General features: G+C 41.6%; 1 protein-coding gene across 2 annotated transcripts; it reads right to left on the bottom strand.

The window, feature by feature from the left end:
* On the bottom strand, window positions 23,870-48,496 carry SLC19A3 (solute carrier family 19 member 3). 2 transcript variants are annotated; one of them, XM_005676642.3, is made up of 6 exons: window positions 44,293-44,458; window positions 33,409-33,560; window positions 29,280-30,090; window positions 27,472-27,664; window positions 25,872-26,013; window positions 23,870-25,094 (listed from the first exon to the last, which is right to left on the bottom strand). In XM_005676642.3, exons 2-6 carry the CDS (start codon window positions 33,556-33,558, stop codon window positions 24,933-24,935), a joined length of 1,458 nt encoding a protein of 485 aa, XP_005676699.1. In that variant the 5' UTR covers window positions 33,559-33,560; window positions 44,293-44,458; the 3' UTR covers window positions 23,870-24,932. The 2 variants fall into 2 exon arrangements, with proteins under 2 accessions (XP_005676699.1, XP_005676700.1); XM_005676643.3 differs by lacking the exon at window positions 44,293-44,458 and adding an exon at window positions 48,362-48,496 and having other exon boundaries at window positions 23,876-25,094.

The raw sequence follows: 72,089 nt of genomic DNA, 5'->3' as shown, positions 1-72,089 counted from the left end.
CCTCTTGAGAAACCTATATGCAGGTCAGGAAGCAACAGTTAGAACTGTATGTGGAACAACAGACTGGTTCCAAATAGGAAAAGGAGTACGTCAAGGCTGTATATTGTCAACCTGCTTATTTAACTTATATGCAGAGTACATTATGAGAAACGCTGGACTGGAAGAAACACAAGCTGGAATCAAGATTGCCGGGAGAAATATCAATAACCTCTGATATGCAGATGACACCACCCTTACGGCAGAAAGTGAAGAGGAACTAAAAAGCCTCTTGATGAAAGTGAAAGAGGAGAGTGAAAAAGTTGGCTTAGAGCTCAACATTCAGAAAACGAAGATCATGGCATCTGGTCCCATCACTTCATGGGAAATAGATGGGGAAACAGTGGAAACAGTGTCAGACTTTATTTTGGGGGGCTCCCAAATCACTGCAGATGGTGACTGCAGCCGTGAAATTAAAAGACGCTTACTCCTTGGAAGAAAAGTGATGACCAACCTAGAAAGCATATTGAAAAGCAGAGACAGTACTTTGCCGACTAAGGTCCATCTAGTCAAGGCTATGGTTTTTCCAGTAGTCGTGTATGGATGTGAGAGCTGGTCTGTGAAGAAGGCTGAGTGCTGAAGAATTGATGCTTTTGAACTGTGATGTTGGAGAAAACTCTTGAGAGTCCCTTGGACTGCAAGGAGATCCAACCAGTCCATTCTGAAGGAGATCAGCCCTCGGATTTCTTTGGAAGGAATGATGCTAAAGCTGAAACTCCAGTACTTTGACCACCTCATGTGAAGAGTTGACTCATTGGAAAAGACTCTGATGCTGGGAGGGATTGGGGGCAGGAGGAGAAGGGGACGACAGAGGATGAGATGGCTGGATGGCATCACTGACCCAATGGATGTGAGTCTGAGTGAACTCCGGGAGTTGATGAAGGACAAGGAGGCCTGGGGTGCTGCGATTCATGGGGTCGCAAAAAGTTGGACACGACTGAGCGACGGAACAGAGCGACTAACAGTGGATCTAATCTCATCAGAAGCCAGGAATAGAGATGGGGTTATCCAGGGGCTTCCCTGGTGGCTCAGAGGTTAAAGTGTCTGCCTCCAATGCAGGAGACCTGGGTTTGATCCCTGGGTTGGGAAGATCCGCTGGAGAAGGAAATGGCAACCCACTCCAGTATTCTTGCCTGGAGAATCCCATGGACAGAGGAGCCTGGTAGGCCACAGTCCAGGGGGTTGCATAGAGTCGGACATGACCGAGCGACTTCACTTCACTGACTTCACTCTCCAGGAGAGCTCTAAGGAGGACACTCTTGTCTGATGACTTAGGACTCTGGAAGTTACATGGGAGATTGACAAGGTTTTTGAGAATATACCAGCAAAAATACTACCGTCCTGGAATAAAAGGGACAGAGACAGCATGAAATGATGAAAGAATGACTCTTAGGACAGAACGAAAATACAGAGGCTTGTGATGATGAGATCTTCTTGAACCAAGGGGCTGAGGCTGTCATCCTATCATGCCCAGGGAACAGAGCATCAGGCCACAGAGGATTATTTCCAGGCTTTGAAATCTAATGAAACTTTCCCTGCTAGTTTTTAAGACTTGCCTGGGACCTATTATCTCTTTTTCCATTCCAATTTCTCCTGTTTGGAAAGAACATGTCTATTCTATGCCTGGATAATGTATTTAGTAAGCAGACAACTTATTCTCTGATTTCACAGTTTCTCAGATGGAGAATTTTATCCCAAGATGAATCACACTCGTACTGATTTAGATGATTTAGATAATGAAATTTGGGACTTTGAATTGATGATATTGAGGTGAATTCTGGACTTTGAGTTGATACTGGAATGTTTAAGACATTTGAGAATGTTGGGAATAAGGTGAATATATTTTGCATATGGGGAAGGACGTGAATTTGGGGACAGGGCAGAGGGTAGACTGTTAAGGGTTGAACTGTGTCCTCCCCTAAAATGTGCTGAGGTCTTATTCCCAGGACCTCAGGATGGGATTTATTTGGAAATAGGATTATTGCAGGAGGCCTAGGTTCAATCCCTGGGTTGGGAAGATCCCCGGGAGAAGGGAAAGGCTACCCACTCCACTATTCTGGCCTCAAGAATTCCATGGACTGTATAGTCCATGAGGTCGCAAAGAGTCGGACACGACTGAATGACTTTCACTTTCAGGATTATTGCAGATGTAATTAGTTAAGATGAGGTCATGCTGGTAGAGGGTGGTTCCTTCCTTTACTATGACTGAAATGTTTTTAAGAGGAAGAGACACAAAGGCACACAGGGGGAAGATGGCCATGTGACAACAGAGGCCAAGATTGGAGTGATGTGTTTACAAGCCACAGACCACCAGGGACTGACAGCAAGCACCAGAAACTACCAGTCACGAGGCAGGGTCTTCCACGATAGGCTTCAGGGACCGAGAATGGTCCCACTGACGTACTGCTGGGTTTATAATCCTCAGAACTGTGAGACAATAAATTTTTGTTGCTTTAAACCACGTTTTGTGATACTTTATTACAGCTGCTCTAGGAAACTGAGGTAGACTCTGATATATTTACCCTGAGTTTTAGATAATTTGGATAAAATGTAAGATGCATTTCACATTTTAAGATTTTCATTAGATATAGTCTATCTGGATTTCCATGTATCCATACTTTTATTATCGTTAAACATAAGTAGGACAGATGAGTCTTTATTTGCACATGGAGTAAAATTTTCCAGCTTGTTTTCACAGCTACTCATAAGTATTGTTAGCTAGGTAATAAACACTGGTTACACCCCATATGGTGGCTGTTTGAGAACTTAAGCATTCTTGTAAGAGTGAAGTGTTAGTTTTTCAAATGTAATGTTATATATTGGAGAAGTGATAAAGAGTTGCCTCACCCTTTTAGGTGACCTGTCTTTTTAAGCAAATTGTAATTTTCAAGTAAAAAATTTGTAAATTTAGTCATAGCTTAGCCATTACTTGCAAATTTATTTTGTACTGATTTTCCACTTGAGATGGTTATTTATAACTATTGCTCTCTTTTTGGCTGACATCTTCTTTATCAAGTTGTCAAGTTTTGTAAACAAGCGTGCCATGGTGACAATGGAGGTGTGTCTTGTATAGGAGGCTGGTGCTCCCAGGACATTTCATGAATTCATATCTTCAGCCAACAGAGCCCTCATCCATCCTAAGAGTTCAGGCAGCCTCTGGGGAAGGAAGAAGAAAGAAAGCCATTTATTTTTCTTGCAGTGAAATTGATTTAATTCATTCATGCACATTTATCTGGCTCCCCGATCATGCACACTGTATAAATTCATGATGGCTGGCCAGAAAAAAACAAAACTTATGCTAGAAATATCATCCTCTGTTCATCTTATCATAGGTCAGCTTTATACAGTTTTCACCACTACTTCAAAGTGCAAAGCCTGTGGGTATTTTTTTTTTTTTTTTTTTAGAATGGGTGTTTATAATGGGTCGATTAGGTCCATTCTAGAATGTTCTTTTGTTATTCATGGCAATGCTACACCAATTTGGCTCCAGTGGTTTGTTGGAATGGATGTAACATCCTGTTGGGATGGATGAAAACTGCTTACCAAATGCGAAGTACAGAATCTCTTCTCTTTATGAACTTTTGGGTTTTTGACAGACTGTTCCCAAGTTCATTTTTTTCTTAATTGAAAGCAATATGGTTTAAAAAATTTCTGCTCCACCTGGGGGTGGGGTGATAAATTTTTAAAAAAAATTTAACCCAGGCTGGATTGTGATTTTACTTCTCATCAGGAGGGTGTGTTTAAGCACTGAGTTTTGGGTTCTTCCCCCATGAACTGATTCAGTGGGTCTTAGGGAGGGAGATACAGGTTCATACTGAAAATTTTAATTTCTAACAAGTCCCCAGGTGATGCTGATGCTGCTTATTGGAGACCTCACTTGGAGAGTCACTGCTTAGCAAATAGCCGACTCGGTCAACTCTTAGGCTGAAAGCTGCAAAAAAGTCTTCTGTAGTAAGCTTTACTTTCTTTGAAGATTAGACACTAGAGGGCGGTATCACCACAGCACACACACTGAATTGAGCCTACTGATTTCCATCTAGTCGGAACTATGCTGCAGCCCAGGCATCTTTGATTTTATCTGTTTTGTTTTCTTATGTTTCACATTGGAATGTATGTATAAGAAAGATTCTGATGCTAAAAATAAGTGTAAAACCTGCACTCCTGTTTAAAGTCATAGAACCGGGGCTCTGGGCATATGTGTGCAAGATTTTATGTTCCATTCTGTTCAGTTCAGTTCATTCACTCAGTCGTGTCCGATTCTTTGCGACCCCATGGACTGCAGCGTGCCAGGCTTTACTGTCCATCACCAACTGCCCGAACGTGCTCAAACTCATGTCCCATGGAGTCGGTGATGCCATCCAACCACCTCATCCTCTGTCGTCCCCTTTTCCTGCCTTCAATTTTTCCCAGCCTCAGTGCCTTTTCAAATGAGTCAGTTCTTCGCATCAGGTGGCCAAAGTATTGGAGTTTCAGCTTCAGCATCAGTCCTTCCAATAAATATTCAGGACTGATTTCCTTTAGGATGGACTGGTTGGATCTCCTTGCTGTCCAAGGGACTCTCAAGAGTCTTCTCCAACACCACAGCTCAAAAGCATCAGTCGGCAAAGTAACGTCTGTGCTTTTTAATATGTCCCATTTTTCAGACAAATTTATTTAAGCTTTTTAAAAAAATTTAAATTGATTTGCAGTGTTGTGTTTGTACAGCAAAGTGAAACAGTTATACATATATCCACTCTTTTCAAGATTTTTTTCCCAACTCTACTCGTTACAGAGTATTGAGTCGAGTTCCTTGTGCTATACAGTATGTTCTTGTTAGTTATCTAGTTCATACATAGCAGCATGTATATGTCAGACCCAATCTCCTGACTCATCCCTCCCAATTCCTTTTCCCCCTGGTAACTGTAAGTTTGTTCTCTATGTCTGTGACTCTTTTCTGTTTTGTAAATAAGTTCATTTGTACAATTTTTTCAAGATTCCGCATATAAACGATATCATATGATATTTCATTCAGGCAACTTTAGAATTGAAAGATGAATTAGCTCTTTGAGGCTCATGTTTCTACGGGTGTTTTCAATGAACCAAAGCTCAATTAATAATGGAGCTAAGGTTTCAAGACCAAGTAAGTTGGAAGACATTGGATTAAGATATACAGGATCCTTTACTGGAACCTTCCTCAGGGCCTTTATTTGTCCACTGAGAACCACTGGGAGGAGGATGCAGAGTGAAGGATGACTATGGGTATTTTGGACAGGAGACAAGGATCTGGTCCTAATCCTTCATCTTTCCTGTAAAGAATCAGAGACCAGAAAGTAAAATGATGGCTGGACAGTGAGAGGATCTCTTCCTTGACTACAGCCCAGGGCACGTTCCATGTGATAGCTTACGGTGATAGCTTATGGTGTCGGATTCATGATCTCTGGAAAAGAAGATTTAACTTCAGGACCAGGGACCAGGCTAGATCACTCAAGGGCTTTTGTGTCAGTTCAGTTCAGTTGCTCAGTTGTGTCCGACTCTTTGCGACCCCATGAACCGCAGCACGCCAGCCCTCCCTGTCCGTCACCAACTGCCGTTTACTCAAACTCCTGTCTGTTGAGTCAGTGACGCCATCCAACCATCTCATCCTCTGTCATCCCCTTCTTCTCCCGCCTTCGATCTTTCCCAGCATCAGGGTCTTTTCAAATGAGTCAGCTCTTCGTATAAGGTGGCCAAAGTATTGGAGTTTCAGCTTCAACATCAGTCCTTCCAATGAGCTTTTGTGAAGCAGAGTTTTATTAAAGTATTAAAAGGGACAGAGAAAGCCTCTGACATAGACATCAGGAGAGGGAGGACAGAGAGTGCCCCCCTTGCTAGTGTTAGCAGGGAAGTTATGTACTTTTAAAATTAGTTATTACAATAAATCAAAAGAATGCCTCAAGGGTGTCAAAATTTTACCAGATCCACTCCCACAATTTACATTTTAGGGTAACAAGATTAGAATTTAACAATAGAAAAATCCTACCAGACCCTATCAGGATTAATCAGAAGGTTTTCAGGAAGGAGAAACTGTCCTCAAGCAGGATACATTGTTGTTATATAATCCAGAGTTTAAACTGAGTTGTTTGTTGTGTAATCATCAGTTCTGGGTTTAAAGAAAAAAACCACTTTATGTGACAAAGACTAAGGAATGTGGTGGTGGTGGTTTAGTCGCTAAGTCGTATCTGAACGTAGAGGAAAAAAAGATGTTTGTCCTTTCCTCCTCCTTGAGAATTTCAGACCCCCTATCTCCTCCTTGAGAGCCCCAGGCCCCTTTCTCCTCTTCGGGGACCCTGGACTAACTTGCCTAGGAATTGACTCTTTCACAGGGATCAAACACCAGGCCCCTTTCTCCTCGTCGGGGACCCTGGACTAACTTGCCTAGGAATCGACTCTTTCACAGGGATCAAACACTACAGGACTGCATGCAGTGATGCACCCAGACGGGGCACACACAGCCCTATGCGGGGCTGTGGGCCTTCAGTTCCACCTGTTGGAGCATTTTTCCTCCAGTTACCTGCAGGCCATGCCCCATCACTTGGTACAGATTGTGCTTAAACGCTCTTTATCAGAGAGGACTTCTCAGACCCACTCTGCTCAACACGGCCCTTCTGGTATCATCTTCTATTTCCCTGCCTTGCTTTGTTACCACCTGCTATACATTAATATGCTTAATCACTTATATTTGTTTCTTCTTTCTAAAATAGAAGGTTTCCCTGCTGGCTCAGATGGTAAAATGTCTGCCTACAATGCAGGAGATCCGGGTTCAATCCCTGGGTTGGGAAAATCCCCTGGAGAAGGAAATGGCAATCCATTCCAGTACTCTTGCCTGGAAAATCCCATGGATGGAGGAGCCTAATAGGCCATAGTCCATGTGGTCGAAAAGAGTCGGACACGACAGAGCGGCTTCACTTTCACTTTCTAAAATAGAAGAGCCATAATGGAAGGGATTGCTTATTTACTTTTTTATGTATTTACTTATTTTTTGATGTGGCCCATCTTCAAAGTTTTTATTGAATTGTTACAATATTGCTTCTTTTTTATGTTGGTTTTTCGGCCTCAAGGCATGTGGGATATTAGTCATTGACCAGGGATCAAACCCGTGACCCCTGCACTGGAAGGTCGAGTCTTAACCACTGGGCCACCAAGGAAGTCCCCAGGACAGACTTTTAAAATCTAAGTGCAGTTGGTTTAAAATATTGTTTATTAATAATTTCAGGTATACAGCAAAGTGATTCAGTTTATACATATATGCGTGCGTGCATGCTAAATTACATCAGTCGTGTCTGTCTCTTTGCGACCCCATGGACTGTAGCCTGCCAGGCTCCTCTGTCCATGGGGATTTTCCAGGCAAAAATACTGGAGTGGGTTGCTATGTGCCCTCCTCCAGGGAATCTTCCTGATCCAGGGATCAAACCTGCATCTCTTAGGTCTCCCGCACTGGCAGTCAGGTTCTTTCCCACTAGGGCCACATGGGAAGCCCTATATATATATATACACATCTATATAATATATATATATTTTTCAGATTCTTTTCCATTGTAGGTTATTATAAAATACTGAGTATTGTTCCCTGTGATAGTAAATCCTTGTTTACAGAAGGGATTTTATCCATCTTGGTGTCTGTTATATTGCTGGTACTAAGTAGACGTTCATTAATCTATTTCTGGATAAATTAATTAATGGTATGCAAGTATACAAGATTCATTATTGTATCAGTTACGGTTCTCCAGAGAAACAGAACAATAGGACAATATTGTTAGCATATAAGAATATTAAATGTTAAATATGTTTAGATGGTAAACACTGGAGTGCCTTATGAAATAGTTCTAATAGGACCTAGATAATATGAACACTCTTGGAATTTATACGAACAATTCCACTCGTATTTCGGGCATTAAAAATACACTATCTGACACTGTGCAGTAATTATTTAAGTTTAATGTGATTTTTATTTTTATTTACTCTGCTTATGTTAGAGAATATTTTTACAGACTTCAGGAAGTTTGAATTTAAATACTGTTAAGGTAATGGGTATTTATGTTTACGGAAAGGCCTCTTTGAGAAGGCAGTCTGCATTGGGTTTTATGCAATTAAGACATAACATTATAAACCAGTGTTACCTCACCAAAATTAAAATAAAATTAATAAAAACAACAAGATACAATCAGGGAAGTTGACAAAAGGAAATAATTAAAAGCAGAGATTAACAAGTAGAAAATAAAATTATAAAAGATAAGAACCCCATTGTGACTTAATGGGTTTCCTTATTAGATAATGTGTTCAAGAAAATCTGCACCAAAAGTTTTAACGAATGTATAGTGGTTTAATCACTAAGTTGTGTCCATCTCTTGCAACTCCATGGGCTGTAGCCTGCCAGGCCCCTCTGTTCATGGGATTCTCCAGGCAAGAATACTGGAGTGGGTTGCCATTTCCTTCTCCAGGGGAACTTCCTACTCAGGAATTGAACCCAGGTCTCCTACCTTGCAGGCAGATTCTTTGAATGTATCGGTTCAGTTCAGTCACTCAGTCATGTCCGACTCTTTGTGACCTCATGGACTGCAGCACATCAGACCTCCCTGTCCATCGCTAATTCCCGGAGTTTACTCAAACTCATGCCCATTGAGTTGGTGATGCCATCCAACCATCCCATCCTCTGTTGTCCGCTTCTCCTCCTGCCTTCAATCTTTTCCAGCATCAGGGTCTTCTCCAGTGAGTCAGCTCTTCTCTTCAGGTGGCTGAAGGATTGGAGTTTCAGCTTCAGCAGCAGTCTTTTCAATGAATATTCAGGACTGATCTCCTTCAGGATGGACTGGTTGGATCTCCTTGCAGTCCAAGGGACTCTCAAGAGTCTTCTCCAACACCACAGTTCAAAAGCATTAATTCTTCAGTGCTCAGCTTTCTTTATAGACCAACTCTCCCATCATACATGACTACTGGAAAAACCCTAGCTTTGACTAGGCGGACCTTTGTTGGCAAAGTAGTGAGTGAGTGTAAGTGTAAAGCTGCTCAGTCGTGTCTGACCTTTTGTGACCCCACGGACTATAGCCCACCAGGCTCCCCTGTCCATAGAATTTTTCAGGCAAGAGTACTGGAGTGGGTTGCCATTTCCTTCCCCAGGGGATCTTCCCAACCCAGGGATCAAACCTCGGTCTCCCACATTGCAGGCAGATGCTTTACCATTTGAGCCACCATGGAAGCCCCCTTTTGGCAAAGCGATGTCTCTGCTTTTTAATATGTTGTCTAGGTTGGTCATAACTTTTCTTCCAAGGAGCAAGCATCTTTCTTTTTCATGGCTGGTTGGCCAAAAAGTTCATCTAGGTTTTTGTAAGATGTTTCGGGAAAACCTGAACAAACTTTTTTTGCCAACCCAATAGCTTTCTAAAAAAACAGAGAGAGAAGATAATTGCCTTGGAGAAAACTGGCCACTGTAAAAACTTCCCCTCTCCAAACGTCACAGGAATGCCTCTGATCGACACATTGATCTGCAATCATAATGGGAAATGAATCCAGGCAAACACCTTCGCAGACTTTTACCTTGCAGGAGGGAGGGGGCCCTGGAAGGTGGTGGTGGTGGTAAAGGGTGAGGTTGAGTTCCCGACAAAGAAGCCCAGGATCTTTCAAAGTTGTTTCTGAGGTTAATTGACTTACAGTGATAAGGTCCACCTTCCCCACCAGCCATGCCTAAGCCTCTGGGGATTTTCTCTTTTCTCCTTAAATCACAAGGCCCCTCCCTCTCTTCCCATGCTAAATAAAGTTATAGGGTATGGGCAGTGGGCGGGGGGCGGGGGGGCTTCAAATTAAAAGAAAGCCTGAAAATAGATTCGACGTGTCAAATAACTCACATGTTAAATACCTGGCCTCTATTATCAGCTAGAGTAATCCTGTGTACGTGAGAGATGAAAGTATGTGGATAAATACTTTCACACTAACTTGCTAGTGACACTCTAATCTCACTTTAAAGAGGGGGTAATAATACTTATCATGAAATAATGCTTATCATGAAACATGGTACTCCCCAGAAAAAGAACGTGAGTGGAGAGGACTAGAGTCGCCTCAAAGAGATGGTGGTGGTGAATCAGAAAAGGTGCTAGGATCAAGGAGAAATGAAGGCAGGTGATCTTTAGGAGGAAGGGAGACGGAAGTTATTTTGCCCAGTTAATAAGGAGACCAATAATGCTGCCAGGATTTTTCAGGTTCTTGAATTCAAATACTAGCTTCATCATTCTCTAGGTGTGATTTTGTGCTTTTAACATATGTTAACTGATATTATTCTTGATTCTTACTGTTGTGTCCAGACAACTATCCCTAACTCCTTGGGAGAACATTAACAGGTTCATTTTCTGGAAACTCGTTTGACTTGACCACCTCCTCCTAGTTGCTGGTATTTGTTGACTTCCTGACCTCTTTTCCTTGGTCATCAACCTCTTTGGCATCAACTCGTTATCCCAAGTCCTGCTATTATCTTGCAAGTTCTTCAACAGCCACATGAAAGGCATCTTGTCTTTCTGGTTCTCCAAACTTCTTTAGTTCTAAAGACCTTTTTTTTTTTTTTTTTTTGCATTCCACCTCAGTCACCCACTCTCAAGACCATACCCTAGTCCCCCTCTAATAAGGAATTCAGTCATCTGACTGACTACAGCCATCTCTTCTTGCTTATTACAGGATGAACTACTCCCACTGGTGTCGGAGAAGACTCTTGAGAGTGCCTTGGACAGCAAGATCAAACCAGTCAATCTTAAAGGAAATCAACCCTGACTATTCATTGGAAGGACTAATGCCGAAGCTGAAGCGCCAATACTTTGGCCACCTGATGTGAAGTGCCAACTCATTAGAAAAGATCCTGATGCTGGGAAAGATTGAGGGCAGTAGGAGAAGGGGACGACAGAGGATGAGATGGTTGGATGGCATCACCAACTAGATGGACATGAGTTTGAGTAAGCTCCGGTAGTTGGCGATGCACAGGGAAGCCTGGTGTGCTGCAGTCCATGGAATTGCAAAGAGTCGGACATGACTGAGCGACCGAACAACACAACTTCCACTGCACACTTCTTCATCAAGATACCTCTGTTCTCCCTCCAATCTCCCAGGCTTTTCCTTTCTTTCTTTCCCTTCTTATTTATGTAATAATCATACCAATGCCCTAAACTCCCTTGCCTGTAAATGTTTTGATCACACCTGTGTGGAAAAACTGGGATTTTTACAGGGCCAATTCTTTAGTCTGTGATTTTACATTCATTATTGTGTCTATTGTATAAGGAGCTGAGTTCTCCCTTAGTCTGTGAGCTCCATGCCATCATGAAGTAAGTGTGTTATTGTTGATTGCCAGTCTATCCCCAGTGTCTGGAAAAGGATCTGGTGGAGTATTGGCTTAATAAATATTTTTTTAATGAATGGAAAATCTACAGAGCCCCAATTGCCTCATTTTTTTGAATTAGGGAGCATAATACAGACTTTAGACAAAGGCTGTGAAAGTTAAATGATATCTGTGCATGTAAGGAACCCAACACAGAATCTGGCGTGAAGTTACTGCTCAATATTGTCTTGGTTCCAGCTTTTCCTTCTTCCCCTTTATAACTAGCAACTGTTTACTTGCCTGCATGAGTGTGCGGGTGTTCGTGGTCCAGATACTGGTCTTGGCAGATGAAAACAATGAGTAGTGGTCAAGGAAGAGGTGGAGGTTTGTTGTTGACTTCTGGGGAGGTTCTTTCTTCACGTCCACTGTGCTCAAAGCAGGTGCTTCTGCCAGGGGTAAGTGACAGGCAGATCATCTGCTCAGAACAAGTGGAGACCTTTGCTCTTGGGAGGACGGGTGGAGAGGCTGGAGTCCAGGACTGCAGAGAACTGAGGTTTTCAGCAATCATCAGAGGATGCCTTGGGAAGAAGCAATTTTATTGGCCTCGACCTTCAACCTCAACTACAGGATCTGTCGGTGAGGCTTTTGAATCTGGAATCCTGCCTCTCAAACGCTCAGCTGTGGGCACTCCTCCAGCTCCACCTTTGTTCCCATGTGTGGGTGGCTGTCCCAGCTGACGTATGTACATGCCGACCTTTTCCTTTGATTTGTTCACATGCACACGCAGGTGATTTACCAAGACTGTAATGAGTAACTTTTAGGGTTATATTCACAAGGGGAACTTGGGGAAAATATGAATGTCCTGGTCTCATCTCTCCAGCTTCTGACTGGATAGGTCAGGTTCGAAGCCCAAGAGTCTGCATGCTCACAAAGCACTGTTCTTACTGATGGAGAGTGGTCACAGTTCATAGCAGCAGCCCAAGGGCCCCTGCATTTCACCCTCTCCATTGGTCTAGGTCTCCCAAAGGCAACCTCCTGAGGTATATACCACAGTGACATTCACAAAGGTGGGAGGTGAATTTATTACACCTTACTTAGGGCTTTCCCCGTCTCTCACGAAGATCTTGGCGTGCCCTACCAAGAGGAGGTACTAGAATTTCCTATGTGCAATTTTCAGCTTCTATTCTGTGATTTTTCTGTTTCTGATGTGCTCCATCCCAAGCTGAGGCCCACTCTGGAGCCCCTGCCCAGACGGCTTTCCCAGAAAGGGACCACCTGAGAGTCAGCCCTCCATGCTGTCCTGGGTTAGTGCTGCGCGAAGTGAAGAGACGGCTTCACTGTCGAAAAGAGACAGGCATACGAACACCTGACATTCGTCAGCCCACAGAAGACTTCTACCTCCCTCACGCCTCCTGGAAGTCCCTGGCAGTGAAACTGAACCGGTCTTCTTCTAACACCTCTTTAATTTTAATTTTGTTGTTGTTCAGTTGCTCAGTTGCCTCTGACTCTTTGCAAGCCCATGGACTGTAGCCTGCCAGGCTCCTTTGTCCACAGGAGTTTTCAGCCAAGAATACTGGAGTGGGTTGCCATTTCCTACTCCAGGGCATCTTCCTGTTCCAGGGATTGAACCTGCATCTCTTGCAACACCTGCATTGGCAGGCAGAGTCTTGACCACTGAACCACCAGGGAAGTCCCTTTAATTTTTTAAAAATACTTTTGTTTATTTGCTGTGTTGGGTCTTTTAAAAAGTAATTTTAAAGTTTATTTATTTATTTCTGGCTGTGTTGGGTCTTCGTTGTTGCGTGGGCTTTTCTCTAGTTGTGGCAAGTGAGGGGTGCTCTTAGTTGCAGCGTGCAGATTAATCATGGGGGTGGCTTCTCTTGTTATGGTGCATAGGCTCCGGGGTGAGAGGGCTTTAGGAGTTGTGGTTCCCAGGATCCAGGGCACAGGTTCAGTATGTGGTGCACGGGCTCAGTTGCTCCATAGCACGTGGGGTCTTCCTGGATCAGGGATTGAACCCATGTCTCCTGCGTTGGCAGGTGGGCTTTTTAACTACTGAGTCATCAGGGAAGCTCCTGCCTCCTTAACTTTAATAACTGCCTATAAATATGGTTTCTAGCAACCTCGTTCAGTCTGGTTGTTCCTGTCTGTCCACATTTCCTGAGATTCTGAGTGTTTAGCTTGTCCTCCAAGTATGCAATCTTCAGCAAAACCAAATCATTTCTGGGACTTCCCTGGTAGTCCAGTGGGTAAGATTCCATCTGCCAGTGCAGGGCACATGGATCTAATCCCTGATCTGTGAAGATTCCACATGCCACAGGGCAAAGAAGCCTGTGCACCACAACCACCCAGTCCAAGATCTGGAGCCAGTGCTCTGCCACAAGAGAAGCCACCTCAGTGAGACCCACACACAGCAATGAAGATACAACAACCAAAAATAAATAAGTTAATTAAAAAAAGAAACAAATAAAATTCTGGGAGTTTCTTGGTGGTCCAGTGGTTAGGACTCGGTGCTTTCATTGCTGTGGGTCAGGGTTCAATCCCTGATCAGAGAGGTAAGAACCTGCAAGCCGCCTGGTGCAGACAAAAACACAAAAACAAACAAAAAAATGCTTACAACAAGCTCCTGAAAGTAACATTGCTGGTAGCTACCATTTTTTTTTACTTTCTTTCTATTTGGGCAGATATTAATAGCACTTCTTTTCCATGCTTTGTTTCTAATCCTTTGAAAAGGTTGCAAAGTAGGTATTATCTCCACCGCGTGGATGAGAAAGCAGAAATTCAGATAGATAATGAAGCTTGCCCAGGGTCATGGAGTTTAGAATCCAGTTCTGTAAGGATGCAAAGCCTAAGCTCTTCTTCTTCTTTTTTTCCCCCTACCTACTGGGTTAGGACGTGATTATCATCTCATTTCTTTTCTCATTCCTTTCAGGTTAACCCACAAACTTGTTTACTTCCTTTGTTCTTACAGGCTACTCCCAAAGATTGAACCTGTGTGGTATTTGACTTAAGATCATCTTCTCAAATAAGTAGCGTTAAATGGTCATGTACCATCCTAATTGATACGAAGTGGAGGATGAGTTCTTGAAATCAATTCAGAGCACATTTACAGAAGCTCTTCTTTGAATAGTTTAAGCACCCCATCCCCTAAAGCTGTTCCTTCTGTCAGAGCAATCCTTTATGACTTAATGCTGGTGACATCTACTAGTTGTCAGGCTTTCAGTGATAAGATGCTCAATTTCCCATCTGGAAAGGTTCCTAGATTGAAAGTTTGGGTGAAAGGTAAGGAGCAGGTACACCAAGACTTATGGTTGTGTCCATGAGATATCGGGACACAAAAAGGGGGAAGACCCTTTCTTTTTCTATCCCCCAGGACCTGTTCCAGTCTACTGCTGATGCCGCTAACAAGAGTTTTGGAGGTTGTCACAAAGATGTTTTGCCTTTATTATTGCACCTACTGGCTTATAATTTTGAGTACATATTGCACACCCTCTCCAACCTATGGAAAATCACAAGGTCAATGATGTTTAAATGACTCTTTAACTCATGAGGAGTAGAAATAAGAATTCATACAAATTGTTATTTTGCTATTCTGATATAAGTTTTTTTCTTCTCTCTGGAATGAATAATTTTATGTACTATATTTTATCCTATTAAGATCAAGCGAGAGAAGTTTCATTTGGTGAAACTGATGTCTGAAGCAAAAACAGGAAAGATGTCTTTCATCAGCAGCGCCTTCCAGCAGATAAACCAAGATCGTCTGGGTTTACCTTTGTGATCTTGAAAGGAAAAGAAGGCTTTACCCAAACAGGGAGTGTTAGCCAAAAGAAAACCCGGAATTAACAAGGCTCATGTGGAGTTCTGTACTGGCCAGCCACAGTCATAATCTCAGAGTTCCCATCTATAAGGCAGACGGGGTAACACCTGCCACAAGTCTTTACTGAGCAATAAAGCATGCCATGGCAAGCCGCCACCCTCAGCAAACAGGAAGGACCACGTCAGTGTTTCATATCACAGATTAACGAACTCTCCACCTTTGCATTGTCCTTGTATTAAAAATAAATCACTGTTATTATATCAGCAACTTCTTGAAGAGTTTAAGTTTTTGGATTTTCTCAGCACCTAGTTTGTATATATATATATAAATATATATATATATGAAAGTGAAAGTTGCTCAATCATGTCTGACTTTTTGCGACCCCATACAGTTCATGGAATTCTCCAGGCCAGAATACTGGAGTGGGTAGCCATTCCCTTCTCCGGGGGATTTTTCCAACCCAGCGATCAAATCCAGGTCTCCCACACTGCAAGCAGATTCTTCACCAGCTGAGCTACCAGAGAAGCCTGTATATACATACATATATATAAATATATATATAATAAATATATATGTATGTATATATTTAATTGGAGGAAAATTGCTTTCCAGTATTGTGTTGGTTTCTGCCATACAACATGAACCAGCCATAATTATATATATATATATATCCTCTCCCTCTTGAGCCTGCCTCCCCTCCCCCCACCCCACCCCTCCAGGTCTTCACAGAACACCAGGCTGGGCTCCCTGGGTTATATAGCAACTTCCCACTAGCTATCATTTTACACATGAGAGTGTATATATGTCAATGTTACTATCTCCATTCATTCCACTCTCCTTCCCCCACTGTGTCCACAAGTCAGTTCTTTACAAGTGAGTCTCCATTCCTTCCCTGCAAATAGGTTCATCAGTACTATTTTTCTAAGTTTCTTATACATGCATCAATATACGAAGAACCTAGAGCTTGTTATACAGAGTGAAGTAAGCACCTAGTTTTGTTAGTGACCAGAAGAACCATCACATTCTTACTATTTCACAGGCTTTGTATTTAAATCTTATGCCAGAAGGCTTCTTTAAAGTCACAGTTTTCTTTCTGGAACACTTATTTGGGTTGAATTTTAAAAAGTCAGCATGCTTGTCCTTTTTCCCCAAGACATTTTATTAATTCCCATCTTGAAGGTTGGTTACATTATTTCCCCTATTATTTTCTTTGATACAGTTTCCCCTTCCAGGCTCTCAAGAGTGTTTTGGTCTTTTAGGATTAAAATGTAGACATCTGTCTCCTTTCATTGCAATCAATAGTCAGTGTGCTCCTCCATTTTTCCTGCTATATCTCTTACAAGCTGTTCTTGAACCACCGCCTTTAAGATGTATGCGCTGGCTCCAGGCCAACACCCTTCTGTCTGTATGTGGGTGTAGCTCAGGGCTAGATGTTTGCTAGTCAGCACTGCGGATTTTATTTAATGACCCTGAAGCCCATAGACATTTGTAGGTCAGGTCAGTTGTCCTTATACAGCCATCTGGAGGGGATTGGTTTCAGGACTCCCTCGGATACCAAAAGCCACAGATGCTCAAGTCCTTATATAAAATGGCATAGTTTTTGTTTACGACCTACATACACCCTCTTGTGTGCTTTAAATCATCTTTAGAGTACCTATATATCTAAAATAATGTAAATGTTATGTAAATAGTTGCCAAGAAGTGGCGAACTCAAGTTTTGCTTTTTGGAAATTTTGGAATTTTTTCTTTGACTATTTTTGCTCTGAGGTTGATTGAATCCTCAGATGTGAAACTCTTAGAATCAGCTGTAATCATTTTGAAAGATCTGGAAAAGAAATGACATTCATGGAGAAAGCAAAGAGGAACAACAGTGTTACCCAAGATTCTAGTTTGTGCAAAGTAGAAGGAAACAAGGCTTCCCCGGTGGCGCGGTGGTAAAGAATCCACTTGCCAAGGCGGGAGATACAGGAGACGCAGGTTTGATCCCTGGGTCAGGAAGATCCCCTGGAGAAGGAAATGGCAACTTGCTCTAGTACTCTTGCCTGAAAAAAATCCCATGGACAGAGAAGCCTGGTGGGCTACAGTCCGTGAGTTTGTAAGGAGTAGGACGCGACTGAGAGAAAGAGCACAGAAGGGAACAGAACATGGGATGTATATCCTCATGGATACATTTAAGAATTTGCTTTGGGCGATTTTAGCCTTCCCTTGCCCTTCAAGATTCATCCCTTGTCTTTTCTAGATCATCCTGGGAGATAAACCCAAACACAGTACCTTACCTCAAAGCCTCCCTCCTGCCTTCCCTCCCAGCCCTTTAGGTCATAACACTAAATGCTGGGTTCCCTGTGTTATTTAGCAACTTGCCACCATCTCTTTTACATATGATAGCGTATATGGGTCCGTGCTGCTTTCTCCATACCTTCCCCACTGTGCCCACAGGTCTGTTCTCTACTAAGTTCATCAGTACCATTTCTCTAGATTCCACATATATGTATTAAGATGCATAAATTGATACACATTTTTCTAGATTCCACATATATGCATTAAGATACTTGTTTTTCTCTTTCTGACTTGTTGTTCAGTCGCTCAGTCCTGTCCGACTCTCTGCGATCCCATGGACTGCAGCATGCCAGGCCTCCCTGTTCTTCAAGTTAGGTGACGCCATCCAACCGGTCTTTCTGACGAACTTCACTCTGTATAAGAGGCTCTAAGTTCATCCACCTCACTACAACTGGCTCAAATTTGTTCCTGTTTGGGCTAAGTAATATTTCATTGTATAAATGTACCACAACTTCTTTATCCATTCATCTGTCGATGGACATCTAGGTTGCTTCCATGTCCTGGCTATTGTAAACAGTGCTGCGACGAACATTGCATAACCTACTATTTTTCTGTAGTTGTCCCCAGAAATAAACTCTGACTGTAAAGTTATAGATCAGGGGTTGAGGGTAGGGTCTACCAATATTGGATACCTGGAAATAGAAATTTAAGGATTTAGTTGAATTTCATATACAGTCAAATAAAATAAATTTCTTAAATTTACTCCTAGTGTTAAAGCAGGGAAAACTCATCCATTTAGATAAAACTATCATATGATGTTCTAATCTGGGCCAAGATCTAATTTGGTCCAGATGGAGCAGAAGCACATGCTAAAGGAAGAAAAAAGACTGTTTAATTTCTATTTCTCTGCTGAAAATGGAGGTTTTTTTTTTTTTTTTTTTTAAAGCCTTCTAATTAATGCAGGACTAAAACAATGCCTGGTTCATATCAAGCACTCCATTAATTGTTGCTGTTGTTTAGATGCTCAGTCATGTCCAACTCTTTGTGACCCCATAGACTGAAGCCTGCCAGGCTCCTCTGTCCATGGGATTTTCCAGGTGAGAATACTGGAGTGGGTTGCTATTTCCTTCTCCAGGGGATCTTCCCAACCCAGGGATCAAATCCTCATTTCCTGCATTGGGAGGCAGATTCTTCACCACTGAGCCACCAGGGAAGCCCGATCCATTAATTAATAGTACACAAAAGGTTTTACTTCTGAAGGGATCTCCTCCAGGAGAATTCAGTATTTTCAACCTCATACAGACTGTCTCTTTTTGAAAAGGTTTTTTCAAAAAGGTCTTGAGACCTTTACTTTTCCTACAGTTCAGTAACCGTAGTTTCCAAAACCCAAGCTACTGCTCTGCTAAGTAATTACTCAGTATCCTCAGATACTTGAAATTTCTACTTAGAAAAATGCTAACGATGTGATCTTTGAATCAAAACTCGGGCAACTCAAGGAAACATATATACCTGAACATCTCACGTTTAGAAAAATAATTATTAACAGTAATACTAGCCAAGACTTACCCTGCCCTGTGTCCTGAGGTCTCTGGGTAAGTGACATGTATGTCTTAACCCATTTAATCCTCACAACACTCTTACAACCTAACACCATTCTTCTTCCCATTTTGTAAGTGAGAAAATTGAGGTGCAGACAAGTTTCCCCCAGTCACGCAGTACATGGAGATGGGAAGCTGGGCAGTTTGACTGCTCAAATACAAACCTCCCTGAAACTGCATCAGAATACTATGTTAAATCACCCGATTACCCCCTCTGTTGTTGAGGAAAACAGGAGGTTGGAGCAGTTTCCCTTTCTCATTTCTGTCTCTTTTGATTACCTTCTGGATGAGTTCTGATTTCTACTCCTGCTCCCAGGACCTGTGGCCTCCCAGGTTCTGAGACAGCCCCAGAGTCACCATCTGTGACCTGCTAAAATGTCAGGGTCTGGACACTGAAGCATACACCCTGCTGAAGCCAGCTTCTTTTGTAAAGTCACACAAAACTCCATTCTTGGATCTAGTTCTTCCTGGAAATAGGGGGAAAAAAAATATCATAAACCAAGATTTCTCCTAAACTGATGTGATCAAAGAAACCAAATTCAGAATTTTTTTAGAATGTTGTGCTCAGTGACCTGAAGCCCTAGGAGCATAGATTTAGAAGATTCCCAGGATAACCTCCAGCCCAAAGTCATTGCTGGCAGAATACTCCCCTCCCCACTAGCCCGTCCCACCCTGGGTGATGTTTTACCAGCCTCTGCAGCAGTAAAGCAACATGGAATGGTGGGCTTAGAATATTGTTGCTTTTATCTTGCTGTTTTACTTTTCTGTTGAATATGAGGTATATTGATACATAGGGAAGCCTTTGTGCATCAGTGGAGAGCTAGACATTATCTAGATTCTAGAGACATGATCTAGATTCCAGTGACCTGATTCTAGCCTTTTACGGCCAGGTGGGCTATTTCACAGAGCTGTACATTGTAGATAACTGAGAGACAGAAAATAATTCTTATCTGTAAACTTGCAAATGAATGCTGTCCAGTACAGGGGATTTCCTTCTTCCCTGTGATAAAAAAATATGAAAGGAAGTTTCTTTGAGGTACAGTTCTCGGTTGACAGTTATCTTCTACTGTCTTCTGACTTTCATTGTGTTGAGACAATGAGTTAATAATTGTTTGATTTAGTAATTATTTCTGCCTTTGATTTAGTCATTGTCAAAGGACATGAATTTTCAATTGTTTGTCTAGAGGCCGTCATGATTTGCTCTGAGCAATACACATTTCCTCACCTAAGTCAACCTGCCAAACCTTGGTGAACACTTACGAGACAATACGGAGGTTTAGATATAGTCTGTGGTTGTGATAATGGAATAAAGCTAAATGGCACATACAGGAGTCAAAGCTGTTCCCTGGCTCCAGTCAGGACCCGGTGGTCCTTCCTTGACGACACAGCCCCAGCCTGACTCTCTCTGGCAGCGGTGAACGTGCAGGGCCTCTGGGGCCCAGGCCTCCCAGATACCTGCCACCTTGCTTTAGATATTTTCACTTCTGCTACCCGTGTGCCTCTTCCTCACAGGCCCTGTGACCCTGCTTATCTGCCAAAAGTGCCTCTTCTGTGACAAGTTTCTCAATTAGAGCAACATATTTCACCTTCATCAAGGCCTAAATACAGGCAGAGAGCAAACCAAACAAGCTAGAACCATAACCATAACCATTTTTTTTCCCCTTCTCAGAAAAGGCTATTCTTTTGCTATTTCTTCCTCCTTATTTCTGTTATTTGTCTATGAGTTCTGTTTCTGTTGTTTCTGAGTCATTCCGTGTACAAAGCAAAACATTTAAAAATTTTCTCCATAAGGTATACTTACCAGTCACAAAATCCTACATCTTACCAAGCAAACCTATGTTTCAATTCAAAAAAGTAATAACCTTTCTCTTTATTGAGATACCAAATAAAATTTTCTCTTGGAAAAATACTCGATTTTTTCTTGTGTGTTTGTTCCTTTGATTAATAAATGTATATTTTGTTAACCTTGCATATTGCCCAAAATGTAAAAACAATGGAATGGTTATATAGAAATAATTGAAGAATTCTAGCTCCTTATTCATCCATGCTAATTTATTTCCCAAGAAGTTAAATGCTTTTTGGAAAATTAATATTTTAATTTCAGGGTGCAAACATCAAAAACCATGACGAGATGACAACTCCTTTGGGTTTCCATTACCCCACAGCAGGGAAAGATTATTATCAGCTTTTTTTAATCTTTCCAGAAAAGTTGTATGTGTATATAAGCCAATGTAGTTATTTTTCTCCTTACTTTTACATGAATGATGAGCTATTGCAGTCATTACTATTTTGTCATTTGACTTTTCTTCACTTAAGAATAATTTATCATTACTTACTAAATAGTCATAATATATTTAGAGTCCTTTATCACAATGAAAAGATATTCCTCCTTTTTTAATCTAGTTAATATTATTACGAGTGAATATACTGGTGTCCCATAATACACTTTCCTTTTCCCCTTTTAATGAAGCTTAAATAGCTACCAATCCTTTGTGCCTAGAAACTTTGCTGTAATGAAATACATTTACACAAGTCAGTTCCCAGACATGCAAGTATATCAGTAATACATATTTCTATCAGACAAATCTATAGGTGGAAAGATATACACATTTGTAATTTTGTAAATCCTCAATTTTCCTTCCTAGCCATGAAGATAATGTACACTCTCACCAAGAATCTTCAAGACTGCCATTGACCCATTTCCAAAGAACAAATTCTATTATCACACATTTAGATTACTTTCTACTCTGAGAGGTGAAAAATGGAGTTTCATTGTACTTTTAATATGCATTTCTCTTATGAGTTAAGCATTTTTTCATATATCTGAGTCATTTATATTTTTCTTTCTCTGAATTCCCTGTTCACATTCTTTGCCCATTTTTTCCTCAGGTTTTTGACTTCTTATCAATTCGTATTGGTTCTACATAAATTAGGAAAAGTAGCTTTGATGAGTTGGAGTATTTCTTCTAGATTATCAGCTGTCTTTTGGCTTTGCTTATACTGCTTTACTTTTCATGCCTAAGGTTAGTTTTATGCTGTCAATTCACTTTCTTATGACTTCCAGATTTTCTGTTACTTTAGAAATGTTTAAAGTTATAAAGTAAGTTTTACATGTTTTCTTCTGGTAGTTTTGCAGTTTCATTTTTCATATTTGCCTATTGATACATATACATTACATATTGATAGTTATTCTAGTCCAAGTTAGTTTTACCTTTGAAAAGAATAATTTCAATATTATTAAATATTCACATTTCTTCTTGGATGAAATGCTATTTTTATAATAAATTCTCATATGAATTAGGCACTAATTCAACTGTCTCTTCATGCTGATTATGTTACTGTCATTAAGATTTTAAAGCTAGATTTTAGTCTCTGCAAATAATTTAATCTTGTTTTCCACTTAAAAACCCATTCTATTGGTTCTTCTTTGTTAATTTCCAAATAAATTTAGAATCACCTATTTTAGTTAAAAAGTATTTTCTTTCCTCTGGGATAGGATTTACCATAAAATTATTTAGGAAGCCTAATATTCAAAAGCAGAGACATCACTTTGCCGACTAAGGTCCGTCTAGTCAAGGCTATGGTTTTTCCAGTGGTCATGTATGGGTATGAGAGTTGGACTGTGAAGAAGGCTGAGCGCCAAAGAATTGATGCTTCTGAACTGTGGTGTTGGAGAAGACTCTTGAGAGTCCCTTGGACTGCAAGGAGATCCAACCAGTCCATTCTGAAGGAGATTAACCCTGGGATTTCTTTGGAAGGAATGATGCTGAAGCTGAAACTCCAGTACTTTGGCCACCTCATGTGAAGAGATGACTCATTGGAAAATACTTTGATGCTGGGAGGGATTGAGGGCAGGAGAAGAAGGGGACGACCGAGGATGAGATGGCTGGATGGCATCACGGACTCGATGGACAGGAGTCTGAGTGAACTCCGGGAGTTGGTGATGGACAGGGAGGCCTGGGGTGCTGCGATTCATGGGGTCGCAAAGAGTTGGACATGACTGAGCCACTGAACTGAACTGAACGCCTTTATATGTATTTTCTTACTAGTCAAGAACAAGGTAGCTGACTCCATATGTTTAGGTGTTGTTAAGTAATTTTCACAAGTGTTTTCAGGCATATTCTATATGTCTTACACACTTATTGAATTGTTAGATTAACATAATCTTAGATATTTTATTTTTATTCTACTATAAATGTGGCCTTTTACTCACATGTATCTTCTAAATGGTTGTGGTATCACAAAAACTCTTGATTTCTATACACTTACTTTCTCTACTACTATTTGTTTTTATTTAAGTCTCTTTGATGCATATCTATAGCCTCCGGAATTGTGACAGTCTTTCCTCCTTCTTTTCAATTTTTTTTGTTTGTTTTACGGCATGTTGCACAGCTTGTGGGATCTTAGTTCCCAGATCAGGGGTCAAACCTGGGCCCTCGGCAGTGAAAGTGCAGAGACCTAACCACCAGACCCCCAGGGAATTCCCCTTCTTTCCAATTTTTGACTTTTCGTTCTTTATCTCACTGTGTTGACTAATATCTTCACTACAATAACCAAGAAGGACAACAGTGGTCATTCTTTCCTTGTTTTTGATACAATTATGTATTAGCTTTCTCCACTAAGTAAGTATGTTGATTTTTGGACTGAATTTTAATTTTTCATCCAGTGACTGAATTTTGAGATTTGGAGAAAATTCTATTGGAAAGACAAATATTGAATCAGCATTCTTTTTTCCCACTGGTAGATTGTTCAATGGGACTGTTGTTGCAGTTTGAAAGGACATGCAAACTCAGACATTTTTCAGCACATTTCATCAAAAAATTAGAAAGGCTCTTTTTTTGCACACATCTATTTTATTTAGCACAATTTCTCCCATCTAAAAATTAGATTTTCTTATTTACAAATACTTCTAGAAATCCCTAAAACGTCTACTTAGGTTTTTCTGTTTTAGGCAGACATCACACTGACATGATATTAAAACACCTCTCTGGAGTCAAGATAGTGAGTGATAAGTGATAGTCACACAATTGTGTCTGAATCTTTGTGACCTCATGGACTGTAGCCTGCCGGGCTCCTCTGTCCATGGGATTCTCCAGGCAAGAATACTGGAGTGGGTTGCCATTTCCGTCTTCAGGAATCATGACAGGAGAAAGTTTATTGCCTCTCCTGGGACCACTGGAAATTGGCATGAATGTCATTCTGTGGCCACACAGGAGTGTCTGAAGCTATTTCTGAGGTAGAGTTTCAACAACAAAGCTCAGCAGAGCACAAAGTGAGAAGTCACCTTGAAAAAAATTAAGTGGTGATATTAACAAATAATAGCTTGTGAATAATACTGTGTTCTCAGGAGAGAAAAGGAGTCCTTACAAATGGGACCCAGTCTTATAATTTTCCCAGGGAACTGTATGTTTTGAAGAAATATATTTAATGGAAGAAGGACAATGGTTCATGTGACAAAAAATGTCCATTGCATTGCCTATTTTGGTAAAATAAAACAAATATCTAAGAAAGGAACAAGGTCACTTCAGTTAGTAATTTTGTTCACAGCTGGGGAACATCAACTTAAGGACGACTGGGGTTTTTTCATGGTTTGTTTGCATACCATGTGCGTATCCTTGTAAGCGAGCAACACCAGAATTTTTCAGTCATGGCTGTTCACTGGAGTTCCCCGGCGTGGGTTGTTGAATTGCGATGATAGCCCTGGTCAGCTGCACCCAGGTCAGGTGGGCACACAGACATCTAGTCCAAAGCTGAAGTTTCCTGGTTTTGAAAATGTTCGTTGGAATCTAGACCTGTGAAGGGTGTTAATATATGACACTCAGTATATATGTGAGTGTGACCAGCAGAGTCCTTGCTCAGAGGCTGCAGTGGTTGACAGAGGTTAGAGCTTTGCTCATTAGACGTTCTTTGGTTCCTCTGGGTGTGGCCTATATTGATTCCGACTTGTAGTAACAGAGTTCTGTACTCTCTTTTGGCATGTGGCTGAGTAGATAATGTATATGCTTCTCATTAGGAAAATGCCAGCAATGGCTGCAAAGTAACTTCCATAAACTAAAAACTAGAGAAAAACAAACAGAGTGAATTAGACACACATGAAATATGGTTGTCCTTAATAATACACAGCGATGCTATTGATTTACTTGGATTATGGGGTTACTGAGACCTAAGATCTTAATACAGATCTTTTAGATTTGCATAAAACTTCCTTCTCCCCTTTTAGAAGAACCGGGTGTGAAAGGATAAGCAATGCAGTAATTAAGAGTGTGGGCTCTAGAGTCAAGGTTGCTTGGGTTAAATTCTAGCAGATACCACTAATGGTAAAAAACAAAACCACTAAATCCCACTGATGAATGTGTCCATTTTTGGAGAATAGTGCATATGTAGTATCTCCAGGAATGGATTATAAACACAGGTTATTTTTCACCTGCCTTATCCCCTTTATTTCGGAACCATAAGTAAAACGTGATGCTGGTCTAATTTTAAGTCTCTCAGTGCTCAAGGGAAAAAGGAAGTAGACTCGGTAAGCATGTCCTCCTCCCCAGTGGCATCTTAGTAAACCTTGGTCCTAGACTATGGGAAGGAGAGGAGACATAAGGGGGGCATGGCAGTGAGCGTCACTTGATGGGGCTTTAGGAGCCAAAGCAAATGCTAACTTATAGTGATTACTGCTCAAAATCTGCTTGATTTTACAGTTGGTAATTAAAGGAATGGCTTAAAATTTCCTAGCCAAGGAATTCAAGACATTAAATACTGGCAGTGGTAAGGCTGAACAAAGCCCCTTCATTCTACGCTCCCCCAATTACATGAATAGGTAAGTGGAAGTATTGCAACCTACCTGAATGCTGATTGGAAGCCCCAGTCCTCCCTGATCTACTACAATTACAGTTATAATGGTCTGAATCACCAGGGCAATGAAGGTATTGATTCCAAACACCAGGGCATAGCGTTCCACACTCAGATTAACAGCGATCTGAAACCTGTCATTCAACACATAATAGCTTTTAAAACATGAACATACATGGGATTCTTATCTTTAAAAGACAGAGACGGAAGAGAAAGTGTCTTACTAACAGAACTTTTTGTCTAAATCTCCTCTAGTATAGACAAACAGGCAGAGGAGAGAAAAAAATATATATATACTTACAGGCTGAATTAAAATGTAGTTAAAGGAAATATGGAAAAATTGCTCCTATCCAATTTAATACTTTTGGAAATCAAACCTAAATGTTCTAGTTCTCATAACTTGAGAATATGAGAGGCTATCTGATCTTAGACACTGTTTCACAGTGAATTTTTTATGAAAATCAGCAACATCCAACCTAAGGAATTTTTTGGACAGTTATTCTTTTTATTGTTGACTTTATCGGCAGTTTTAAAGTTTTGTAGGGGAATTGTTCTTTGGAAAATCCAAACCATGACTGGTGGTATAACTGAGTGAATCTATAACTAACTTCTTTTTTAAAAAAATAATTATATAGATTTTGAAGTCTTATTACAAAACAATTTTGAAAGGCTGGCAAATATATATTTGCAGTTCTTCCTTGGAATGAAGGCAAAAGGCTTTGGGTTCTGAATATTCTTAAAATGAAAAGAAATAATGTTATTCTACCTTAACAAAATATATTAAAAAAAACCTCAAGACATGAGTTTGATACATTAACTTGATTCCATTCAGTGAAAAAAAAAAAAAAAAAAGAGCATGCCACAAATTTCACCTCTTTCCTATGTTTTTCCTATGTTTCATGATCTTTTCTCAGGGTCTTTATATTTCTGTGTTTTGTCAATTACTTATCAAGCATTTTTCACAGATTAAAACCTAAAACTTCATAAAGCTTTTGGCACTACTTCTTTTATGTGTTTGAAATTCAAATGTTTCTTATCTCTTTCAGTGAAACCAAATCATATTTCCTATACTCAACTTTCTCTGCACTTAAATGTGGAACCAAATTCTTTTAATCATTAAAAATCGCTGGGATTTATAGTTTCCTGTGATTTTTGCATTTACTTTTTTTCAGTATCCAACTTCTTATGACGGGCTGAGAATATTTTGTTTCATACAAAAGTATATGCCTGGAATTGCTCTAGCAACCAAGTGAAATTAGAGATGAAATCTCAACTTAATCACAAATCAAATTGCATCATACTATGCAAACCAGAAAATTGCTTGAAATAAAAATTATAACTGACACTGTAACATGCCTTTGGTTTATGACCTTACAAAACATTTTTCCTTGCTGACTAATATTATCAGTATTCAATGGGTAAACAATTGAGTGAAAAGATAGCTTAACTGTGCCTAATTTAATATGAAGTAGTCAACATTTAATATTGCATTGATTAAAATCCTTCCAAAGTTCTCAGTGGAATTACAGGAATACAGAAAAGAGAACATGGCATCGTCTTGGGAGTGGGAAGAAATGCTTAGTAATACTTACACTGCTATGGTGATAAGGAGCATATAGACAGTCTTGAATATCAAATAGCCAGTGTAGCACGCCCATATGTTGGTCGTGTAATGCATGAGAAATAGAGAACCTGCATTGACAACTGAGAAGATGGCCAGAGCCAGCTCTCCCAGAAGATCCCAGTTGACTTTCACGTAACCCACTGCGAAGGCAGCCAGGGCCCCTACAGAAGAAACATTAAGGAAGATCCAACGTACCCAATGAAATATTAACATGCTGTCTTAAGAATTCAGGTTTCAGGCAATTCTGAAAGAGGAATATATTACTTTCACAAATTGTGAAAATAATATGGCCCGCTAAAAGGGGATTTATCCACCTCTCAAGCGTGTTTTCCCTTGGCTACTGTCTCTAATTTCTATTCTTTCAAACATTTAGTTGCCACACTTAAAATTAGCATCAACTATATGCCAAACACTGTTCTATGCACCAGAAAGGTTCCAGTGGGACCAGAAAGGTTCCTAATCATCAGAGTGGGGGAAAAAGATACATAAACTCAGTTGCTTACTATAACAAGCTCAGGGCAGGGATAGATAAAGATGAAACAATTGTTCTGGTAGTACACCTAGCCTGTTCATGTTTGCCTTTCTTTGTTGTTTTTCTCAGCAATACGTAAGTTCATGTTTGCCTTTCTTTGTTGTTTTTCTCAGCAATACGTAACAGATATTTTGCACTGGGTAGTAAGTTTCAGTCATTAATACTAATCTTCATCTTTCTTCTAATCCCCATCCCAATGTCTTCAAGATCTGGCTTAATCTACTTCAGGTTTGAGGTGAACAAGTTACAGAATTTAAGAGACTGAGTAATTGACAGAAATTAGGGTTAGCAATTATAGTTCTCTTTAAGGAAGGGAGAGGTATTTATGTTTTGAATTACCGACATTTGATTAACTTTTCCACATGTAATGTAGGCAACAACCATTACTACAAAAGAAATAAAATTACTTTTCTTCTCAGAACTTGAAATGTGGAATAAATAATTTCGGTGAACCAATTCCAAGACTGCCCTGGTTTCTAGGAGTTTAAATGTAAGTCTTCTTAAAAGGGAAACAATAGTAAAATGGATGCCGCATGAAGTTTCTGAAGTTTTTTTGTAAAGGAGGGTGTGGAAATCTCCTACTTCCTAGAAAATATCTTCAAAGCCTTAGCTGAATTTAAGTTTCTGTTAACCAGGATATAAATATTTATTGCAGAGTGAACTTCAAAGGCAGACTTCTCTCTGATATTAGAATCTGGACTCTCAAATACCTTCCACTTCTGATTTAAACCTCATGAGAAAGCTAATTTTGGAAACGTGTGGTGTAGAACCTGGAATTGCTTAAAGACCGGCACTAGCTAAACCAAATTCTTTATTAACAAAAACCCTTCCGGTGAAAATTTGCAAGTCTTACTATTTCAGTTCATTTTCTTAGATAACAAAACACCTTGTTTATATATTAATACACAATGGCCATTTTCTTTTTGATATTAAGTGAAAGAAAAGAGGGCATTATTAACACTTTTCTTGATGAGGAAACGGAATTTTAGGAATCTGGTTAAGAATGGAATCACTTGGTGTTGAATTCTGAACTCTTGAGTTACCTGTAACAAATTAAACAGAAATGTCGTGTCTCTCTTTTTCCCCCATTGCCTTCTATTCCTGAAAATGATTAATATGCCTTCTGAACAGACGTAATTTACCACTGTGGAGAATTTAGCAACTGGAGAAATGAATTTAGTTTGCGGGGGTGGGGGTGGGGTGGGGATTGGGCAAGAAAGGAAGACAGATCAATGCTTACTTACCTCCAAAGGTTGCAATAGCTTCTACTGCTCCATTATATACTGAAATCTGGGACGGTGCTTTGTAATCCCACAGGACTTGAACATAGTTCAAAACCTGGTTATAACCTGCTGTGGAAAAAGCCCACCACAGGGACCAGTAAAACAGTTGTTTTGAGGAGTAACACTGCTTCAAATCTTGTAACCACTGCACAAAAACTCTCAGAGCTACATTTCCTGGCTTTGGGTTGGTCACCTGGCCATCATCTGGGTTCCCTGAATCAGTGAACACTTCTTTTCCCACTCGTTTGTGATCCTGTTGAGGTTCTTCTGAGACAGTGTCCATTCCTGGTGGCTTTGGAAGGGCTTCTTGGCTGGGTTTTGCATGAAAAAACATGCTCTTCTTAGGCATGGGTAGGAAAAGTGAGAAGAGGAAGGCCACGGAGACAGAGGCCAAGGATATGACGTTGAGGTAGAAGTAGGACAGGCCGGCCAGGGATACCAAGAGCTGGGCCAGCGCGGAGGCCGCCGTGTAGGCCACCAGCGTGACACTCCTGCAGTAGCCGCTCACCTTCTGGTAGTGCTCCGGGCTGACCACGCTGTAAATGTAGGCATAGTAGGCCACCTCGGTGGCGGTGACCATCCCATAGAAGAATTCCAGCACCTGCATGGTCCTGACTCCTTGGCCAAACAAGAGCAGCAGCCAGCAAATGATGAAGCTAATCCCCTGGAGGATGATGACTGGCTTGTAGCGGACATAATCGGTGAGGATAAAGACTGGGAGCAGTAGTGCCAGGTAAGAGTAGGTCCACACGGGGAAGATCTCATTTGTGAGCTGCAGAGGTGGAAAATGGATTCTGTGACCACAAAACACTGGGAAGTGAGGAGGGTTACCTTTCTCAGACTTGTGTATTACTAAAGTGTTCATCCATGTGGCTTGCCCAATAAAAAACTTTGTATCTAATCAGATAGGGTGCTGTGCTTAGTTGCTCAGTTGTGTCTGACTCTTTGTGACCCCCATGGACTGTAGCCCGCCAGTTCCTCTGTCTGTGGGGAGTTTCCAGACAAGAATACTGGAGAAGTGTCCCACGCCCTCCTTCCGGGGATCTTCCCAACCCAGGGATTGAACCCAGGTCTCCTGCATTGCAGGCAGATTCTTTACCGTCTGAACCAGCTGGGGAGCCTTAATTAGATAGGGTATCTTCACATGACGAGAAAGCAGAATAGAAAACTGATTTTCAAGGAAACCCAAGGAAAGGAGAACTCCCCCACCCCCTCAAAAACCCACTTTGTACCTCTACATGCATTTTACTACAAGAATATATCAGCTTAACATGCAATCGGAACTTTGTGGGTTAGTTGCCAAGTCACGTCCGACTCTTTCAAGACCCTATGGACTGTAGTCCACTAGGCTCTTCTTATCCATGGGATTTCTGAGGCAAGAACAGTGGAGTGGGTTGCCATGTCCTTCTCCAAGGGATCTTCCCGACCCAGGGATCGAACCTGCATCTTCTCTGCTGGCAGGTGGTTTCTTTTCCACTGAGCCACCAGGGAAGCCCAATGTGAACTACACTAACTGTACGCACACCAGAGTCCAGGCATACCTCATTTTATCGTGTTTTGCAGATACTGGGCTTTTTACTTTTTGTTCTTTTTATTTATTTTTACAAATTAAAGGTTTGTGGCAACCTGCATTGAGCAAGACTATTGGTGCCATTTTTCCAGCAGCACTTGCTCATTTCTTGCCTTTTTTGGTCATATTTTGGTAATTCTTGCAATATTTAAAGCTTTTCCATTGTTATTATGTTTGTTATGGAATCTACGATCAGTGATCCTTGATGTTACTATTGTAATTGTTTTGGCATTTTTTTAGCAATATTTTTCAATTAAGGTATATACTATTTTTTGGCATAAAGCTATTGCATATTTAATAGTCTTCGCGTGAAAGTCATGCTCAGCTGAGACCATTACTTGCTCAGTCATGTCCGACTCTTTGCAACCCCCTGGTCTGTAGCCCACCAGGTTCTTCTGTCCATGGAATTCTCCAGCAAGATTACTAGCATGGGTAATCATTCCTTTCTTCAGGGGATCTTCCTAACCCAGGGATCGAACCCAGGTCTCCTGAATTGCAGGCAGCTTCTCTACTGTCTGAGCCACTAGGGATTAGTACGGTATAAACATAACTGTTTTATGCACTTGGAAATAAAAAAAAATTCATGTGACTCACTTTATTGCGTTGTTTGCTTTACTGTGTCTGTAACCAAGCAATGTCTCTGAAGTATGCCTGTAAACTAGTTAAAAATTGTTCAACAGACCTGTGGGCTTTTCAGGCTATTAAGAAAATACTATCCTTGTCTCGCCTGAAGATTAACAACACTTGATAAAAGCAGCTACAGTGTTAGAAGAATTCAGCAACCTTTATCTTTGTGTTGATTCACCATTATGGCAAAAAATCTTAGCCCGTGCAAGTCTGAATGAACCCACACAGGAAGACAGCAAACAGTAAATCACCCTGCAGAATTACGATGTGGGAACAAGCAACAAATTTCGTCTCCTTCCTGGACAAACTGGATGGGCTTCCAACGCCGTTTCTCTTCAATTCTGTTGATTTATCTCTGTTTATTCAATTCTCCGTCTCAGCTTAATACGAGTTGTCTCGTGGATTTAGTCAGAAATGCAGGGGACCTCACTGTTCATTCATAGAAAGCAGTGAAGAAGTTGTCTGGCGCATGGTGGGTACAGGAGTAGGTCAGCCACAGCAGCCTCTCTTCTGTGCCCCCTGCTTCCTCCAGCAACCTCAGTGGGTTCCCGTTGTCAGTGACAATGGGGGAAGTTCAGTGATTTGAAAAGCTAGTGGGACTGGGCTGCGCCTTTGTGCTCTAGCTATTTGTCCACAGCAGCTCCCTGGTGGCTCATACAGTAAAGAATCTGCCTGCAATGCGGGAGACCTGAGTCAGGAAGATTCCCTGGGAAAGGGCATGGCAACCCACCCCAGTACTCTTGCCGGAGAATTCCATGGACAGAGGAGCCTGGCAGGCTACAGTCCATGGGACTGCAAAGAGTCGGCCATGACTGAGTGACTAACACTTTTTCACTGGTCCATAATGGTTGCAGAACTAGAGGCTTGGGGTTCGCTGGCCGATTCTGGACCTCTGTCTGTGGTCTGCTTTGTCTTAAGAGAGTCATGTTCCCGTCTCGGAAACTCTGAAATAGAGCTGCCCCTAAGTGATTTTATAGTGTAGCAGAATAAACTTGCCCTTCTGTCCTTATCGCCTTATCACCAAATAAAACAGCATCAATGACCCTTTCAAGTGAAGCCTCACAATCTGCAGTGTCTTCTTAGCTAGGGCTGGAGAACCAGCCTAGGGTGATTCTCCAACTGGGTCAGGGCACTTCCTTGTTATATATAAAAAAAAAAGGCGGTGGACCTTTTGAATTAGAGAATTGGAACTTCCAGGGAAGATAAAGCTGGGAGATAAACTGTTAATGTCTCATCTGCTGATAAACAGTTTTTCAAAATTAAGTGTCCTAAGGAAAGGCTTCACTGGTGGCTCAGATGGCAAAGAATCTGCCTGCAGTGCAGGAGACTTGGGTTCAATCCCTGGGTAGGGAAGATCCCCTGGAGAAGGGAATGGCAACCTACTCCAGTATTCTTGCCTGGAGAATTGCATGGACAGAGGAGCCTGGTGGGCTACAGTCCATGGGGTAGCAAAGAGTTGGAGACGACTGAGTAACTAACACTCTCAACATTTTCAAAGAAATGCTACATTTAAAAAAATATATTCTGCTTATACCCCAGCAAACTAAAAGTTTATTAGGACTAGATCCTGTGCCTGGCAGTGATTGTATTTTAGGATAAGTGTAACAGAATCAATGAGACTTGACATGTTCCCATGCATTAAGCCTAATGTTAGAACTCTGTAAAAGTGAAAATATTTATTATACATGCAATGTGTTTAGATTTCCCATCTTTACAAGTGTGAGGAATGAAGAGCGGTTTGAACAGTTCTATAAAATAACAAATACCATGAAAATGGGATTCACTGAGGTCAGTATGTTAATCTTATTTCCAGTTGAATGACACCCTGACTCTGTCCTTGTGTAAGTCCTGTAAGATTAAACAACATCAAGGTTCGTATGGATATTAACTTACCTCTGCACTGGTCAGGTTTTTATCTGGTCCAGATAAATACACCATAAGGAAGGGTTCTGAAGGTCTCATCATGGAGAAAAATCCAAACAGGCAGAGGATCACAGTGGGATAAATCCAAGACTGGCTCTCTGAAGTCTGGAAACAACTCATGGCTGATCAAGCGAAAACAAAACCAAAATGAACTGAGGTTTATTCTTTCTGGCATTCTGGATATCATGAAGAGCTGATTTCTAAATGTTTAATGAGAGGACAAAGTTTCCTCTATCTCAAGCTGACCTAAAAAGGTGAGTGATTAACAACTGCTTTCAAATATTTCTTACGGAAGCCAGTCAACCCTACTTTATCAACAAACTTCTTACTCATTATTGCTGGGAGTAGAGGCCCACTTCATTAGTGCTCTCCATCATAATCCTGGTAATAAGTAGCTACTAATAAGGGGTAGGGGCACGGCACCCACTCCAGTATTCTTGTCTGGAGAATCCCATGGACAGAGGAGCCTGGCGGGCTACAGTCCATAGGGTTAGAAAGAGTCACACACAACTGAAGTGACTTAGCATGCAATAAAGGGTAAGAGCTTCCCCAAAAGCTCAGTGGTAAAGAATATTCTGTAATGCAAGAGATGTGGCCTTGATCCCTGGGTAAGGAAGATCTCCTAAAGGAGGGAATAGTAACCCACACCAGGATTTTTGCTGAGAGAATCCCACGGACAGAGACACCTGGCAGGCTGCGGTCCATGGGGTCCCAAAGAGTTGGACACGACCGATGTGAATGAACAGGCACGCAATAAAGGGTAAACAATGGGCCAACAGACATGTGAAAGTAAGTAAAACATCGGTTAGTGAATCACTGGTGTACAGGCATACCCCAGAGATATTGCGAGTCTTTTAGACCACCACAGCAAAGCAAATACTACAATAAAGTGAGTCACACACTTTTTGGTTTCCCATTGCATACAAAATTGCGTTTACATTGCACTGTAGTCTATTATCTCTGCAAGAGCATTATATCTAACAAAGCACTGTGCATAACTTCACTAAAAAGTACTTTATTGCCAAAAAAATGCTAAGCCCTTTGTGAATCATAATAATCTTTCTGCCACACTAATATCCAAGATCACTAGTCACAGGTCACCATGACAAACATCATAAAAATGAAAAAGTCTGAAATACTGTGAGAATTACCAAAAGGTGACATAGAGACAGCTCAGCTCAGTTCAGCCGCTCAGTTGTGTCCGACTCTTTGCGATCCCATGAACTGCAGCACGCCAGGCCTCCCTGTCCATCACCAACTCCCGGAGTCTACCCAAACCCATGTCCATTGAGTCAGTGATGCCATCCAACCATCTCATCCTCTGTCATCCCCTTCCCCTCCTGCCCTCAATCTTTACCAGCATCCGGGTCTTTTCAAATGAGTCAGTTCTTCGCATCAGGTGGCCAAAGTATTGGAGTTTCAGATTCAGCATCAGTCCTTCCAATGAACACCCAGGACTGATCTCTTTTAGGGTGGACTGGTTGTATCTCCTTGTAGTCCAAGGGATTCTCAAGAGTCTTCTCCAACACCACAGTTCAAAAGCATCAATTCTTCGGCACTGAGCTTTCTTTATAGTCCAACTCTCACGTCATACATGACCACTGGAAAAACCATAGCCTTGACTAGATGGACCTTTGTTGACAAAGTAATGTCTCTGCTTTTTAATATGCTGTCTAGGTTGGTCATAACTTTCCTTCCAAGGAGTAAGCATCTTTTAATTTCATGGCTGCAGTCACCATCTGCAGTGATTTTGGAGCCCAGAAAAATAAAAGTCTGCCACTGTTTCCACTGTTTCCTCATCTGTTTGCCATAAAGTGATGGAATCGGATGCCATGATCTTCGTTTTCTGAATGCTGAGCTTTAAGTCAACTTTTTCACTCTCCTCTTTCACTTTCATCAAGAAGCTCTTTAGTTCTTCTTCACTTTCTGCCATAAGGGTGATATCATTGGCATATCTGAGGTGATTGATATTTCTCCCGGCAATCTTGATTCCAGCTTGTGTTTCTTCCAGTCCAGCGTTTCTCATGATGTACTCTGCATATAAGTTAAATAAGCAGGTTGACAATATACAGCCTTGACGTACTCCTTTTCCTATTTGGAACCAGTCTGTTGTTCCATGTCCAGTTCTAACTGTTGCTTCCTGACCTGCATACAGATTTCTCAAGAGGCAGGTCACGTGGTCTGGTATTCCTATCTCTTGAAGAATTTTCCACAGTTTATTGTGATCCACACAGTCAAAGGCTTTGGCATAGTCCATAAAGCAGATATAGATGTTTTTCTTGAACTCTCTTGCTTTTCTGATGATCCAGCGGATGTTGGCAATTTGATCTCTGGTTCCTCTGCCTTTTCTAAAACCAGCTTGAACATCAGGAAGTTCACGGTTCACGTATTGCTGAAGCCTGGCTTGGAGAATTTTGAGCATTTCTTTACTAGCGTGTGAGATGAGTGCAACTGAGGGGTAGTTTGGACACAGAGACAGGAAGTGAGCAAATGATGTTGGGGAAAATGGTGTGGATAGACTTGCTCGAGGCAGGGTTCCCACAAACCTTCTATTTGTAAAAATGCAGAATCTTCAAAGCGAAATTAAGTGCAATAAAAGCAAGTCTGTCTGTGCAAGACCTTCTATGAGGTCAAACCTAGAACAGAGATTGACTTGATCAAGGCTTCTATAATCTGCCTAGTACACTTTGCACAGGAACCTCTGACTCTGAAATCTTACTTAATATGCTGAAGGTATTTATTTACACAATTTCTCACCATCAAACTCTTTCCTTGCTTAGTATTGTGCTTGACACAAAACAGACATCCACATTATTTTTAAGTGTCTATGATCTGGGAATTAATAACTCTTTGGTTAAAAAAATTGAGCTGGTAAAGCTCTGACTTGCCATCTTTTTCACATTTCCCTTCTTTTCCATCCTGATGTAACTCTGTATTGTGAAAAGAATGCAGCCATGTCTCAGACTGTTATTCCACGTCTTTTTATGATGGGCCCCATCTCATCTCTAAGTCTGCAGTTTCACACTGCTCAATGGGGCAGGTAGCTTACTGATCATTCATATGAAGTTCATACTTCTTTTGCCAGCTCACCAATAACATTGCTTGAAATTCAAATTTCAGACAAAAACTCTAGTGAAGGATCTCATCCGCCAATGCACAGAAAAACAAGAACAACTAAGCCTTTATTTTATGGCAGCCACATTTGAGAACATCTTGCTTTTTCATGTGGATTACAATGCGTGACAGGAAATTCACTCTCATGCCTTCATAATTTTGCATCAAGTTTTCCTCTGTAAAGGGACATGTACTTTGGTGGTCTTAGACATGGTTAAGTTCTCCAACATAATTCATAGGAAAGATACTAACCTGCTGTGAGCCTGAAGCGTTTCTTCTGCACTGACCCTCTCTCTGTCTGCTGTCCACTGGGGCACTCTTGGACTGTTGGCTGCTAATGTCTGGCTGTTCTACCCCCACAGTCCTTACTCCCCCATCCCTCCTTCCTCCCACCCCTCGCCCCCTTCTCCAGGTCACCTTGTCAAGCACTTGCCTCACTGCATAGCCCTTCCCTATTCTGGCCAGTTACTGTGACTGTGAACTTGATTAGCATCAGAATCACTGGGGGTTTGGTGAAAATATGGCTTCCTGGACTCCAGCCCTTAAGTGTATGTGATTCATTCAGTAAGTCTAGTGAGGCCCATGAACCTACATTTATAGGCGCTGAGTGATTCTGATGCCAGAGCCCCAAGGACCCCTGGTCCTTTATCCACGCACTGGGCCGAGTGGCTCCATGCTGCAGGGTTGGGAGGGAAGTGGGTAGAAATCAACTAGGGAGCTTTCCCAAACCTACACATAGACCTATTACCCTGAAATTCTTTGCTGGTCCTCTAAATCCTGGAGCGTACAAGATAGGTGGAAGACAATCTGATGTTTCAGATAAGACTCTCAAACCCTGCCCTACCCACTAACCCCTTGATAGGCACACATAACTCTGCTTGTGACCTATTCTGTCCCATCCAACCTAAACTGCTTGTCCAGTCGTGGCCCCAGAGTGCTTGTGTTCAGCCCTAAACAAAACACCATGGCTTACGTGAGAGTAGGACCATAAAGAAGGCTGCGCGCCGAAGAACTGATGCTTTCGAACTGTGGTGCTGAAGAAGACTCTTGAGAGTCCCTTGGACTACAAGGAGATCAAACCAGCCAATCCTAAAGGAAATCAACCCTGAATATTCACTGGAAGGACTGATGCTGAAGCTGAAGCTCCAATACTTTGGCCACCTGATGCAAAGAGCCAATTCATTGGAAAAGACCCTGATGCTGGGAAAGATCGAAGACAAAGGAGAAGAGGGCAGCAGAGGATGAGATTTTTAGACAGCATCACCAATTCACTGGACATGAATTTGAGCACTATCTCCAGGAGACAGTGAAGGACAGGGAAGCCTGGCATGCTGCCATCCATGAGGTTGCAGAGTCAGACATAACTTAGCGACTGAACAACTGGCTCCTTCAGTTACCACAGCTATTAATGTATATTTATATATATATGGCTGCCCTGGTGGCTCAGAGGTTAAAGCGTACACATATTTTATTATACATTATATGATATATTTCAATGCATATATTATTTAAATAACAATTTTAACATATTATATTTTTATCAAATTGTATATTTATATTATATAATATAAAATTGTAATTTATGTATTATACATTATATATATATAAAGTATATACATGGCCCCCAATTTCTCAGACACAGAAACTGAGCCTCCCCAAAGCTCATGGCCACTCAGCTATAAAAGGCTAAAGCTGAGTTCAGGGCTGGGTTTGTTGGTTCCAAGTTTCTATCTTCCTTTTCTCTGATGGGTACTGCTTCCTACTTCCATGGCACCATTTCCACCACCTCCTCATTTCCTTGCCAGCTATCCTGGAAAGCGCTGTTGCTATGAGCTCTAGGATTCCAACCAAACAACCTGGTTATCACTCAAATCCTTGCTCTCCTATTGGAGAAACCTGAGGCTGCTGGTCTCACAATGATTGGAAGTTTTGGTCACGATATTTTTATCTTATCGAGATGCTACCATTTATTGTCATCATAGCTATGACTATGATAATCAAGTTACTTATGCAATTTCTTTGTACAATTTTTACATTTGGAAAATTATTTTAATTTTTTAAACTGAAGTACAGTCACTTAAAAGTATTGCATTTGTTTCAGGTATACAGCAAAGTGATTCAGTTATATATTTTTTTTCTTTTTCAGATTATTTTGTATTATAGATTATTAGAAGATATTGAATATAGCTCTCTGTGGTATACAGTAAATCCCTACTGCTCATCTATTTTATGTACAGTAGTTTTCATCTGTTAATCCCATACTCCTAGTTTGTCCCTCCCTACTTCCCTTTCTCCTTTGGTGACCAGAAGCTTGTTTTCTATGTCTGAGTCTGTTTCTATTTTGTATACACATTCATTTGTATAATTTTTTAAATTCCACATGTAGGTGGTATCATACAGCATGGTTTAGTCTGACTTATTTCACCAAGCATAATACTCTCCATTCATGTTGCTGCAGATGGTAGTATTCTATGGGTAACATTCCATTGCATACATACACACCACATCTTCTTAATTCAATTGTCTGTTGGGCTTCTTCCATGTCTTGGCTATTATAAAGAGTGCCACTCTAAACACTGGGGCGCATGTGTCATTTTGAATTAGTATTTTAATTTTTTCTGGATTATACACCCAGGAATGAAATTGCTGGATCATATGGTAATTCTATTTTTAGTTTTAAAGGATTCTCCATATTGTTTTCCTCCGTGGCTGCCAATTATTTTCATTTTTCTCTGAAAATTTTATGAAGTAGATAAAGGAGGTGGTATTGTCCTTGTTTTATATGTAATGAAACCAAGGGCCAGAGATCTGCACTGGTTTTCATGTTCAACCAACACTGAAACCTGGACTTGGACTTAGTTTTTCTAATTACAAGGTCAGTAATCTTTCCTCTCACACTGTGTTGAGCCTGCCTGGCTACATCCTCAGAATTCCAATTCCAATTTATTTTAGAACGGTGTCTTTCAGATGGTCAGTGTCAAAAAATTCTAGTGGGTTGTCAATAGGATTTTTAAAAAAAAGTTTCATAAAAAACATTAAGTATCAAAGTGCACTGCACAGTATGCCTCTTTCTTCCAAAACTTTTTGGATTATCAGTTCATCAATACAGTAGATCCTTGAACCACAGGGGGTTAGGGGGTGCCATCTTTTCACATACTTGAAAATCAGAGTAGAAGTTATAGTTGGCTTTCTGTGGTCCAGTGTTCTACTCTATTCACGATTCTGGATCCATGGATACAACCAAAGAGACTGCGTACTACTGTAGTATTTACTACTGAAAAAAGTATATGACCAAGCACACCTATGCAGCACAAAACCATGTTGTTCAAGGATCAGCTTTATGACCAAGACTTTACATTACATTACTGCAGATATAGCCACTGGCTTAGAAGTAAGGAGAGAACTCAATATCTAATCACATCCCTCATAATAAACTCACCTGTCTACGTCATCACAGAACACCTGTTCTGTCTGGGAGGCTCACAGCCTTCATGGCAATGCACCATCCTGAAAAGGCTGTTCTCTTGCTACTTTATCCATTTATCATTCCATTTGGACTCCATACAAAATTCTCCTCCTCCTAAAGAGTATTTTAAACTTCCCTTTGCTTCAGTGACTCTAACCTGAGGATATGAATCACGCTGATTTTCTGGGTTGGCAGTTTTGAAAGAACATGCTTATCTTTCCCCTTTCTGTGTTTTCCAAATATGACCATCCTTCCAAAAGTTGTTCTTGTGGCAGCAGTTCTCACATATTACTTCCATGCTCCATCACCATTTTTAAAAAGGTATAAAAACACTGCAGCAGGCCATAGGATGAAACAGGGGGAAAAAAGGAAAAAAAAAAGATGGTCTCCAAAGAAAATTCAGCCTATCAGGCTACCATGACTTGAAATCTACAATGAAGACCCTGTAAGTAACAAGGGAGGCTGAATGAATCAACAGAGATTTGGAGCCTGGGACACCCTGGAGTGCTCTTAGGAGGGCGAGCTCCTGCTGACAGGTGAGCTGAGCACTGAACTTCAGCCTCTGGTCACTGCTGAGCCACGGTGGCCCCTGGCAGGTCGCAGTCTCCTGGCTCAGCCTGCCCCGCAGACCAGATCTAGTTGTGCCATCTGTACACACAGGCAGCATATCACACGGGCCCTGGGCGTACATTGCCACGTGCACCACTGGGGCGACCAGCCAGCCCTTGGGGCCTTGAACAAGCCCCCAAACCACCAACACCTTTTCGACTGGAAGCGACTCTCCTAAACTACTCTGGGACCTACATGTTCTTCTCTCTTTTTGCTGGCAGGCAGAAAATGATTATATTTCATCAAAATCCACAGCCATCTCACCAGGGTCCTTTCATATTCTACTCTGAAGTCTCCAGTCTCTCAGTCTCTCCTTTGGATCCAGGTCTAGAAGGTCCCTTATTTTTACTGCTGCGTCCCTTTCTCAGGGTATGTGGGGACGGTAACCTTCTTAACATAATCTCTTTGCTGGCATGTCTTATCTGACTTCACTTTGAGGTGCTCATGAATTCTTCTTTATTTCTTGAAGAAAAAAAAAATGAAGGTTTACTTGTCTTTCAGCTACGAACAGTTGGGCTGGGTGTTTCCATCTGCCTTGGAAAAATTTGTTTCTATGCAATCTCTTACATGTTTTTAGTGTCTTGGTATAGAGTTCAGCTTTTCCTCTTCTCTTTTATTCCAAGAATTGCTGTGTTATTGACCTTTTCCGTTTCTATTGTTATTTAACCATATCCTTAAATCTTTCTAACTGCTTTCAAGCAAACATTCTTTTTCATATGAATGTGCATAGCTTTAGTAAATATCTTAGGTATTTCCTGGATTTTATAATATCATCTCTGAAACTCTCAGTTTTCTTATGCGGACTGCAAAAGAAGTTCATTTGTCATTATAATTCTACAATGTGGGGAAAATGAAACTTTTTTAAATGGAAAGCAAACAAAAAAATTGACTCCTTTTCAAAGAGTTGCAAGGTTAACCCAGAACTCACATTTCTTGGTTCTTGACGTCCAGACTCTCCACTTTGCTGTATGCCCTTCAGTTAATCTTCACCTGTAGACTCACTGTGTGGAACAAACCTTTTCCACATTTGTTCACATAAAAAATTTTCATGTATTATTCTTTGTTGCCACAAGGAAACATATTAGGTCTATGACAACTTCATCTAAATTTTAGGCATGGGCAGTGTCCCATTTCCTAATCCATAGCCTGTGTATATGCATAAAAACTTATGACCATAGGTATTTCTAAATATATATTTTCATTTGCATAGAAGTCAGCTATTAAAAAGCAAGAACTGTAGAGACTGGCATACACCAATGGGTTTTCTGGTTCTTTGAGGTCTGGGTAGATTTCCTAGCTAAAAATCTTAATTGATTAGATTCCTCCACCCACTCCCAGAAGATGGAATTCTGCTCAGAGCCAGTTTTCAGAGCTGTGGGGTTCCCTGAGGCAGGGGTCATGGTGACCTGATCAAAGACCTTCTCCAAATTTGGTTTTGCAGAAGTTCCCCAGAACATTTACCTGGAGTACAGGGATAGGTCAGCAGCAAGCAATCATTTTATCAAATCCTCTGCCATGCTTGTTTAGAAGATGCTGCCAGAACTAATTGAGATGCTAGTAATTTAGAGGGAAACTATCTAGAAGCCCCAGTCTCTAGCCCATTCCCATCAAGGGTGCATGACAAGACAACCAGCATCTGAGAAGGGGACTGGCCTAATTTTCACATTATTCTTCAGAATCTCACACCTATCTCAAACAACACAGCAAGAGACTGGTAATTTAAAAGGATCATGCATCTCACAGCCTCTAAATTCCAAACGGGTTGGGCAACTGGGAAGTAGATGATGTTCGCAAATGGCTTCACTGCCCAAGGCCCTAAGCCTTTGTGAAAACAGAGTTAGGGCCAATATTTGTTACATTTTCCAAAAAACTCAGGCTCCCCTTTTAGATTTTTCAACCCTGCCACACCAAGCCCCTTACCAGACAGAGGCAAATCAAAAATTTAATCACTGAAAACTAAAACATCTGCATTTTGCTGATAGAGTATAACAACTAATTATGCCTCTTAATCTATTTACTACTAAAACAGAAGAGAACATAATTTTGAGTAAAACATCCAAATCCAAGTCTGCTTAAGCAAGGCAAGCTGATGCTGGAGGAAGGCCTGGGGAAATGACTCCTGGGAACTGCTTAACTACTAACGCTCTGTTGCAAAATCAAGGTTGGAGAGTGGTTTCACCAGTTTCTAGTGAGAGACTGCATTTTAGCTGTGACTTCATCTTATTTAAAATGCATTAATATTTATCGCTACTTCATTCCATACACAAACACTAATTTCACATAATAGACTTTAGTACCAGAGAGTACCTTTTAGAAGAAAACAGATCTTTATGACCAGGGCTGGTAAATATTTCATTGCAATGACAACAAGGACTAAACTTAAAACAAAAAGAAAGATAAATGGAATTTCATTAAAAAACCATATTTGCTCTTTAAGAGATACCATTTAGAAACCAGAAAGGAAAATCACAGAAAATGCTTCATAACCACTAGAAGGTCTAAGTACAAAAACACTTGCATACCAAATGTTCACAAAGATTTAGTGCAGCTGGATTGAGACAGTTGCTTGGGACAAAGTGAAATGGTACCAACTCTTTGGAAAACCTTTTGGCAATCTATATAAGAAAGTTCATGTGATTCATAATAGTAAAAAAAAAAAAGGGAAGCAACTGAAATGTCCATTAAAAGGTGAATGAATAAACAATACTGTATATTTAAGCAACGAATACTGATTTTAATCAGCAATAGAAAAGAATGAATTATTTGCAAAAGTTTGGGTGAATATGGAAAACATGCTGTTCTAAAGAACCAAGACTCAAAGCCATACAGTTTTATTAATACATATAAAGCCCTAAGACAAGCACAACTAATCTGTAGTGATAGAAATTAGGTCAGTAGTTGCATGGGGTAGGAGATGTGGGTGGAGACTAACTGCAGTGGAACACAAGGGAACTTTCTGGAGTGATGAAAAAGCTCTACATCTTGATTGCAGTGGTGATTATAAACTTAGATTTGTCAGAATTTATTTGCATTTTATGTATATTTTATTATCTGCCTCAATAAAGATAATTTTTAAAAAAGGAGTGAATCATTAATACATGGACTAAAACAAGTAAATCTCAAATATTATGCTGCCTAAAAAAGTCCAGACACACAAAAACATCCTTATCTGATAAATCACTGATTAAAATCAGGAGGGGCAAGACGTGGGAACTGTCTGCAAAGGCGCATGAGAGAACTTTCTGGGGATAATGTAATATCCTAAATTCTGGTATACTAGTGTTACATACATGTATGCAATTATAGACACTCAAGCTAAAAATCTATACTTTGTATATTGCACGTACATTATACTTCAATTAACAGAAACATATCTCTTACCTTCCACTACCCTCCACCCACCATCAAAGCATTTTACTGTGTATGACTCTCCAAAGCCCTGGAACTTTCCTATTGCTGCAACTACTAAGGTTTTCCCAAATTCTACATTGGAGCAGGACCTCAATTTAATCTGAAAATAGAACAGCACCTTTGAAATTGGGTCTGTCCTAGAATATTAGAATGGAAACAGGGCTCATAAATCAAACCCAGGACAGGCCAACAAACTTTGCAAGTCTGACCACATATAGCATCCTAAAAAATAATACAGATAGAGTCAGAGTTACCTGTTCCTTCTGTGCCCTGAACTTATTTCTTCCTAGAACCTAGTCCAATTTCCTGCCTTCAGATCCAGCTTCGGCTCCTTCCTGCCACCAGCTGCTGTGAGTCCCTATCACAATGTCCCTTCCTTTCACTGGAGTCTCAAGTCCTCCTCCTTCAGAACTGAGCTGTCAGGAGCAATGGCTTTATATGCACCAAACCACACCTCCTTCTAATGGTTTCGTACTTTGGAACCCACCCTCTTCCGAAGCCACCCTCTTTGGAATGCTGTTGAATAAGATCGAGATTCAGATTTTTCTAAAACACAGATGACTGGAAGTGAAAGTTACTTGCACAGCTGTATCTGACTCTCTGTGACCCCATGAACTGTATAGCCTGCCAGCTCCTCTGTCCATGAAATTCCCCAGACAAGAATTCTGGCGTGGGTTGCTATTCCCTTCTGCAACAGATGATTAGGGAGGTAAACCTATCAAAACACTTTCCTCTGAGTAATATTACTAAAGTAATCTAGTTTCTTCAGAATTTTGTCAAAGTGACTTAGAATCGCAGGAAACTTTGAAGTAGCCCTATTACCCATCACGCACTCATAATCCTTCAGGTATCTCCCTCCTCCCAAACCAATCAAAACCAAAATCATGGACTCCTCACTGAAATGAAGCATCCACACAACTTCAAAAGGTAATTAGGTCCAGATATTCAATATGCTTCCCAGGTGGCTCAGATGGTAAAGAATCCTCTTGTCAATGCAGGAGACTCAGGTCCCATCCCTGGATTGGGAGGATCCCCTGGAGAAGGAAATGGCAACTCACTCCAGTATTGTTGCCTTGGAAATCCTATGGACAAAGGAGCCTCGGGGACTACAGTCCATGGGGTTCCAAAGAATTGGACACGACTTAGTGACTGAACAACAATAACATTCAATATTCAGGCTCAGATAGTTCTGCTTTTGGTCAAAACCATAGCAAGAGTAGATACCAGTGACCTTTAAAATACATACTTCAAGTCTTATTTTATCATATTTGGCATCACTTTTTTAATTTGCAAAAAACATTTGCTGACAAATTGATCATCTCCTCTCAGATTGTTTATTCTCTGTGTAACTATGGTTAGATAAATCTGGTGTCTGATGTACCTGGAGAGATATTCCTATTTAACCATCAAACTGGTGGATGACTTTGATAGAAGTCAACCATCACATCCAGTCACTGAAATGTGGTAACTAGTCAAAAATACGGAGTGGGTGGAAGTGGAGGGGAAAGTGGTGTTTCAAGGAAAACATAGGTATTATTTGAGCTATGTTACAACTCTGTAGTAACTTGGGCTTCCCTGATGGCTCAGGGGTTTAAGAATCCACCTGCCAATGCAGGAGACATGGGTTTTTTCCCTGGGTTGGGAAGATCCCCTGGAGAAGGAAAAGGCAACCCACTCCAGTATTTTTGCCTGAGAAATCCCATGGACAGAGGAGCCTGGTGGGCTACAGTCCATGGGGTCACAAAGAGTCAGACATGACTGAGCAATTGAGCCCTGAATTGTAATAACTCACAGGCAATGTGAAAGAACTTTTGTCTGTAGACATGAAAATGAGTTCTATCCAAGGAAGACATAGCCTTTTGCCCCTCTCTTCCACGGAAAACCAGTTTTACCTGCATTTCAACATTCCTGATCTATAAATGTACCAATTTCATGGATTCTTATATCTGTATGACTATTTCTTTCTGAAAATTATCTTTTAATACTTGCTAAGTATTTGCTGTGCCTCCGCCCTGTGCACATAACCTCTAATTTTCTCCTCTGAATTTAAATAACACGGGACTAGTTATTAAAACTACCAAAGCAACTTTAATATTTTGACATTTCACTACAGACTACCCAGCCTTAAGCTTGTTTATTTAATTTCCCCTCTCCCCTAGGTCTGGGTTTGCTGTGACCAGTGTGGTCCCGTGGAGACTTTGGAGTCTGAAGCCCATGTTCCTTCTTGCCCCACCCTTGTTTGTAGCATGTACTTAACTTTTCCAAGCTGCCTCTTAAAATGTAATCACATCCACTGCATAAAGTTGCATCAGGAATTGCTCCATCTGGTTCTTGGCCCCTATGAGGGACTCAGTCCACTTCCCTTCCCATTGCCTTCATATAGGCAAGCATTGCAAATCCAGCCAGAATGAACACAGCTGGGCCTGCATAGTTCAGAGACAGTAATTTCAGAAACATACACAGTAGTTAATTTCACCTAAACTGCTAAGGTTGTGTGTGTGTCTCTGGGTGTGTGTGTGCGTGCATGCTTGGTTGCTCTGTTGTATCCCACTCTCTGTGGCCCCATGGACTGTAGCCCACCATGCTCCTCTCTCCATGGAATTTTCTAGGCAAGAATACTGGAGTGGGTTGCCATTTCCTACGCCAGAAGGTTGCCATTTCCTACTCCGGGATGGAACCCATGTCTCTTATGTCTCCCACTAGCTTCCCTGGTGACTCAGACAGTAAAGAATCCACCTGCAATGTAAGAGACGGGGGTTTAATACCTGGGTTGGAAGATGACCTGAAGGAGGACATGGCAACCCACTCTAGTATTCTTGTCTGGAGAATCCCCATGGACAAAGGAACCTGGTGGGCTGCAGTTCATAGGGCCACAGAGTCAGACATGACTCAGAGACTAAGCACAGCGCCACCTGGGAAGACAGCCAAATCAATTCACCTTTAAATATTTACCCTTGAATTGCATTTACCATTACCCAAACTTGAGACACCACTGTTGGTCCATAACCAATAATGACCAAAAGAAACTAGTATTTTTGTCCACTGCAGCTACCACTAAGACAGTCTGAAGAAAAACATACCAGCATACTTCCCAGCTACCATGGGTTTGGTTCCAGACCACCCCAATAAAGCAAATATTGCAATAAGGAGAGTCACTGGAGCTTTTCGCTTTCCCAGGACATGTAAAAGTTGATGTTTACACTATATTGTAGTCTATTAAGCATGCAATAGCATTATGTCTTAAAAAATCCCATGTTCATACCTTGATTTACAAATACTTCAGTGTGAAAAAATGTTAACCATCATGTGAGCCTTCAGCAAATAGTGGGAGTAACAGCAAAACCCACAGACCACCGTAACAAATACAATAAGAATTTAAAAAGTTAGAAATACTGCAAAAATTACCAAAAGGGACAGACACAGAAGGGAGCAAATGCTGCTGCAACTATTGTGCGGATAGACTTGCTCGAAGAGGTGAGGCTGCCACAAACCTTCAGTGTGTATAAAAAACTCAACAAAGGGAAGTATGTCTCTATCTGGAAGTTAGATTTACGGCTCTTTAAAATATTTATCTTAATGAAACACATCTTCTACCTCAGGAGACTCTGATGTCTGCAGACGCAAAACTCTTCTGTGTATTTTTATAAGGTATTATTTCCATTACCCTTGAAAAATTTTAAGCACTCCACAAGCTCAAAATTTTTGCCTATTTACCGCGGCAACAAGGTCTTGATGAGTCATTGTTACACACGTTATTTGATGAATGGTATCCTTTCCAGAAGTATCACTGTAAGTTACGCGTTGCGTTATTTGTTAACTTCAATCAGAGTCGTCTCAACAGGGTCCCAGATCTCCTAACTTCAAAGTTTCCGTTCTTTCCCTCACTAGGACCTCTTCGACATTCTTGGATGAGGATTCAGAATTGTGCTTTAAGATTTCTTTACAGTTGACAATCTGTGACCATGGACGTAACCATGGGGAATGCTGGCCCTGTATCAGAACTCCGGATTTATGTAATCTGTTTTTTCCAGGTGGTTGAGAGTAACAATTCTAGCCAAATCTACTTGCGCGCGTCTCAGCACTGTGTTTGTCAGGACTGTGGATGGATCCCAGGGGAGCCGCAGCAGGAAGGAGCTGGCAGCCCGCCAAGGGCTGGGGATGGGCGGGGCAGGTCGCTCGTAACCCAGGCCAGTCTGAACCCGCCCGCGGCAGCGCAGGTGCCCGCCCCCTCACGCTCCCAAAGGTGGGGGAGGGGAGACAAGGCGGCCGAAGGATGAAGGTGTCTGTTTCATCAATTAATTTACCTCCCAGAGACATCCTTACCTACAGGAGGGGAATTCTGCTCACCAACTCGCTCACAGCGTGGGTTATCAAGCTCGGGGAACCAGCACCCTCGCCAGTCCAGTCCAGTGAACCAGGCTCTAAAGGTAGTGCGGGGCCTTGGGCGAGGCGGGGCCGTGGGCGGGGCCGGGGCTGGGCTGGGGCGGGGCCATGGGCGGGGTGGAGCCGGAGCCGGAGCCGCCCTACTAGGAGTCGGAAGCCCCGCCCCAACGTTTTGCAAGTGCTCTTCACAAGCTTCCAGAATCTTTAAACTGGAGGCGGGAATGCGCGGTGTGTGGGCAGACAACTCTATATGCAGAAAGACCAACTGAAAGTAGTGTATCCATACCCGGTTGATACCCAGTGTGACAGCGCAAGAGACACTGGGAACAGTACCAATCATCTGCTTATAAATATGACATTTCGTGTAAATTTACAAGGAGATCAAGCTAGTCAATCTGGAAGGAAATCAACCCTGAATAGTCAATGGGAGGACTGATGCTGATTGGCCACCTGACGTGAAGAGCCAACTCATTGGAAAAGACCCTCATGCTAGGAAAGATTGAAGGCAAAGGAGAAGAGGGTAACAGAGGATGAGATGGTTAGATAGCATCATCCACTCAATGGACATGAATTTGAGCAAACTCTGGGAGATAGTGAAATACAGGGAAGCCTGGCGTGCTGCAGTTCATGGGGTCTCAAAGAGTCAGACACCACTGAACAACATCATAAATCCATTTATTCTGGAAGCTTTTGAGAGAGATTCAGCCGTGATCCGATTTTGCAAATAAGATGATCGAGGAAATAAGACTGTTAAATATAGAAGCCTAGATTTTTGTCAGGTTACCTTTGTCAGGTTATGTTCATAATCACTGGTTCTGTTTCTGCCTTTTAATTGGAGGATAATTGCTTTGTATGGATGAGAGAGTTGGACTATAAAGAAAGCTGAGCACCAAAGAATTGATGCTTTTGAACTGTGGTGTTGGAGAAGACTCTTGAGAGTCCCTTGGACAGCAAGGAGATCCAACCAGTCCATCCTAAAGGAAATCAATCCTGAATATTCATTGGAAGGACTGATTCTGAAGCTGAAATTCCAATACTTCGGCCACCTGATGTGAAGAGCTGACTCATTTGAAAACACTCTGATGCTGGGAAATATTGAAGATGGGAGGAGAAGGGGACGACAGAGGATGAGATGGCTGGATGGCATCACCAACTCAATGGACATGAGTTTGAGTGAACTCTGGGAGTTGGTGATGGACAGGGAGGCCTGGCGTGCCGCAGTCCATGGGGTCGCAGAGAGTCAGACATCACTGAGCAACTGAACTGAACTGAACTGCCATACAGTAGCCATAAGTATACATATGCCCCCTCTCTCTTGAGTCTTGATTTTGTTTTTAAAGGTGGTGGGTGTAGTGGTTTTCTGGTGCTTTGAGAATTTTCTAAAACAAATAGCTCACTTAGTAAATACTGTTTATGAAGCATAGTGTGAGTAGTGTATAGTGTGAAAGTTACTCAGTCATATCTGACTCTTTGCAATCCCATGGACAATACAGACCGTGGAATCCTCCAGGCCAGATTACTAGAGTAGGTAGCCTTTCCCTTCTCTAGGGGATCTTCCCAACCCAGGAATCAAACTCAGGTCTCCTGCATTGCAGGTTGATTCTTTATCAACTAAGCTATCAGGGAAGCCCAGATTTTTTTAAAAAGCATTATGAAATTCTCATTGGTAAATGGATTTTTAAAAACTTATTGTCTGTATCTGTTGTTGGAAACAGAAAACTCTCCCCGAAGATGAACATTGCTTGATCCTGAAGGCTGGAAGTGAAAACAACATTGATTAAAGGTCTCCCCAGGTGTCTTGGGTCACTGTCCTATAGGTTTGGGTTTTCTATTCTCATCCTTCTATGATTTTTTTTTTTTTTTGCCAGCAAATGCATTTTATTCTCATTTTAATGAGATAGATTTTCAACAGCTGCCACTTTGTTCTATGATTTTTTAAAGAAGTCTGCCTATAAGTTAGCAAGATGCTTCTAGGAAGTGGCAAAGAATAAATTGTAGGGCACTCCCAGGGAAAGCTGAAGTTTTCTTAGAGGTGAGGGTGTTATGTTTTCCTCTAAATGATTTCCTGAGAGACCACTCTGCTTTGGACCCTGAGAAGTTTACTGCTGCATTCCTCGGATAGCCCTTAGCCATAGTCTAAGTCAGAGAGAGATGACAAGGAATCCATTTGTTCCCAGTAACGTGAACAAATTTGCTGAGGAGATGACGTGGGGATTCTGGTGATGGGAGGGATGTGGAGGAGGGCATAGATGACAAGGGATCAGCCATACATTAACAGTTGTTTTCTTGGGTGATGGTTCTTAGGCGTTTCTTGTACTATTCTCCGCCTTTGTGTATGCTTGACATTTTCCATGATGAAACACTTTTTGAAAAATCATCTCTTCCTTACAAAGCTATTTATTGAGTACATACAACTATGGTGTTGGAGAAGACTCTTGAGAGTCCCTTGGACTGCAAGGATATCCAACCAGTCCATTCTAAAGGAGATCAGTCCTGGGTGTTCTTTGGAAGGAATGATGCTAAAGCTGAAACTCCAGTACTTTGGCCACCTCATGCGAAGAGTTGGCTCATTGGAAAAGACTGATGCTGGGAGGGATTGGGGGCAGGAGAAGAAGGGGATGACAGAGGATGGGATGGCTGGATGGCATCACTGACTCGATGGACGTAAGTTTTAGTGAACTCCAGGAGTTGGTGATGGACAGGGAGGCCTGGCGTGCTGCAATTCATGGGGTCGCAAAGAGTCGGACATGACTGAGCAAATGAACTGAATTGGACTGATGTACCAGGGACTATCCTAGGTGCCAGAAATAGGTCAGTGAACAAAAGAGTGAGAATCTTTGCTTTGTACATTCTTGTTGGGTGTTGGGTGAGGCAGAAGGACAAATTTATGGGTTGTATGGTATGTTAGGAAGTGTTGAGTACCATGGGAAAGAAAAAATAGTAGAGGCCAGATGAGGGTGTGGAACGATGGAGAAGATGAAGGCTTGAGCCTTGGGTACCAATGTTGGGAATGGAGCTGCAGAGGAGGCTGAAGAGGAAGCAGAAAGGAAAAAGGAGGAGGGGTTGTTATTAGGCACAAGGAACTGGTCAGATGCGAGGCTGGGTGAAAAGCCTTGTGAAAAGTATCAACTATTTCCGTGATTGGCTTATCCAGGAAATGAATTGAGTGTCTCTTACATAGGTACTCTGCACAGTGGCTGCAGTTATGTACCCCCAAAATCTATTTGAATTGCCGATTAGGATCCATCCTAGAGAAAAGTGACCAAACAAAGAAAACTGAAATAGAAAGCTATATTGTAATTGACTCTCCTTTTTCTTCTGAGATGTCTACTCCTTGAGGGCAAAGGATTGTTTAGTCTCAGACCTCTAGTACTTAGCTAAATATCTAGCCTAATACAGCCCATGCTTGCTGAATGAATGAGTGAGTAAGAAACACATGGAACGAGGGAGTGAAGCTCTGACCTGTGAAGACTGGTGCAGTCAACTCTTAGAGCTAAAACTCAGTTGCAGACACAGATGTCACAACAGCATCTGTAGGAGAGCCTAGGAACTTCCCTTAACAATATTGACAACCAAAGGTTGAGGACTTCCCCCAAATTCCTATCTTTATTATAAAACCAGATATAGGATAATAGAGGGCTAATCATCCATTAACTGAAACTTATTCCGATCTTTGAGTATCACCTTTTGTCTTTTGTGCTCTTGGATCACCCATGGGCAGGTATCCCACTCATAGAACAGAAAGAGACATTAGAAGAAAGAAAGATCACTTTTAATTAAGAAAGAGTTCCTTTTTTTCTTTTTTAACAATACAGAAACAGGGGAAAAGTTAGTAAATGGACAATAGAAAAGAATAAAAAGTCCATCAAATCTAATGTTTTCTAAAAAAATGAATTATTACCTATCATTATTTTATTTTGTTGTATGTATAATATAAATAGATTTTAGACATGAGTGGCTGTGTTCCCAAGCACTAATGTTGAGAACATATAGTCGTCTTTCATCTTTTTTTTTTTCCCAAGTGGAGACAAAAATACAAAGGTGACAGAGAATAGATACCTCTGTATGCTGAGTTCTGAAGATACAGGGAGAAGAAATTAATGTCATCATGATACCACACTAACGGGAAAGAACAAGCCCTGAAACCTCAGAGTAAAGGGGCAGAACCATCAGTTACAAGGCAGCCAGGTACCTAGGACAGGAGGAAGTGGGCAGGAGGGATGGAGGGAAAAAGAAAAGTCAAAGTATTAGTCACTCACTCGTGTCCGACTCTTTGTGACCCAACTCCATGGACTGTAGCCCGCCAGGCTCCTCTGTCCATGGCATTCTCCAGGCAAGAATACTGGAGTGGGTTGCCATTCCTTTCTCCAGGGGATCTTCCTGACCCAGAGATTGAACCTGGGTCTGTTGCATTGCAGGCAGATTCTTCACCATCAGAGCGACCAAGGAAGTCCGAGGAGAAGTCTTACCAAACGTTGTGAGCTGTGCTCCCAACATCTCTTACCCTGGGAGGCAGAGCCCACCAGCCGCTCAGTGGCAGCACTGCTTCTGGTAGCACCTCTTCTGCTGGCAACAGCGCTTCCCACCGCCGCAGCCACAGTGGTAGCTGCAGGTGCGGCGGTGGCAGCAGACCACGGGGACGCTGCAGCAGCCCCCACAGCAGCCGCTGCAGCAGGGGCAGCAGCTGCTGCAGCAGCCCACCCGGTAGCATCTGCAGCTGTTGCAGCTGCTGCAGCCACTGCCACAGCCACCGCCGCAGCCACCACCACAGCCACCGCCACAGCCACCACCGCAGCCACCACCGCAGCCACCACCGCAGCCACCACAACTTCCACAACCACAGCAGCCCATGGTGTCAGTAGAGAGGACTCAGGAGAGGTGAAGAGGGAGACTCAGGAAGGGAGGGAGGTCGGATGCCCTTTGTCTCAGGGGCCCTGCCTTAAATACCATCTTCAGGGCTTAACTCAGAGCAAGTGACCACTTCCTTTGTTATGGTTTCCACCAGCTTCCTCCGGAGAGGAAGGAAGGCTATTTCCCAAGGCTAATACCCCAAGGCTATTTCCTCGTGAAACATCGCTGACCTCATCCAACTGCTTATTTTAGCATTGACTTCTTCCTCAGGTTATGCTTCTAATAAAACAGCCTGCTTCTAAAATGGTAAATTTCGTTTTCGTCTAGCAGTTTTTAAGTGCAAGTCCAACCCTTCTGTGAGTTTCATTTGATGAAAACTTACCTGTTTTCTGGGCATTGGGATCACTCGCTCAGCATCCAGTGAAGTCCTTTCCCTCAGTTTCAGAGGGAAATCCTCCTGTTTGCAGATATTCTTTGCTGAACCCCAGACAAAGTGGAATTCCACGTGTAGAAGCAAAGCACCCTAGGTTGCCTCTCCTCGCAGGTCATAAGGCTCTGAAGCTAAAAAGTCAAAGAATTTTCTCATTTATTTGCTGATTCACTTTTGTCCGTACTTTGAGAGTACGTGAACTATGGGCAAGCTGCTTGGCAAGGGGATGGCTCTGGGTAGGAAGTTTTGTGATGATGGATTTCAAAATGAATGTCCCATGCTGGTGTATCTCCGTCTTTTTTCTCCAATACTCAGGGTAAGGGCCAGAGAAGCCAAGAACCCCAACCACCAACTGAATTCATGTCCCCTAGAAAACCAGTCTCTCTGTGAATCCGTTTCCTTACTTTAGGTTAAATCATGTCTATTTTTTTGAACTAGACTGTATTTTTAAGAGTAGTTTTAGATTTAGGTTCATAGTAAAATTGTTTTAGTAATTGTTTAGTAAAATTGTTTGAGAGATTTCCCATATGCTCCCTGGCCCCCTACACCTAGAGTCATCAATATCCCACACCAGAGAGCTACAGTTGTTGCAACCTATGAACCTACACTGGAATGGCATTATCACCCAAGGCTCATAATTTATGTTAGGGTTGAATTCTGGTCTTGTATATCCTATGAGTTTTGATAAGTATTGGTTTGCCCAAAAGTTCATTTGGGTTCTTCCATTACATCTTATGGAAAAGCCCAAACAAAGTTATTGGCAAACTCAATATAATGACAGGTAGCCACCATCATAGTATCATACAGAGCAAACTGCTCTAAAAAAGCTCTAAAAACTGCTCTACCTGTTTATCCCTCCTTCCCCACTAAACCCTGCCTCCAGTTTTACCTTTTCCAGAAAGTCTTCTAGTTGGAATAATTTGTCCCACATATATTTGTGTCACCAGGTCTGAAAAAAATCACACATTTATCATGACTACCAGTTAATGAGGTTTGTGTAAATATAAGAAACTTACTTTGCACACCATGTTAGCTTTTATCCTTAGCTTTCTTAGAAGAAAGGGACTAACCACATGTCAGGTACTTTACTGTGTTTATTCTCAGCATAGTCCTTCAAGGTAGATTGGCTAGCAATTCTGGTTCAAAGGGGTCCAAGGATTTGCCCAGGGTAACATTTGGGGTCTGAGTGGGGTTCCAACCCAATTCTGCCTCACTCTGTGCACAGCGAAGGGCCTACCATGTCTCTTCGATTCTAAGATTTGCGTTGTTTCTTCGGAACCTACTGCTGTGACTTTTGGGGTAACTTTAGGCTTTCAATTATGACTTTGAGATCCAACATCAGTGGCAGTGATTACAATGATTTCCTATCATATTTAAGCTATTTTGCGTAGAACAGTGGTTATTCGGTACTGTGTTCCTCTGCAGAGAAGCCCACAATGGATCACATATACTCAGTGACCCATCACTTCTCAAGAAGCACTTATGTCTCAGGCACCCTCTGCAAATGCCACCATAGATTGCAAAGCCTGGAGGAATGGGGATTAAGCTTGCTTTCACAATCAAGCTTCATTCCTTGGTGACGTTTTTATACTTGAGAAGATACCATGATCGATCATTTTAAGAAATCATCTTTTAAGAAGGAAATCTCACCATCTCTATTTTCCTCACTTGTGGCCTCTGGGAAGATTTCTGGTCTTATTCAAAGCTCAGCTGAAGCATCTTCTGTCCACCATCATTGCCCAGAGATCATCACTCACTTCTTTTGAAATTTCTCTATTTCTTTCTTGATGTCTTCACACTTGACAGATAATAACCCTTTGTGTTCTTGACCAGATTGTGAACTTTTCAACATCTGGTATCATATTGTATTTATATTTTCATCCTTGTATCAGGAACACAGAAGTGAAATGATAAAGGGCCAGTTGAAGAGTGATGAGGAAGCTGCAATGGTTGAATGTTTCTGTTCCCCCAAAATTCATATCCTGAAATCCTCACCCCAATGTGATGTTAATAGGAGGCCTTTGGGACGTGATTAGGTCATGAGGATGGAGCCCTCTTGAATGAGATTAGAGCCCTTCTAAAAGGGACCCCTGAGATCTCTCTCACCCTCTTTCCACCATGTAAGGATACAAGTGGAAGCTGGGTGTCTGCAACCTAGAAGAGGGTTCTCACCAGAGCCTCACACTGCTGGCCTTCTGATCTCAGACTTCCAGTCTCCAGAACAATGAGAAATAAATTGCTACTGTTAATAAGCCACTCTGGTGTTTTCTTATAGTGCCTCAAACTGAGATGATGTTAAATCCAGGTTAAACTTGGGTTAAAGTTAAACTTTAATTTGGGTTAAAGGACCACCATGGAGGCTTCCAAACAGAAGCCAAGAAGAAGGCTATGGCAGGCTCTCCAGCCTATAGGCGACATACATTGGGGTGGGGGGGTGAGCTGTGGGAGAAGCGTGGAGCAGAGTGTGCCCATTGCATTCATTCCCCCCGTTCTGTTTTCATGGCCCTTTTCCTTATCGTCTTTCTCTTCTCCACAGCCTAGGTCTTTTGGAAGCCCTTTGAGTTCCCTGGGGTACCCAATATTATAGAAAAGACCATCTCCCCAGGCCCCTTCCTCAGGTCTGCTGTCTTTTCAGTAATGTCTGTGGCAGCCAGGAGTCAGCAGGCAAACCCCACTTCCAACAATTGCCCTACCCCTCACTTGTGTTTCTTTGTGTTTTTTTTTTTTTTTTCACTTCCTACAGGGGTGCGAGATAGAATGTTGGCTTCTAATTGACTAGCAAGACCGTGTGGACTTTGTTGGCATCTTTGCTTGTGTATGTGTGTGGTTTAGTCTTTCTACTCCACTTTTAGAAAGGGGAGGCAGGATTTTGTCTTGTTGGCGTCAGTAGAATTTCCTGTGGTGTTCTTACTGTTACTGCCTGCCTTCTTGTGACATTTAGCCCAAAGAAGCTACATGAAAATGCAAATCACTTTACTTTAGCCAGCATTTTCTGAACATTCCTGCTGGTAAGTATAGCAGTAGGGAGAAGAGTGGATGAGGCCTCTCCTGTCCTCTTTCACCAGCCACCTCAGGTGCTTCGCCCCTTCAGGATCATATGCCCAAGGGCTTCTCCCCAGAATTTAAGAGGAAAGAAGAATTTCACCCCAAGTCCTTTTGCAGATTTCATGGGGCTGTTTCTAAACTTGCTTCGCTGTCCAGAACAGCTTGGCATGGATTATCCCTATTACATTTCTGTGTGTGCTCAGTTGCTCAGTCACATCCAACTCTTGTGACCCCATGGACTGTAGCCTGCCAGGTTCTTCTGTTCATGGAAAATTCCATGAATATTAGAATGGGTTGCCATTTCCTACTTCAGGGGGTCTTGCTGACCCGGGGATTGAACCTGTGTCTCTTGCACTGGCAGGCAGATTCTTTACCACTGGATCCATTCACATTTCTATAGGGCACTAGATCTCAATGGGAGGCAATTTTGCATACCCGCCCCCCACCCAGGGCACTCGACAGTCTTTGGAGACATCTTTGGTTGTCACAACTGAGGAAGAAGTTGTCATAACTAGTGGGTTAAGGCCAGAGATACTGCTCCACATTCTGCATAGGACTCCTTCACAGCAAGGAAACGTCTGGCTCAAAATGTCAGTAGTGCCGAGACTGCAATGTTTCATCTTTCCACAGCATCTCCCCATCTAGTATTTTGCAACAATATAATTGCCTGAGACTTGCTTGAAAGCAAACTGTCCTTCAGTTAGTGAATAAAGGTGGGCGGAGTTCTTGGTGTGGACCAAGTTCTGTGCTGGGAGATGTAAATGAACATTTTGTGTGACGATTTGATCTGTGATTTAGAATGGGAAGTAAGACTGGGTGATAGGGTCATGTGAAGTATGCCACAGGGGAGGTGTCAGTCAATTACCAGGATATCTTGAATGTTATTAACAAAATATATGTCCATACACAGTTAAAATAATTCTAAGTTGCCCTCTCTCCTCCTACCTCACCCTCTAGGCCACTCTGCAAAGGCAATATTGCCATCTTGCCAATCGTTTCTGCTAGGAGCTGCCCCCACCCCCACATTTCTTTTCTATTAAAAAAAACTATTTATTTATATGAGTGTGCTTGGTCTTAATTGCATCACATGTGATCTTTGATCTTCACTGAAGCATGTGGGATCTAGTTCTGGGACCAAGAATTGAACCCTGGGCCCCCTGCATTGGGAGTGTGAAGTCCTAGCCCCTGGACCATCAGGGAAACCCTCATATTTCTTAGTAATTCCTTGAATGACTGTTTCTTGGTAGCCATTGTTAGTTTTGTTAAAATGAGGATTGAACCCTTTTATGTCACTCCTAATGTATTAATATTTATATCACTATTTTTAGTAAAATCTGTAACTAATGATAAAATTATTACAATATGAATATGTCTCATCACAGAATAAAAATTGTATACTGTGATTATATTCCCTTTATGTACAATCTTTCATTTTTGTGGATGGGCTTCCTTGATAGTTGAGTTGTGGCTCAGCTGGTAAAGAATCCGTCTGCAATGTGGGAGACCTGGGTTCGACCCTTGGGTTGGGAAGATCCCCTGGAGAAGGGAAAGGCTGCCCACTCCAGTATTCTGGCCTGGGGAATTCCATGGACTCTATAGTCCATGGGGTCACAAAGAGAAGAGACACGACTGAGTGACTTTCACTTTTCTGGAGTATCTTTCTTTTATTTTTAATTTGTTTGGTTTTTGTATTGTTTTTCTTCATCTCTCTGCCACTGTGGGCCATATGATTTTGCATATAAGATTTTCCTCTTAGATATCAATTGGTAAAAACTCTTCAAGCACCCAAATTGATTTCTCATTCTAGTGTTAACAAAAATTCTTCAAGCACCTAAATTCATTTTTCCTTCTAGCTAAGAAATGCTTTCTTATTTTATGTATGTATATATGTATGTATTTGTTATTTGATGTGGATCAGTTTTTAAGTCTTTATTGACTTTGTTACATATTGCTTCTGTTTGATTTTTGTTGTTGCAGTTGTTGTTTTTGCCAAAGGCAGGTGTAACTTTAGCTCCTTGACCAGGAATCACACGCTCACCCCCTGCACTGGAAGGTGAAGTCCTAACAACTAGACTACCAGGGAAGTCCAAGCTTTCTTATTTTGATTGCCATAGGAATTTTTGCAGAAAAAAGTAAGTCATTGAAAAAGTTTACTCATGCTTTCTAAGCCAGCACACAAAGTGCAACCTACTACATAATGGAACACAGTGGCCATCCTTAAACCATGTGGTGAGGATGTTCCATTCCCCAGTAAAGAGGCTCTGCTGAGGGGCCTGGGGCTGCTTTGCACTTGGCAATGACTTTTGAGGCTGAGACCACTTTCATTTCTCCAGTCTTTGGAAAGAGGGCTTCTGGGCCGTACACAGAAATAGCCTCCTGATAATGTTTATTTGCTGTTCAGATGTCCTTTCAAGCACAACATGTTGTGTTATGTGAGACTTCCTTGTGTGCCCGTGACCAGTCACAGCACCGCGTTTTCCAGAGCTCCCAGGGGCCCTCACTGGAATGTTTAGGGTGTTTGACTTAGAAAAAGAAACATCATCTAGTAAATCTTGCTGACATTCCTAAAAAGGGTACTAATTACTATATGATGATGTTCTTCCATGACTACGGAGCCAAATAGCAACAGGGAAGGGGTCATGTGTGTTCCTTTCCTGTCCCCAGAGCTGGTATATAAGGGTCCCCTCCAGCAGAAGCTGACATTCGACCTCCCTGCCCTCCTGAGTCTCCCTCCTCACCTCTCCTGAGTCCGCTCTACTGACACCATGGGCTGCTGTGGTTGTGGAAGTTGTGGTGGCTGCGGCGGTGGCTGCGGTGGTGGCTGCGGCGGTGGCTGTGGTGGTGGCTGTGGTGGTGGCTGTGGCAGCTGCAACAGCTGCAACAGCTGCCACAGCTGCAACAGCTGCAGATGCTACCGGGTGGGCTGCTGCAGCAGCTGCTGCCCCTGCTGCCGTGGCTGCTGTGGGGGCTGCTGCAGCGTCCCCGTGGTCTGCTGCCACCGCCGCACCTGCAGCTGCCACTCGTGTGGGAAGGGCTGTTGCCAGCAGAAATGCTGCTGCCAGCAGAAGTGCAGCTGCCAGAAGCAATGCTGCCACTAGGCTGCCAGTCTGGCCTCTGGGAAGGTGCTGCTGGTAACTGTCTTGTTGGTAAGATTTTCTTTCTTTCTGCTGGTCCTCCCTGATTTGAATGTCGTATAGGTGACCTGAGATGAATTTTCAGGCTGAGGAGTTTAATTCATATCCTCTGGTCACTGAGATTCTGCCTCCAAATGAAAAACACCAACACAGTCTTTCTCCATCCATCACCAAAGTATGAGCCCCACCAAATGGAGTGATGATTTTTCATGCTATGCTTTCTCGAAATTCTACTGTTGAAATGTTTATCTCTTTCTCCTTCTCTCTGTGGGTTCTGCATTCTCTATCTCTGCTATTTTCTGATTCTGTAAACCGTAGACAATTCTTTTCCTAATAAACCATAAAACTGGCATTCAAAAATGTGTCAATATCTCTTTTTTCCTTGTTTGAATGTGTCTCATGCAAAGATGCAACTAAACCGACTGAAGTGAGTAAGACCACCTGATGTTTTCCGAGATGGCTTTAAAGTAATTAATGAATAATCTGTCCCTAATAGGTTTTCAAGTGATGGTAAAAATTTGGTGGTTGTGGTTCATATATAGAGTGGAATGTTACTCAGCCATAAAAAGGAGTGAATTTGAATCCACTGTAATGAGGTGGATGAACCTAGAGCCTGTTATACAGAGGGAAGTAAGTCAGAAAGAAAAAAATATTGTATATTAGCACATATATACAGAATCTGAAAAATGGTTTGGATAAACCTGTTTGCAGGGCAAGAACAGAGACACCGATGTAGAGAACGGCTATGTGAACACAGAGGGGGAAGGAGAGAGTGGGGCGAGTTGAGAGAGTAGCCCTGACATATACGCACGGCCATGTGTAAAATAGAGAGCTAGTGAGAAGCTGCTGTTAGCACAGAGAGCTCAATTTGGTGCTCTGTGACCACCTAGAGGGGCGGGATGGGGATGGGGGAGGATGGGGAGCTGGGACAGAGGCTCAACAGAGAGAGGATATATGTATACATAGAGCTGAGTCACTTCACTGTACAGCAGAAATTATCACAACATTGTAAAGCAATTATATTCCAATAATAAATTTAAAAAAATTTGTGGCTTCAACTCTCCTCTTATATAAGTGAGAAAAAGGATTCTAGGAACACCATATGAATGAACTCTTATGACATCCCTTTCTCTCTACCCCTAGAAAACTTTCTAACAGATTTTGATCTCAGTGTCTCCGCCAGATGAAATTCAACGCCCAAAGCAATGTGCATGTGTTTAGGTCTTGGTTATTTTAGTTTATTTGAGTAGGTCTTATTTGTTTAACATCTGACTACAATTTCGTGAGATTTTAAAATTTCATTACCAGTATTAGTCAACTTTCTTTCGGAAGATTATGATTATAAAATACTGGTCTGGTCATGAGTGAATACATCTATTAGTGAGAGTTGTAAGTTACTGAAACACTACCCATTTTGATTATATTCTATCATAAGTGAACACTGTAGGAATGCAAAAATGAAGAGGTTACAACAAGGTACCTTCAATCACATCTCTCACAGTTCCTTGAAGGTGAAACCACTCACAGTGTACGATGTTGATAAACCCACCCTCAGAATGCAGGGCCCTTAGGATTTTCTACCTAAATCTGTTCCCTGGTGAAAGCAAGAGACGAAGAAAGGGGCAGGTCATTGCATCAGTGGTCAGGCAGTTGCTGAGAAGGTGACTTACAGAGGTCCTGCCCTCTGTGTCTTTCTCAGTCCTCTGGGCAGTGCTCTCAGCGGGTGGATTCTTTAGAAGTGTTGCATCGAAAAAAAAAAAAAAGAAGAAGTGTTGCATCGAAAAGAACTTCAGAAGATGCTGGTTCTGGGTGCAAGGTAACAGCACACACGGAATAACAATGACGTGCGCTTCCCTGGTGACTCCGTGGTCAAGAATCCATCTGCCAAAGCAGGAGACTTGGGTTTGATCCCTGGGTCAGGAAGATCCCTGGGAGAGGAAATGGCAACCCACTCTGGTATTCTTGCCTGGGAAATCCCATGAACGGAAGAGCCTGGAGGCTACAGTCCATGGGGGTTGCAAAGAGTTGGACACAACTTAGCAACGAAACAACAACAACAATAATATCCACAGGGGTGCTCCTAGGGAGAGGCTGTGGGAGGAGTTAGCAAGGCTCAGGAGTCACCCGGCCCAGTCTGTGTTCACATGTCCCTAGACAATGAGGAGTGATCCTGCTTACTGGGGAGTTATTATTTGCTACTATTTGCCAGCCTACACATTAATAAGTGCATCAAAGGGTAATAATATAAGTGAATGAATTTGCTTCAGCGTATACCTGGTGATCACTGACTCTGCCAAACATTGTGCATGTTGTAGTGGATTTCACAAAAATAAGCAAAAGCTGGAAGCCAGCCTGCATTAATGGAGGGGACGTAGGTCTGAGAGACGCAGTCTTTGCTTGTGAGGGTAATGGCGAGATCAAACATATGCACCCGCAACATAATATTTTATAGATACATCATATCCCTTCATTTTACATATATATATATTGAGTGCCTACAATGCACTAGGCACTGTTCTAGACACTGAGAAGACTCCAATGAACAAAAGAGATAAAAATTCTTGCCCTCAGGAATTTTTTTTCTTTTTACACAACTGATGCTGTATATACTTCATTGTTTTGAGAACATTCCTGGCAATTAGAAACTTACATACCATGGTGATTTTCATAACTGTCATATAATAGACAATGGAGTTGTAATAGTAAATACACCTTAAATATGGACACACACATTGACATCCACAAGTATAAAGGTCATACTCTCTAAAGCTCTGTCCAGAACCCTGTCTTTTGCGGGGGTACTGAATTCCTGATGGATCTTTGAAGGGTTGCATGTGTCCCATTGCTTATAGATGTTTCCAGAGAGCTAATGTAGGAACAACACGATGCAAATTTTGAAGAAGTATCACAGAGCGTTAGAAAATATGTAACACATTTTTCTACAAAGAATGAGCATTTATTAAATGTTGCAAAGGGTGAAACAAATAATTAACTGGGAGATATGTACAATTTACTTTATAATTGAAGTAATATATTTATTAAATTAATTACATTATAATTAAAACGTTCAGGAAGATAAATTATACAGAAATATATACTATATATGTGAAACTTCAGATCTAATGGACAACTCAGTATTAGTCTTGGCTGATCTTGCTATGTGGCATGCATGCTGATGGCATGGTTATCTAAATGACCAGTCCAGGCAGCCAAGTATCTCTAGCAAAGGGTGCAGGAAGTCAAATGATAATGTCTATAGCAATTTGATTAATAGCTGACAACTTCCCTAATGTTTTCCCCTTCTTCTAACTTAGGATGAGTCAGAGAAAGTCAAGTATGTCTAACCCATCACAGAGGACATCCCACTTCTATGAGCCACTCCAGCTTCCTTACAACAACAGCTTCCAATCAGGGTCCACATGGATCCTCCCCTTTTTCCACCATAAAACTTTCCCACTCCTCTGTTTGCCTTCGAGTCTCTGTCATAACACAGTGACAGTGGGGTGGCCCCTTTGCCAAGTAATTCTGAATAAATAACCTTTACCCATTTTCTTTGATTGATCTTCATTGATTTCCATAAGACTTAGGCATTCCACTCAAAAGTGTGTGTAAGTTCTTGCATATGTCTCCAGGAGATATATACAAGAATGCTCATGGCAGCATTGTCAAAAATAGCAAAACCTGGAAACAATGGAACTTCCTATTATCTGGAGAGGATATGAACAAATAAATTGGAGCATATTCATAGAAAACGTGCATATAGTTGTAAGCAATCCATGACCAAAGAAAATCAAAGGAATTATGTGCACAGGCATTAAGGTAGGGACTTGCCTGGGTGTGAGGTTACAGGGGTGGGTTGGGGTGGTGAGGAGCCTTATAGTTAGGCTATCTTGTTAAGATCCTAGCTTGATAAATTATTAAAATGCTTGGCAGAATAAATAAGAAAAACTATGCTTAGGGTGTATTATGAACCAAAGAGATTACAGTCCATCATTTCCTTGGCCTCTGAAGTCCTTTAAAAAGAACAAAGCCAATTAAAATGTGATGCAAAAGAAAAAGAAATAGAGCAGAATACAAGAGGTTTGTATAGCAGAGAGGATGGGTGGGATTTCAATTTTCCTATTGGGCAGTCCAGATAGGACTCGAAGAGAAAGTGCCATTTGAGGCAAAGGAAGAAAGTGATGGAGGAATGAACTGGCCAGTTAATTGGACAAGAGCATTGTGAACGGTGGGAAGAGGGCAGTGAGAGGGCAGGTCAATGAGGGTGCTGAGCATAGGGAGTTCAGCAACGTGATGGGTACTGTTTCATGGGTGTCATTATAGATAATTGTAAACTTCAGCTTTGACTGTGGACTGGAGCTGGCAACCTGGAAGAGTGTGACTTTAGAAAAGAGATCACCCTGCCTGTCATTGTAAAAGGATGACTCTAAAATGCAGTACTTGGATGCAATCTCAAAAAACGACAGAATGATCTCTGTTTGTCTCCAAGGCAAACCATTCAATATCACAGTTATCCAAGTCTATGCCCTAACCAGTAGTGCTGAAAAAATTGAAGTTCAACGGTTTTATGAAGACCTACAAGAAACTTTTAGAACTAACACCCCAAAAAGATGTCCTTTTCATTATAAGGGACTGGAATGCAAAAGTAGGAAGTTCAAGAAACACCTGGAATAACAGGCAAATTTGGCCTTGGAATGCGGAATGAAGCAGGGCAAGACTAATAGAGTTTTGCCAAGAAAATGCACTGGTCTTTGGGCAAACACCCTCTTCCAACAACACAAGAGAAGACTCTACACATGGACATCACCAGATGGTCAACGCCCAAAATCAGATTGATTATATTCTTTGCAGCCAAAGATGGAGAAGCTCTATACAGTCAACAAAAACAAGACCGGGAGCTGACTGTGACTCAGATCATGAACTCCTTATTACCAAATTCAGACTTAAATTGAAGGAAAGGAGGGAAAACCGTTAGACCATTCAGGTATGACCTCAATCAAAATCCCTTATGATTATACAGTGGAAGTGAGAAATAGATTTAAGGGTCAAGATCTGATAGAGTACCTGATGAACCATGGAATGAAGTTCGTGACATTGTACAGGAGACAGGGATCAAGACCATCCCCATGGAAAAGAAATGCAAAAAAGCAAAATGGCTGTCTGGGGAGGCCTTACAAATAGCTGTGAAAAGAAGAGTAGTGAAAAGCTAAGGAGAAGGAAAGATATAAGCATCTGAATGCAGAGTTCCAAAGAATAGCAAGGAGAGATAAAAAAGCCTTCTTCAGTGATCAATGCAAAGAAATAGAGGAAAAGAACAGAATGGGAAAGACTAGAGATCTCTTCAAAAAAATTAGAGATACCAAGGGAACATTTCATGCAAAGATGGGCTCGATAAAGGACAGAAATTGCCGGGGTCCAGCCCCGGTGGATCCAGGGTGATTGGAAGGTTGGGGGACGGAGTCGGCGTCTTTGGAAAAATACATATTTAATCACAGATATAGAGAGATTAGAAATGGATAGTGTAGTAGGAAGATTAGTGGAGAAAAGGAGGCTGAATAACTTGGATTACGTGGAATAGCATCCATGCTCCAGATGGGAATTCAGCCAGAAAAACGGGAGCAAGAAAGAAGTGACATGGGGGAATCAGTCTTTCCGGAAACTGATCCAAATTCTTTATTTTGGGGTTTGCTTATATACCTTTTGTTACACATAGGGATGAATACAGAGTCACGCGGGCGTCAGCAATCCTGACCTTTATCAAAATCAGGTGCTTCCCATAAATGTATAAAAAGGTACATCATCTTCTGGCCATGAGTGAGACCTGCTGACATTTTATGATCCTTTCTTTCTGATAACCAAAAAACTTATTTCTTCCAAGGGTGTTTTTTCTTAAACCAGGCACCACCCTCCAAATAAAGTTACATTCCTATAGGGTGAGGGTGTAGTGAGTTACAATTAAGAAAGGAATTTATTTAACCCAAGGTTAACAAGATTAATCTTAAAGGTGAATACTTATTTCTCCTATATGCTTAAAGGTTAATACTTATTTCTTCCTATATGCTAGTTTCATTCATCATAAGGGTAAGGAACATGGAGATTTAGCAGCAAACATCAGCCCAACAAATGAAAATCCGTTCACCAATGCTCCCCTTAAGATCTATTTAGTCTTAAGATATGATAAAGTCACATTTTTACATAGCAAGGACACAGTGATTTATAACAAAGCACAGTGATCTATTACAAAAGAGAAAACCTATTAACTCAAAAAGTCTAGTATTGCTAACATCAAAACTACTATATTTCCTTTGCTCTATTCCAAATACATTGATTAATATATTCCCAGGTGCCCAAGGATATGGAGGCCTGGCGGCAATCATTGACTCAACAAGAAGAAAAAGCCCTATGCTAATTAAGACTCTCAAAATACTCCAAAACTCTCTGTGCTGTTTATGGTTGAGAGGTAGTAAACAATCATGTGCCTAGTGGCAGGAGTATGGTAATCCTGTCACACAAGCTAGTCTGTCAGCAGAGAGGTTTGACCTGAGACGTCCTTGTCCCACCCAGAGCAGGGAATTAGCAGCATTTATTGACACAACAAATGAAAAACCCTTCACCAATATAATTCCTAACCAACCCATTATACTAATAATTTCTAACTCCCCCAAAGATTTTGCCTTTAGTAAGTCTAAAACATCTCATGCCTCTCAGGTTGGGAGGCTGTAAACAATCACATGTGGCCGGATGAACCTATACAGGTGGGCTAGATAACCTTCAGAGGAGTCCGTAAGCTGAAACACTCTTGTCACGCCCAAGAATTTTTATTGCCTTGGAGCTGCATGTTTACTCCTTCTCAGAGAAATGGTTATGGGGGAGAGCCCCCCGTAAAGTCAGAGGTGTAGGTGAGAGCATAAAACAGACTCTAGTTTTGGGGTTAGATGCTCGGAACAGGGGGTTTCCTGAGGCTTGATCACGCCTTTGCGAATGCCAAGCCTCCTTCCTCATGACCTTTGCCATGGGCGGAGTTCCTCACGCTGGCCCCGGCAAGAAATGGTCTGGACCTAACAGAAGCAGAAGATATTAAGAAGAGATGGCAAGAATACACAGAAGAACTGTACAAAAATCTACCCAGAGAATCATGATGATGTGATCACTAATCTAGAGCCAGACATCTTGGAATGTGAAGTCAAGTGGGCCTTAGGAAGCATCACTACAAACAAAGCTAGTTGAGGTGATGGAATTCCAGTGGAGCTATTTCAGATCCTGAAGATGATGCTGTGAAAGTGCTGCACTCAATATGCCAGCAAGTTTGGAAAACTCTCCAGTGGCCCCAGGACTGGAAAAGGTCAGTTTTCATTCCAATCCCAAAGAAAGGCAATGCCAAAGAATGCTCAAACTACCGCACAATTGCATTCATCTCACACGCTAGTAAAGTAATGCTCAAAATTCTCCAAGCCAGGCTTCAGCAGTATGTGAACCATGAACTCCCTGATGTTCAAGCTGGTTTTAGAAAAGGCAGAAGAACCAGAGATCAAATTGCCAACATCCGCTGGATCATGGAAAAAGCAAGAGAGTTCCAGAAAAACATCTATTTCTGCTTCATTGACTATGCCAAAGCCTTTGACTGTGTGAATCACAATAAACTGTGGAAAATTCTGAAAGAGATGGGAATACCAGACCACCTGACCTGCCCCTTGAGAAACCTCTATGCAGGTCAGGAAGCAACAGTTAGAACTGGACATGGAACAACAACTGGTTCCAAATAGGAAAAGGTTATGTCAAGGCTGTATATTGTCACCCTCTTATTTAACTTATATGCAGAGTACATCATGAGAAGCGCTGGGCTGGAAGAAGCACAAGCTGGAATCAAGATTTCCGGGAGAAATATCAATAACCTCAGATATGCACATGACACCAGCCTTATGGCAGAAAGTGAAGAGGAACTAAAAAGCCTCTTGATGAAAGTGAGAGGAGAGTGAAAAAGTGGGCTTAAAGCTCAACATCCAGAAACTAAGATCATGGCATCTGGTCCCATCACTTCATGTAAATAGATGGGGAAGGAAACAGTGTCAGACTTTATTTTTTGGGGCTCCAGAATCACTGCAGATGGTGACTGCAGCCATGAAATTAAAAGACGCTTACTCCTTGGCTCAGATGGTAAAGCATCTGTCTACAATGTGGGAGACCCTTGGTTCGATCCTGGGTCGGGAAGTTCCTGGAGAGAAATGGAACGCACTCAGTACTCTTGCCTAGAAAATCCCATGGACGGAGGAGCCTGGTGTTCATGGGGTCACAAAGAGTTGACCAACTGAGGCGACTTCACTTTGCTCCATGGAACTTCCCGACCCAGGGATCGAACCAGGGTCTCCCACATTGTAGACAGATGCTTTACCATCTGAGCCAAGGAGTAAGCGTCTTTTAATTTCATGGCTGCAGTCACCATCTGCAGTGATTCTGGAGCCCCAAAAAATAAAGTCTGACACTGTTTCCCCCATCTATTTACATGAAGTGATGGACCAGATGCCATGATCTTAGTTTTCTGGATGTTGAGCTTTAAGCCCACTTTTTCACTCTCCTCTCACTTTCATCAAGAGGCTTTTTAGTTCCTCTTCACTTTCTGCCATAAGGCTGGTGTCATGTGCATATCTGAGGTTATTGATATTTCTCCCGGAAATCTTGATTCCAGCTTGTGCTTCTTCCAGCCCAGCGCTTCTCATGATGTACTCTGCATATAAGTTAAATAAGAAGGGTGACAATATACAGCCTTGACATAAACCTTTTCCTATTTGGAACCAGTTTGTTGTTCCATGTCCAGTTCTAACTGTTGCTTCCTGACCTGCATAGAGGTTTCTCAAGGGGCAGGTCAGGTGGTCTGGTATTCCCATCTCTTTCAGAATTTTCCACAGTTTATTGTGATTCACACAGTCAAAGGCTTTGGCATAGTCAATGAAGCAGAAATAGATGTTTTTCTGGAACTCTCTTGCTTTTTCCATGATCCAGCGGATGTTGGCAATTTGATCTCTGGTTCTTCTGCCTTTTCTAAAACCAGCTTGAACATCAGGGAGTTCATGGTTCACATACTGCTGAAGCCTGGCTTGGAGAATTTTGAGCATTACTTTACTAGCGTGTGAGATGAATGCAATTGTGCGGTAGTTTGAGCATTCTTTGGCATTGCCTTTCTTTGGATTGGAATGAAAACTGACCTTTTCCAGTCCTGGGGCCACTGGAGAGTTTTCCAAACTTGCTGGCATATTGAGTGCAGCACTTTCACAGCATCATCTTCCAGGATCTGAAATAGCTCCACTGGAATTCCATCACCTCCACTAGCTTTGTTCATAGTGATGCTTTCTAAGGCCCACTTGACTTCACATTCCAAGATGTCTGGCTCTAGATGAGTGATCACACATCTATGTGTGTGATTAGATCTGTATTGCACGGGTCTTATATTGAAAGGGAGTGCCTACAATTTTTTCATGTACTGTCTCCAGTCTCTTTGTGTTATTTTCTATGCCACTTGACCATAACTTACCTTATATAATACTAATTTCTTTGTGCTGCCTGTCTGTTATTATTTGTGTGCCATTCATATCTCCATTTTCTGTCCTTATTTAACTTCTTTATCCTCTCATCTTTTGCTTTTAATAGTTGAAAATAGATTGATTCACCATCTACGCAATCTTCTCGCTAAGCGTATACTACCTTGAAGAATCTCTAAGTGTTTCCCAGTTTCTGTTTGTATTCATTCCTTATAATGTTCAACCTTATTGACATTACCCTGTGAAAGAAATTGGAAATGAACCATATTAAATATATGTAGAGAAAAAATCGCCACTAGAGCCTCTACTAGTGTTCACTGTGTCCTTCTTAAGATTAATTGAATCCCTTTATTATTTATTATACACTGAGATGTAATGTTTGCAATAGATATTATAATAAATATTATATGATTTGACATCATACGCGTCTCTAAGACTAGGACAGATACGTTATAAGTTGACACCTTGTATGGGTAATCTTAAGCACTATGGGTTTATTTTACGAGATGAGCCACGGGCTTCACATATAGAGACACATTGTAGAGCAGTGAGTAAATTATGTGGATCATAATAGGCCATAATTTCTCCCATGGTATATATTATATTATGACAAAAAATAAAACAGCTCTATTAACAAATATAGCTTTTTTGAATGAGGCCTAAATATACTCAAATATTCGATGAAATAAAGATAATGAGAAAGCTATAAAAGCTAAGGATGAAGAAGCGAAAGATATACAAAGACAATCTCAGTCAACATTTTATTGCAGAGTCGGGAAGAATTAGGTCAAAGAAACGAGAGTAGTATATAGGAATAAGAAGCCTTCCTCATAATAAGACAGAATATATTAGGGACTTTCTCTACTTTGAGAATAATAAATAGAACAATAGTGCTCTAATGTACGCGAAGTTTTTTACTAGACACACTCACAATAATAGAAAGATGAGCTATAAGCCAAGAAATATGAGAAGAAAGTATCTCAATAGTTAATAAATAATCAAACTTGAGTGAAAATATTAGTCTAACTCCACGAGAAGTAGGGATGTACATAGTGCAGCAAAGTGTCTGACAAAAGAGAATACAGAAAAGGTATGTCTGGTTTTTGAGTGAAAGAGGAGTATAGTGGGGGGCGCTAGACAAGGAGACGTCACAAAAAACAGGATCAACTGTGCGTTGAGAAGGATCAATTAGTCAATCTTTTTTTAGTGCTCTTTGAGAAGTAATTTTTAGCAAAGAAATTTCTTGAATTCGTTTGAAGAGTTCATAGAACAGGTTGTCTCTCCATTTGATTTATTATACAAAATCTTGGAGTCAATACATACGCTTGAACGTACTGCAAGGGAGATGCAATCTAGTCAAAACGCTTAAAAGAGATCAGGTCCATGGCCATATTTCATGTGTGCACCAAGCAATGGGTACGCATATTAAGCAACGCTCGCACAAACTCAAATAACCAATATTGGCCGACCTGATGCCACCAAGAAACTGACTCATTTTGAAAAAGACCTTGATTCTGGGAAAGATTGAGGGAACTCAGGGAACTTATTAGCAGTAGATGAAGGGTGAATAACTTGAAAGATTGGATGGCATCACCAAACACCAATGAACATGGGTTTTGGGGCTTAGAACATGCCTTACGAGGCGAACTCCCTGTACCACCCAATGGGAAAGAAAAAATCACGCAAGGGAGGCCTGGTTGCTTTGCGGCTTAATGGGGTCGCAGAGTCAGACCACGACTTGAGCGACTAACTGAACTGAAGCTGAACTTGAATAGCTATGTGATTTAAATGTGGTTCAACCCTTACTCTTCTAGTCACATGATTCTGTGCAGTTCTGTAATGACACATGGCGGTTATACAGAGAGCTGTTTGGTGAATGCACTGTCAGCACAGTACTGCAGGAGATGTGCGGCAATTTCTTAAAAACGGTCCCGTCTTTGACTCAGCCGCTACCTAACACTACAAACTTACCTGGGAAAATTTTAGGAGGTTTCAATGTTCAGAAGGAAGGACAGAGGCTGGATTGGTCAACCTAGGACAAAGAATTTGTAACTATTTGAGCCTTGCTCATGCATATAATCACAATCTACAAAGCCTGATAAGCGTTTTCCCCGGTACTCAGCAGCTCTAAAGAATTAGCTTGCAAGGTAGGAGACGGCAGAGATCGTGCGGGTATATCCTGAGTTAGGAGATCCTCTGGAGGGCATGAAATGGCAACCCCATTAGGTTTTTGGAATGGGTCCTGGCTGCGTGAAAGATCCATGGACAGCAGGATCCTCGCGTGTACTACAAGTCCAGGACCTATCAAAGAGCGGGACACAGCCTGAGCAAGTGAGCACTCCCTCATAGTCCTTGCATTAATGGCAGACCTGAGATCTGAGATCTTTGCTCTACATAATCTATTATTTCCTTCCTCCTGCGCGATGCTTTCTTCTTTAATATTGTATTTCTTGCTTGCCTTGTTTGCTTTTTTTCTTTTTCTTTTTTTATTTTTTTTGACATTTGAGTTATTTCATCTTTCTCCTAAAACTATCTTCCCTTACATAAGTTGTCCTATTCATTAACAATCTCTTCTTAAAACAAAACCATAAAGGGCGATGATAACTGTTTCCTGTAGAGACTCCAACTGATAGACCTATCAAAACAACAGAAATGTCAAGATGTTCAAAAAGGCA

Source organism: Capra hircus, chromosome 2 (assembly GCF_001704415.2).
Source record: "Capra hircus breed San Clemente chromosome 2, ASM170441v1, whole genome shotgun sequence".
In the NCBI taxonomy this organism is placed as follows: domain Eukaryota; kingdom Metazoa; phylum Chordata; class Mammalia; order Artiodactyla; family Bovidae; genus Capra; species Capra hircus.
This window is presented reverse-complemented; position numbering and strand designations above follow the sequence as displayed.

Coding starts and splice junctions, on each gene's coding strand:
- SLC19A3 (XM_005676643.3), bottom strand. CDS start 33,558: ATGAGTTGTTTCCAGACTTCAGAGAGCCAGTCTTGGATTTATCCCACT. Junction 30,091..33,408: donor AAAACCTGACCAGTGCAGAG/GTAAGTTAATAT, acceptor CCACCTCTGCAG/CTCACAAATGAGATCTTCCC. Junction 26,014..27,471: donor CTCCTTATCACCATAGCAGT/GTAAGTATTACT, acceptor GTTGAATGACAG/GTTTCAGATCGCTGTTAATC.